This window comes from Caretta caretta, chromosome 5 (genome assembly GCF_965140235.1).
Source record: "Caretta caretta isolate rCarCar2 chromosome 5, rCarCar1.hap1, whole genome shotgun sequence".
NCBI classification, from domain to species: domain Eukaryota; kingdom Metazoa; phylum Chordata; order Testudines; family Cheloniidae; genus Caretta; species Caretta caretta.
This window is the reverse complement of record NC_134210.1, coordinates 120,258,043-120,328,631: the sequence shown is the minus strand read 5'-3', so window position 1 is coordinate 120,328,631 and position 70,589 is coordinate 120,258,043. Positions and strand designations below refer to the sequence as shown.

Here is a 70,589-nt window from a genome sequence, read left to right as displayed (position 1 = left end):
AAAATTCATTTTACCCACTGTATCTATTTGAAAAAATTAATGAACTTTTCTTAGGACATTAGGGATCAATCATGGTTCAGAGAAATGAGAATTCATTCAAAACATTCATCTTTAAAGAAAAAAAATGTTTTATAACTTACAGCATCTAAGGATTGTGCCTGAACTTGCCCCTGAGCACTAGGCAGTCAATTTACCAGGATAAACTTATTCATTTCTAAAAATTATTATACAGAGATACCCCTTCCTCCAAAGGGAAACTCCACTAATAAGATCTATAAATTCTCTTCATAATCACACAAGCTGCTTTGTAGCATATGCTAATCAATTCTGTCATTAAGTAATTTCTGTGGTCCATTGCAGCTGAGGATCTCATAGCACTTAAAACTATTAATGAAAGTAAACCTAAAAATACCCCTATATAGAAGGGAAGTATCTTCCCTAGCTGTGAGGTGGAAATACTACCTGTTATGGGTGACGTTTTCAAAACGCTCCCAGACAACATCCCCAGCACACTCCCCATTCATCAGCCCCAACCAATCCATCCCATCCAGGACCCTTTCCTTCTCAAGGCCCTCCATTCTCCAGTAAAGCACCTCCACAGCACTCTACCACCATCCCCCATGCACCCACCCCACCCATGCAACCTACCCACCCAACATCCCCCAGGCATCCAAATCCCCACCCTATCTTCCTTTTCACCCAGCAGCTGGGTAACTCCCTAACGCACATACCACTCCCCATCCCTCCTCACCCAGCAGCCAGGCAACACTTCCCAGCACCTGCCACCCAGACAGCCCACTTTGTGGCAAGTACCATATACACCAAAGGGAAAGAAAGGAGAAAAAATATTGCATTCGATCAATAATTGAGCATGGGCAATACTGAAACATTAGATCTCACAGAGGCATTTTTAAAAGCAGTGTCTCAAAGACAGGTTGCACAATACAGTTGCAATGATTTTCCAATCCACCTAAGGAAGTGTTCAAGGAATAAGCAGCTGCTGCCCTCTTGTGGGTACCTGTGTACTAGACTGAATTATTTAATTGCTAGGCAGAAGCTGTTCAGTCTGGTAAGGCCTTTTAGGAGACCTTTCACCGTGTCTAGCCACGCTGGACCCTCTGCTGGTTGGTGTCTTGCTGTGTGTCACAGTATGCAGGTGTGACCCCCTTTGATATCCCACACCCCGGCACTGTCACCCAGGTGTGGCAGCTACTGGTATGATACTTCCCAGTGTTGACCAACCCACTGGTTGGCTACTTGCCTGTAACTTCCCATTTGTGCTGAAGGTTGCTTCTCACCTGACCTGAATCTAATTCTAAGGCCCTCTCTCTTTAAGGGCTAGCCAGCCCTGCTGGATGCAGCCCCTTTAGGAGTGGCTAAGATCCACTACTCTAGTGCTCCTTAGGCCTCCTGTTCCCTTTTATTTCCACAATAGCAGCTAGGGGATTGCTTCTTTCATTCCAGCTCCCTGTTAGTGCAGCCTCTGGGGTTGCTCCTGCAGGCTGTACTTTTGGCCCTTTTTACTCTGGGGCAGTTCTTCCCACATGCTCTCATCATCCATCTGGCTTCTGGCTCCCTCTTCTGGACAGTCAGCTCACTGGCCCCCTAAAGCTGGCCCCCTAAAGTTTTCCCTAAAGCTGCTTATCTCCCTGTCACTTGTAACGGTGGTCTGGAGGGTGCTTCCTACCAGACCTCACATAAGGTTCAGTCACTTCATTTCTGCAGCTCCCTCAGCTCCACCCCTCTGCAGGCCTACACTAGCTGACTGTTGGTCAAATGTTGCTTCTTATGTTGCTAATATGATGGAAGTCATTTTTAGCTGACCCATACCTAAGTCAAGGGTCTGTCTCTTCAGGTGGGCTGGTCAGCCTTTGGCTGATCCCTCTTTGAAAGTGGTTTCACAGCTTTACGTGTATCAGACGGCCTTGCCAGTAAAGTCTGTTTCCCAGATAACATCTAACATGTGGGTCTGTTCAGCTGCTGCCCCCTTGTGAAACCAAGAGGGTTTCTTGCTGTCACACTGCTCCCCTAACTCTGAGCCAGCAGCCAGCAACTGGCAACTGCCAGCAACTGTCATTCCGGTTAGTCTGTTATGATGTCACCAGAGCAACAGCCATCAAATCAGATCAGAAAAGCGTGTTGGAAAGACAGAATGATTACACATCTGACACTTGCCCTTTGAAGGCCAGCCGCTGTCAGGTGTGGGTTTGTTTGGTATATCATCATCTATCCTTTCAATCTTTTGGGGCTGCCAAGACAGGTACCCCTAAACCTGGGGCTAAAACTGCAAGAGTAGCCCAATCTAAGGTGGAAGTAAACCCACTGACTCATCAGCAGTGCTGGACTACAGCAATACCATTACTGGCCCCAAATGCCGACAGGGAGACATAGGTGTTGTGGTTGGAAACAACTTGCCATCTTATGGCAGTTGATAGACAAAATCATTCTGGATGCACTTGAGATACTCAAATCTTAGAGCTGGTCAAACAGTATTTGTTGAAGTATCAGTGACTGCTGAGCTATTTTGGCTTCTTATAAACGAGTCTTCCTCTCAAACATATTTGGTATACAAATATATCTGACCAATATCATGACTGAACTAATCTAGTCTGTGTGTTAAGTCAGGAATTGTTTGACTCTACTATTTTAAGCTTTGAAATGGGTCATTGAAGTCCCATGGCTTCAGACCTAGCAAGTTTGTAGCATTGTACTTTCCTCTCAATGCCCATTCAATCCTTCTCCTATTTTATAAGATCCCCATTGCAGTGCTGGCAATATTTCGGAGGTAAGCAATGTGGTGCTGTCATCTGTTTGATCTGTGCACCAAGGAAGATGAGCAGATAGTGACTCCTCAATGAGACTCACTGGGGATTTGCAGCTCGCACTAGTTTCAGTTCACGGATAGTTACACATCTTGAGTTTGGTTTCACTTTTGGGCTTCAGCACCAGCATCTCTGAACTGAGCCCCAAATCCAGCCTCACTGGTTGAAACAAAAACTGATGACAGCGAGTAGTAACCGAAGTCCAGCTGCTCCAGCTGAAAAACCTAGAATCCAGCTTAAGAGACAGCAGCTCTCTGCAGTCTCCCCATTTTACCAACTATCCTAATGCTCCAGAGTATTGCAGGTGTTGCCATGGTTTCATCAGCCAGCATGTTATTCTGCTTCAAAAGACATCAACTTTTTACTGGTACCCAAAGTCCTTCAAAGTAAATATGGTTTACATTGCCCAAAATGCAACATTGTATAAAAACATAAGAATGGCCATACTGGGTCAGACCAAAGGTCCATCTAGCCCAGTATCCTGTCTTCTGACAGTGGCCAATACAAGGTGCCCCAGAGGGAATGAACAGAACAGGTAATCATCAAGTGATCCATCCCCTGTCACCCATTCCCTTTTTCTAGCAAACAGAGGCTAGGGACACCATCCCTGCCCATCTTGGCTAATAGCCATTGATGGACCTATCCTCCATAAACTTATCTAGTTCTTTTTTGAACCCTGTTATAGTCCTGGCCTTCTAAACGTCCTCTGGCAATGAGTTACACAGGTTGACTGTGCATTGCATGAAAAAAATACTTCCTTTTGTTTGTTTTAAACCTACTGCCTATTAATTTCATTTGGTGACTCCTAATTCTTGTGTTATCAGAAAGAGTAAATAACACTTCCTTATTTACTTTCTCCACACCAGTCATGATTGTATAGATCTCTATCATAACCCCCCTTATTCATCTCTTTTGCAAACTGAAAAGTCCCAGTCTTATTAATCTATCCTCATATAAAAGCTGTTCCATACCCCTAATTATTTTGGTTGCCCTTTTCTGAACCTTTTCCAATTCCAATATATCTTTTTTGAGATGGGATAACCACATCTGCACATAGTATTCAAGATGTGGACATACCTTGGATTTATATAGAGGCAATATGATATTTTCTGTCTTATTATCTATCCCTTTCTTAATGATTCCCCACAATCTGTTAGCTTTTTTGACTGCTGCTGCAAATTGAGTGTATGATTTCAGAGAATTATCCACAATGACTCCAAGATCTCTTTTTGAGTGGTAACAGCTAATTTAGACCCCATCATTTTATATGTATAGCTGGAATTATGTTTTCCAATGTGCATTACTTTGCATTTATCAACACTGAATTTCATTTGCCATTTTATTGCCCAGTCACTCACTTTTGTGAGATCCTTTTGTAGTTCTTCGCAGTCTACCTGGGACTTAACTATCTTGAATGGTTTTGTATCATCTGCAGATTTTGCCACCTCACTGTTTACCTCTTTTTCCAGATAATTTATGAGTATGCTGATAGGACTGGTCCCAGTACAGACCCCTGGAGGACACCACTACTTACTTCTTCCCATTCTGAAAACTGACCATGTATTCCTCCCCTTTGTTTCCTGTCTTTTAACCAGTTATCAACCCAAGAGAGGACCTTTACAAAAACCATGTTGATTCTTCTCCAACAAATTATATTCATCTATGTCTCTTACGATTTTGTTCTTTACTATAGTTTCAACCAGTTTGCCCGGTACTGAAGTCAGGTTTACCAGCCTGTAACTGCCAGGATTACCTCTGGAGCCCTTTATAAAAATTGGTGTCACATTAGCTATCCTCCAGTCATTTGGTAAAGAAACTGACTTAAATGATAGGTTACAGACTACAGTTAGTAGTTCTGCAATTTCACATTTGAGTTCCTTCAGAACTCTTGGGTGAATACCATCTGGTCCTGGTAACTTATTACTGTTTAGTTTATCAGTTTGTTCCAAAACCTCCTCAAATGACACCTCAGTCTGGGACAGTTCCTCAGATATGCCACCTAAAAAGAATGGCTCAGGTTTGGGAAGTTCCTTCACATCCTCAGCCGTGAAGACTGACACAAAGAATTAAGGCTATTGTGGAGAAACTCAATTATTGTCCTTGAGTGCTCCTTTTAGCATCGTCCACTGTCCCCACTGCTTTTTTAGCAGGCTTCCAATTTCTGATGTACTTCAAAAAAAATTGCTATTACTTTTTTACTCTTTGGCTAGCTGTTCTTCAAATTGTTTTTTGGTCTTCCTAATTATAGTTTTACACTTCTTTTGCCAGAGTTTATGCTCCTTTCTGTTTTCCTCATTAGGATTTAACTTCCACTTTTTAAAGGAAGCTTTTTTTGTCTCTCACTGCTTCTTTTACATTGTCGTTTAGCCAAGGTGGCACTTTTTGGTTCTCTTACTATGTTTTTAAATTTGGGGTATACATTTAAGTTGAGCCTCTATTATGGTTTCTTTAAAAAGTTTCCATGCAGCTTGCAGGGATTTCACTTTTGGCACTGTACCTTTTAATTTCTGTTTAATTAACTTCATCATTTTTGTGTAGTCCCCCTTTCTGAAATTAAATGCTACAGTGTTGGGCTGTTTTCCCCACCACACGGATGTTAAATTGAATTATATGATCATAGAATATCAGGGTTGGAAGGGACCTCAGGAGGTCATCTAGTCCAAACCCCTGCCCAATCCCCAATTTTTGCCCCAGATCCCTAAATGGATCCCTCAAGGATTGAACTCACAACCCTGGGTTTAGAAGGCCAACGCTCAAACCACTGAGCTATCCCTCCCACATATTAGTGGTGGTCACTAATTACCAAGCAGTCCAGGTATATTCACTTCTTGGACCAGATCCTGTGTTCCATTTAGGACTAAATCAAATATTGGCCATCTTACAATGGAATTGGTTTTGGATTTGTTAATTGAGCTGTATTATCATCGTCTGTCCGAATTTTGGGCACATTATGGTACGTTGCTCTTGTATCTCCATCTGAAGATCATCTGGACATGACCTCTCTATGAAGATCTCAAAGCATTCTGCAAACATTATAGAACTAAGCCTAACAAAACTCCTGTGAAGAAGCCATTCTACACATGTGGACACTGAGACAGAGAGATTAAATATTTTATCTAGGGATACAGTGAGTCTGGAGCAGAATCAGGACTAAAACTCTTTTCGTCGTGACTCTCAGACCTGTGCTAGACCATGCTGCTTCCCATAAGACACAGGATGCATCTTTTATGTTTTGTTATCAAATAAATTAGTCTTTCATAAACTGCTCATTTAGTAAGTAATCATATCCACTTTGCTTCTGAAGCCACTGCATCATACAATAGAAATAGTTGTACTAGAGCTTTACATGTACAGTGGAACATTATTCACAGCATTATTTCACAGTGTTTCAGTGTTTTTCCTTTAGCCAGTGTTAAATCCCAGTTTTATTAGTTCTGCAAATGCTAAAATGACTTCTGTATTTCCCAGTACCTTCTCCCTACAATAATGGGCTTGATTCTCCATCCTATTGTGGCAGCATTTCACACCCACTTCGTGCTCAGGTGTAAATGGACACACAAGGTGCAAGGTGATGGAGAATCAGGCTTTTTAAATGCTTTCCAGCTCATTTCCCTTTTTTTAGTTTCAGAAACATTTAAGAGCGAAAAAGCCCAATGAAGCCAAACTCTTAAGTTTAATTGGAGGAAAAGGTGGGCTTCCTGAACTGCTGAGCCTGCTGAAAGGACTGGAATGGGGGCCCACAGTGCTAAGTCTGCCATTACAGACTAGCGAACATGGGACCATATGTCGTATTTGCCACTCATTCTGATGCAGGATGGTTATCTCAAGAAAAGGCTTTTGCTAAGAGAACATAGCTCATATCCTCTGTCAATATCAGCTTGCTCTAATTTCTGGAGACTTCCATATTGCTCTCACAATTGCATCACCCAGTGTCTTGTATTCGGTTCAGAAATAACATTAAAGATAGCACTGTAACAAACCGTGACTTTCCAGGGAAAAGGACACAACTGAGGCTCAAGTGATCACCCTGGTAACTCTTCTAGGCCTTGTGAGAGAGAGCAGATTTTACATTCTGTGGCTAAGTACAATGCACTCTGCGCTGCAGGGTACGTACAACAAGAAAAGTGGGTGGGGCTATGTCAGTGAAAGTGAGACAGGTTGCAAGAAATCTCACAAAATAATTATAAGCTCTTTGAGTCAGGAAGAAACTTTCTGGTGTTTGTACAGCTCCCAGCACAATGGAGTCCTGGTTTGTGAGCAGAGCTCCTAGGTGCTACAGTAATACAAATAATTAATTACACTGCTAATAGCAAAACCATCTCAGACCATTAGGACCTTCAATAACAGGAGATTGAACTTCCCCAAGAGCAGGGGGGAGTGTGTGCTGCATGGACAGAGCTAAAATGGTCTCCCCCAGCACTGACTCCTATCAAATGTTTACAATGTAAATGCAGCTGATTGCCACCTAACTTCCAGCCTTCCTGTTGGTGGCATCCCATGGAAAGCGTGAGCATGAGGACTCAGGTATTTTTACCTTTGCCAGCTGGAGGTGGATCAGTGTCCCCTAGGCCTTCTGCTTCTTAAATCCAAGTCACTACCCAGAGTGCTCCAAAGAAGCCATTCTTATACTGCTGTCTTCCTGGGGGGAAGGAATCTGGATGAGACCTGAAACGCTGTGAGTCCTTTGCATTTACAGACTGATTCCTCCCTGTTGCTGGAACTGTAACAGTTTGTGAATAGGCTTTCATCTGACATATTCTGAATTTGGAATTCTTCATGTTCAGAGATTCATCTAACCTATTCCCTGGATGTTTGGAACAGGGCTGGAATCAGATAGGGTTTCTTTGGGAGAGAGTGACCATTTTCATAGCATTAGCCATACAGTTTACTGTTAATCATTACGGGATGCTGACATCAAAGTGCTATATGGCTACTATTTGCCTTTGAATTTTACAGTTGCAATCATTAACAGTGATAGCAACCAAACAGTGTTTTATTCTGTGCATACCCTCTTATATAAAGCCAGAGAGCCTCAGGGCTGTACCGTCTCTCCACTCCCCATAGCAGGGATTTCACCTCCTCTACTGGAGAAGTTGACTGTCTTCTTCATATCATAGTAACATGTACTTATAATGGGCAGTTTATACTAGTGAGAGACCTAAGCATGCTGGTGAAATCCCCAGGCTCCTGCCCCATTCTGTACTTGCATCAAAGAAGGTTCAGGCTAGAAGGGTTACCTGCATGGAGGCAGATATCTTGATTATCTTCAGCTGCTGCAGAAGCTTAGCTAGCCCTGACAGTGCCATTAGGAGGATCCTGGAGTCTTATGCCTCATACAGGCAGTTCACAAAGACCTCCAGGATCTTGTCTATGTGCGCTTTGACCTGAAGCCAACAAGAGATGCAAAACTGCTCTGTTAGCTGGTCCCTGGGGACTTTTTGTGTGTAGGTAAGCATGGTTACAGTAATAAAAATAAAGAGTAACAAACAAAATGGTTGTATTAGGATTGAAATTAGAGATTTTTTTCCACATTAGTGTCTAGAAATGGAAGTACAAAAGGGGAATTGGGGCATTTCCTACCTAGAGATCCATGGCTGAAGTCATATCCCTTTCCCCCCACAGGAGGCTATAAAGAAAGAAAGACTGAGGGGGGACCTGATAACTCTTCAGGGTGTAACGGCTGTTATAAAGACGAGTTGGTCAATTGTTCTCCATGTCCACTGAAGGTAGGATAGGAAATACTGGGCTTAATCTGCAGCAAGAGAGATTTGGTTAGCTATTAAGAAAACTTTCTAACTGTAAGGATGGTGAGGTTGTGGAATAAGCTGCAAAGGGAGGTTATGGAATCCTCTTCACTGGAGGTTTTAAAGAACAGGTTAGACAAACAGCTGTCAGGGATGGTCTATGTTTACTTGGTCCTGACTCAGTACAGGGGGCTGGACTTGATGACCTCTCATGGTCCCTTCCAGCCCTCCATTTCTATGACTCTATGAAACAGTAACCTGTTGCAAGACCTCAATGGAAAAGGGGAATATTGTCTAAGCATATTATAATGTAGTGTAAGGGCAGAGAGACATTATGACTACACATGTGGGACAGCCCTAGGCCAGACACAGATAAACTTTGCAGTGTGAGAGCATACTCTCCCCCGCAACTCCCAGTGATGCCCGCCTGGTCCCAACAGGAGTGGGCTTCCTGTCAGAATCCAGTCATCCACCACTTACTGCATGAACTTGCTAATTGTTCCTCATTAAATTGTTCCACAGAAAGCCAGGCTGGGGGGACCATCCAGTGTGGAAGGTGTGTGCTGGTGGAATCTCTTAGGAAGCAGGTAGAAGAACTACAGGAGGAGGTGGCTAGGCTGAGGAGCATTCATGAACATTAGAAATTCATTGAGAGTATTCATATGAAGACCTCTAAGGCCGAGGAAGCTATCCAGCTAGAGAGGATTGCTGTCTCACCACCAGGAAAGGAAGATATGGTTCTGTCACAGGGAGGATGCTGGCTGCTGTTTACTTCTGACAGCAGGCAGTGCTCCACCCCTGCTCCCAACCCACCAACCATCATGATAAAGAACAGTTATGCTGCTCTGTCAATGAGCAATGAGGAATTGTCCCTGAAGGTGGAGGAGGAGAAGCCATATACCTCCACGGCTGGGGGGATCGCAGCCACCACTCCCAGAAGGAAACATAGGTTAGTTGTGGTTGGTGACTCTCTTCTGACATCTGTCAGCCTGACATGGCATCCCAAGAGTTATGCTGCCTGCCAGGGGCCCATATCTGAGATGTTGCAGAGGGACTGTTGAGGATCATTCAAGCCTCTAACTACTACCCCAGGCTGCTCATCCATGTGGCACTAATGATACTGTGAGGTGTGAACCTGAGCAGATCAGAAGAGACTAAAGGCTCTGGGAACAAAGGTGAAGGAACTGGGGGCACAGATGGTATTCTCTTTGATCCTTCCAGTCAAGGGTAAGGGACCAGGCAGAGTCAGATGCATCCTGGAGGTGAATGCCTGGCTGCAAGGATGGTGTTACCAGGAGGGCTTCGGCTTCCTTGACCATGGGATGCCGTTTCAGAAAGAAGGACTGCTCAGCAGAGATGGGGTCCACCTATCAAGGAAGGGGAAGAGCATCTTTGGATATAGACTGGCTAACCTAGTGATCAGGGCTTTGATGTGGGAGAAGAGTCAGAATCTGGGGGAGGGGCATGGGCTGTTATAGCAGGGATAAGGGAGAGACAAGAGAGAATATAGAGTGAAAATCAAGTCAATATCTTAGATGTCTGTATACTAATGTGCAAAGTTTGGGGAATAAGCAGGAAGAACTAGAAATGCTAGTTAATAAACACAACTATGACATAGTTGGCATAACAGAAACTTGGTAGGATACTCACATGACTGCATTATTGGTATAGAAGGGCTCAGCTTGCTCAGGAAGGCCAGGCAGGGGAAAAAGGGAGGAGGTGTACACTCGGAATGGGGTTGAGATGGAAATAGGAGACAGACTCTGTGCCTCAGTTCCCCATGTATAAAGTGCTGATATCGCCTCACCTCGGTTGGGTGTTGTGAAAATAAACCCATTAATGCTTGTAACAAACTACATATTTGCAACCTGAAGCAAATACTCACCAACAACCACATACCACACAACAGAACCACTAACCCAGGAACTTATCCTTGCAACAAAGCCTGTTGCCAACTGTGCCCACATATCTATTCAGGGGACACCATCACAGGGCCTAATAACATCAGCCACACTATCAGAGGCTCGTTCACCTGCACATCCACCAATGTGATATATGCCATCATGTGCCAGCAATGCCCCTCTGCCATGTACATTGGTCAAACTGGACAGTCTCTACGTAAAAGAATAAATGGACACAAATCAGATGTCAAGAATTACAACATTCATAAACCAGTCGGAGAACACTTCAATCTCTCTGGTCACGCAATCACAGACATGAAGGTCGCTATCTTAAAACGAAAAAACTTCAAATCCAGGCTCCAGCGAGAAACTGCTGAATTGGAATTCATTTGCAAATTGGATACTATTAACTTAGTCTTAAATAGAGACTGGGAGTGGCTAAGTCATTATGCAAGGTAGCCTATTTCCCCTTGTTTTTTCCTACCCCCCCCCCCCCAGACGTTCTGGTTAAACTTGGATTTAAACTTGGAGAGTGGTCAGTTTGGATGAGCTATTGCCAGCAGGAGAGTGAGTTTGTGTGTGTGTGTGTGTGTCCCCGGGGGAAAAAAAGGGGGGGGGGCAGTGAGAAAGCCTGGATTTGTGCTGGACATGGCCCACCTTGATTACCATGCACATTGTAGGGAGAGTGGTCACTTTGGATGAGCTATTACCAGCAGGATAGTGAGTTTGTGTGTGTGTTTTTGGAGGGGGGTGAGGAGGTGAGAGAACCTGGATTTGTGCAGGAAATGGCCCACCTTGATTATCATGCACATTGTGTAGAGAGTTGTCACTTTGGATGGGCTATTACCAGCAGGAGAGTGAGTTTGTGTGTGTGTGGGGGGGGGGTGGAGGGTGAGAAAACCTGGATTTGTGCTGGAAATGGCCCAACTTGATGATCACTTTAGATAAGCTATTACCAGCAGGACAGTGGGGTGGGAGGAGGTATTGTTTCATGATCTCTGTGTGTATATAAAGTCTGCTGCAGTTTCCACGGTATGCATCCGATGAAGTGAGCTGTAGCTCACGAAAGCTCATGCTCAAATAAATTGGTTAGTCTCTAAGGTGCCACAAGTACTCCTTTTCTTTTTACATATTACAGTGACAGCACCACAGAAAAATCTATGAGGAAAGTAATTCTGCATTTGTTGTGGGGTTTTGATGGGCAGTAAATAATGCCTGGGGCAACACAAGGAATAATGAGGATAAAAAGAAATACTGAATGACTCCCCAGTCAGTGAGCACCATCTATGGTGTACACTGGATGGGGCAAGGGTCCTGTGTCAAACATAGCATGTGATGGTGCAATTAAAACCTGTACCATGATGCCCAAGGTGGCTGAATGAAGGTTACAAAGGTTTAAATTTAGAATTGCTGCACTGGTGAGTGCTTGACTTTGCAACCTTAACGTCCTTTTTGTATAGGTTTCTGGATGTGATGTTACATGGAGCACACTGTGTCCTGCTGCTTTGGCTGTTTCTGTTAACAGCTCAGGGAGATGAACTCAGGCCTGTTTCTGCACGAGATGCTCTGGTCTGCCCCAGATTTGGGGAGAAGTGAACAAATTCCTGCGAAACGTTTAGATTCTGCATCTTCCAAAGGGAAATGTTCTGTCTGGCATTCCCAGTTCTCACCAGCTCCCCCCTCCAACTCCCTCTCCACACACCAGCTGTTACCACCCCTCCCACAGCTTCCCCTCCATCCCCACCTCACGTGCCAAGCTTTAACTGCCCCCAGTGCCCCCTCCATCCCTGTCTAGGGTGACCAGACATCCTGTTTTTAAAGGGACAGTCCCGTATTTAAGCCCTCCTGCAGATGTCCTGACTTTCTTAAAAACGGGCAAATTGTCCCATATTTTCTGTCTCCCTCTCCCTCTCCCCCCCAAATCAATACTGATGGGTCCTGTGCCGGCCAGATCCCTGCTCACCAGCTACCCACCCACCAGCGGTAAGTCCGGGGGGTCCAGTGGCTGACGATGGGGGTGGGTGTGCACGGCTGGTGACGGGCTGAAGCTGCAGTGCGCAGGGCAGGCCGCTCCTGCTGGTCCGGGAGTGGCGTGGGACCACGACATGCAGGCAGCCTGCCTGAGCCCTGCCGGACTTTCAGCAGCCCAGAGATCGCGATCGACTGGCAGAGGCTCCAGGATCAACCCGTCGATCGTGATCGACGGGTTGGTACCACTGAATTGTATTTAATTATGGATTTATTTTTGTGGGGCCCCCCCTTAGCCCGAGGCCCTGGGCTGCAGCCCGGAGAGCCCCTGCGCTAATCCGGCCCTGCCCCTCGGGTGCAAATGAGTAAGGGTGGGGGAGAGGAGTGATGGAGGGAGGGGGCGTGGCCTCAGAAAAGGGGCAGGGCAGAGGCGGGGCAAGGGTGTTCAGTTTTCCGCAAATAGAAAGTTGGCAACCCTAGGGCACCAGTCTTTAGCCCCCTTTTCCCCCCACACACTCAGCTCCACTGGACCAAGCCTGGCCCGCCCTGCGCTCTGCTATGGGCATGCGCACGCAATGGCTCCCCAGGGCCTTTGCGGATTCGGCCTCCCAGGAGCAGGGGGCGAGCCAGGCAACAGGGGCCGCCACGCGCCTGTGCCTGAGCTCGGGCAGCACATGTGGCCTCCCACCAGCAGGGGGCGGAATACAGAGTATCCCTTCCGGATAGCGCCTGTGATTGACAACACAAGATAGCGGACGCACTGATCGCGGCTTCCGGCGACGCGCATAGACGGCTCGTCTCCCTGAGCAGTAGGGAGTGTGTGTGGTGACGCCACCCGCGCGCGCCGCTTGCGGGGTGTCCTGTGCTCGCGAAGGTCGCGTTTCCGGCGCTGGGCCGTCTCGGGGCTCGGGATGTCTGGCTACACCCCCGACGAGAAGCTGCGGCTGCAGCAGCTGCGCGTCCTGCGGCGCCGCTGGCTCAAGGACCAGGAGCTGAGTCCGCGCGAGCCCGTCCTGCCCCCGCCGAAACTCGGGCCGGTGGCCAGGTTCTGGGAGCGTTTCCTGCAGCCGGGCTCCTTCTGGCGGCTGCAGGTCAGCGAGGCCCGGCTCCCCTTCCCTAGAGGGGTCCTCCAACCCTGCTCTGCTGAGGGGTTCCCACCCTGGGGCAGCCTTGACCCAGAGGGGTCCCCTAGCCCCCATTCCGACCCTGCTGCGGGGTTCTCCTGTGAATAAATAAGCCCAGAGATAAAATCTGTCAAGCCAGCACTTTTGAATGCTAAATTCAATTAAAAAATTACTAGACATTTAAAAACAAAGCTGGTATTAAAGGTTGAAGTGGGGGCTTATATATAGTAAAAATTAAGGGAAAATAACATGAAATTTCATTTACTTTTGTTTCCAGACTTTCAAGCTGTACAAAGGTGGTGTATTTACTGTAAGATGGATACTTATTCCTGCCTGGGTTATTCACTACTATGTCAAATACCATGTAATGGTAAGTATAGAAACCTGCATGTTGTATTTCGATGCAGAAGGTATATGCTTGACCCTACAAATACCATTTACTTCCCTGCCCTGTAAACACTTCCACTTTTTCTCCTTAAAACCCCCCATACTTCAAAAAACACACCATCTGTGATCTACCATGAAGTCAAAAGTTAAGGGTGACTGCATCTGAGAATTATTTTGCTTTATTTTTGTCTGGGTACACTTTAGTGGTGTTGAAAAGGTTTCACTTGCAGGACTATAAAACTATTCAGTGCTTCTGCTTTTCCACTTCAATAGACAAGTGTCCTTTGTTGGCACACTTGATCTTGAAGTATGCAAAGAAACAAATTTCTGTAATACTTCAGATGAACAAAACTGTTTTCTGTTTCTTGCTGCTTAGTAACTGTTGATAAGGCTTACATTTTTTCTTTAAAAAAACAAAACAACCTACTTCAGTCCATTCAGTTGCTTGTTTCTTGACACAGTTTTCATCTATAGGCCCACTCAGCAATTATATGCACTGGGATTAAGCATTGAACATTCTAATCCCCTGCCTGCAGTATTGATTCTACAGTTAAAATAAGAAAAAACACCTCATGAAATAGGCTTGGATTAAAGAATTTTGGGGCCCTGTATACTTGGGGAAATTGCCCCCCCTCCACCTGCGGTAAATTAGTCAGTAAAGCTCCCCCATCCATACATATCCCACCCCACACAACTCCCTGAATGCTCCTCACATCCCACATACATGCCAGCCACCATCCCCTAGCCTCAACAGACATGCCAGTAGCTCTGACATACATCCCGTTCACTGTAGCCCCACAAGCCACAGCCCACAACATCCCCCACTCAGCTGCAACATTCTGGCTCCCATCAGTTATAACTTGATCTACTCTCTCTGTCAAATATCCAGTGACAGCTGATTTCCCTGAGTACCTGTGCCTCCCTTTAGTCACCAATGACTCCATTCATTGTCTTTCCCTTTTGGCTTTTAGACAGTTCTGTAACGTATGTCCTCTTACGTATAAGGAGAATATCAAGGTTATTCATTTCCCGTTTAACTTTTCTAGAATAGTTAGACTTGATTTTCAGCCTTGGAAAGCTAATATTTTTAGTATCAGAAAACTTGGAAACTCTTATGTAAATATTTCAAAGTGCCCATAGAGAATGGAAAAATCCATTAAGTTGCATTTAGTTTATTCTGGGGGAAACCAGGTTTTTCACAGCCCACGTACTGAGAGCTACATGTTGTAATGAATGTTTGCTGAGTAGCCCTCTTATGTTTGGATAATTTTATGTTGCTTCCTCTATATGTTTGGTAAGACAAGGTTAGTTCAAACTGCATAAGCCTTGATGATTAAGAGGTTGTTTTATGTTTTGTTTGTAGCTTACTTGTAACCCTAATCTTGCTCACTCTTGCTTCCTTTACTAGTCACTGACAGAACAAAGCTCACTGCTTTCCTGAAGAAGTAATAACACTATCACTGAGCCACGATTCAGTGAACACTCTTATTAGGCCACCTGTGGCTCTTTACCCTGGGAGAGCCTTTTCATTTATAAAGTATTTTGAAGACTTGTCCTGTTTGAGGTGTTTTTATTCTCTATACTTTTGGTTTTAAACTAAGAGTAACCTAGTGGGGAGAAGTGGGTCTGCTTAATATTAATTGTAATCAATGCTTCACCTTTTTGGCAATATGGAAAACAGCTTTTTCTAATCAGCCATCTTTAAAAAAAGCTTATCCTGACTAATCTGTTTTTTATTGCAGAAAATGCCATATGGTGTTATTACAGTGAAGCCCAAAGTATTCCCAGTAAGTTAATTAAAATAAATATTTTCTTGTAACATGTCAGCCTCATAGATAAAGAAAACAAATGGGAAGGGAGAGGTGGGTGTGTGAGGGCAACAGTGGTACAGGGAATAAAATTAAAATAACTATTCAGTACTTTGGGCACTTGGTACAAAGAAATGTTAAATGCTGACTAAGAAAAACATTGTGATATAGACCTTTAGAAGCATCAATTATTTTCTTCAGAATGGATAATATTCCTTTGAAAACTTGTTTCATCAACCGAAGATGATCCAATTAAAAGATATTGCCTCACTCAATTGGCGCTCTCATAAAAATAATAGTACTTTTATGCTCTTGCATATTATATATTTTAGATAGTAATGTGACCCATGACAAAATATTCACCATAATCTTTCTGATTTCATTAGGGTGACAGAATTCTAGAGACAGGAGAAATAATCCCACCAATGGAAGAAGAGCCTACTGGTCATCACTGAAGGTTATAAACTCTATCTTTGTTCCTATAAAAATGTGTTAAATATCTCCAGATATGTATATAAAACAATAAAGTCATTTTCAAGAGACACTCATGTTATCTTATTTCCTTCTAGGTATAGCAGGAATAGAAAACACCATCTCCAGACCTTTCTTTAGGGCAGAGAATAAATGGCTAGTTAAGGAAGTTACTCTCATAGTAACAAACTGTTCATGATTGACTGTATGAAATGGACTCTAGAAGTAGGCTTTCAGTCCAATGTACTAGTAGTAATACAACCTTTTTTTGTCTTAATAGGCAACAGATTATCTGTATTTTATCCATTGTAGCAACCAATTATGTATCTCTACTCATGTAATTGTATTTAACCAAACAGGAAGACACGGCAAAAAAACATATCAGCTCAGCAGGTAATGCACAAGTGCAGTAAAATTTAGAAAGGATTTTGGAAAGTAACTGTCCTACTTTTAAGTCAGATATTATTGAGAAATAATTTTATTAAGATTATTTTACATAGCCTCTTTGTTTCATTCATTGTGGAAGTCCTACCTGAACTATGAACACTCAAGCAATATTGTAACATTTATAAACTACAAAATCTTACAGATCATGTTGCAAAAAAGAATTGTATGAAAAGGGTTTGGTAAAACATGATAGCTTTAATTGTATGAATCAACAGCAAAATAAGATGAGTAAACAGAAACGAACTGTGACAAATAGTGATTCGTACTCACATTTCTATGAATACTTGTTCCTGTCAGGAACTAACCCTATTTCAAATACTCAATCCACTTTATTGACTAGCAGTATTCTAGAATTCGTCAGCCACCCTGGACCTGACTATTCCTGAAGGTAAGCACACCATATCACTAGAAGATAGTATGAGTTATGTCACTGTAACGTATGTGACTAGCACTTTACTAGACATAGCCAAGATGCCAGACACATCTGCGGACCTCTAAACACAACTCGGTTGAGGCTGCTACAGTTACACTTGCTTAATCCATCAATGAAAAACTTTACCACAATCAAATTTAATAGGAAAAAGAGTTGCTATGTATAAGTTGTTACTGACAATGGCTGAATAAAACTATTTTGAGGGCCAAATACTACTAATATGAACTGAAGGAAAATGTTGAATCACCCTTAAATAATGTTACTTACTGCCATACTGCTGGACATAAACATGTGTACCATATTTTAAACATTACAAAATCTTTAGCAAAGACATTGTCTGTAAAAGAGAAGACATTCTGCAAACGAACTGAACATACACTTGGTGTACAGTTCTTCCTTGGCTGCTTCTTAGTCTGGTGCTCATTTTCTATATTTGTTAAGAAAACTCAGTGTCACACAACATGCATTGCCTGTATTTCTGTTGATCCTTTTAATTGTGCAGGAAGCTTGATTTTTTTTTTCTTGAAGCCTTCTGCCACTGTTAAACTTTTGTGGTCAGGTCCTAACTTAAACTGGTAATCTGGAAATCTTTTCTGTCCTCAAATTTGGTTTTACATGTGTTCAGGTTTGAAAATCCAGCTGCAGTCAATCTGTAATGTTTCCTTTAAAAATTCAACATTTGATCAGGGTAGTCCTTCTCAAGTTGCCACCGAGCCGCTATTCTTGTTGCATAAATAACATATCCCCATGAAAGTAATACAATGGTGAGAAGAATCTGTTAGAAGAAAATATATAATGTTTGGAAAGGTAGGTATGGCGCATTACCAATAAAAATGTTTACCTGCATTGAATATTGGTCTGATATTTAAACTATTTGTAAAATGGTCATCATTTACCATCCCTGGCCTAAAAGTTTGAGGTGTCCAGCCAGACACTACTGAAATACTGATTATATAGGGTAATGGTGGGGACAGGATTGGTATAGTACCTGCCTGCGTTAGCATGGTCTTTTCTGGCTCTGAGCCCTGGCATTCAGTGCTTCAAAGGAAGGCAGGATCTCTGGCTTCCTAGGCCCTGGAACCGAGGGCTTGATGGAATTAGGTTCAGTGCACGGTGCAGAGGGTAACGGCGCCCCGGGGTTGTCCCGTAGGAGGCGGGCCTCCAAGGGCAGCTGGAAGGGCAGAACCGTCCGTGCGGTACCTGCTCCCCACGCAGGGCTGCGCCCCGTTCCCCCAGCCAGCGGCCAGGGACCGCACGGAGCCGAGGCTTTGCTGCACTCTCCTAACAGACCGGGCCGGGCTCGCTCCGCGCCGGGGAGGGGGTGGTGCAGGCGCGTCCCCCCCCCGCAAGGTGGGGTCGGCCGGCTCCGTGCGCTGGGCCGGGGGGCGGCGCGGGCACCTACCAGCGAGTAAAGCCAGTCCCGGGCGCTGCGGCCCAGCGCCGCCATGGTGCGGGCTGGGAGCGGCGCGTGCGTGGGGCACGACAAGGGGAGATCACCATGGAGACAGAGCGAGACGGGCGCGCGCTCCGAGCCGCCATCTTTGGTTGGGCCTGGAAGCGCCAACCCTGCGCAAAGCGAGCTGCATGAGCGGGTTGTGAAGCACCTCCGGGCGAAGCCGCCCGCAGCCAAGATGGCGGCCCGGAGCGGTCACGTGGCCGGCGTCCCGCCCACTTGCAGGCTGCGTAGGGGGCGTTGTTGTAAGCCGTGGAGTTCCGACCAAGTCTTTTCCGATCCCAGCAGCCCTTGCGGGGTGTCTGTCTGGCCCGCGGCCCGGCCGTCTCGGTGTGTAGCGGGCGGCTGGTCGCTGGTCGCTCTCCGGGCCCGGCCGCCGGCAGGCGGCTTTCATGGGTGACCCACTGAATTACCTCACAGAGCGGGGGCGCCGCCGCCGTCTTCGTCACGGGGGGGAAGAGCCGCGCGCGGGTCCCGGCCCGGGCCCCGCCCGCTGCCGCCGCCGCCAGAGACTCAAAGCGGCGGACACGGGGCAGCCCCGCGGGGAGGGCGAAGCGCCGGCACCGGACGGCGGCGCCGCTGTGAGTGAGCGGGCCGGGCGGGAGGGAGGCTGGACGCGGGAGCGGGCCGCGCCCTTGCCGGGGGAGGTCCCCCTTCCTTCTGCTCGCGCCGGGGCTGGGCGGGAAATGGCGGAGTCCGGGGTTGGGACTGAGAGCAGCGGGTCCGTGGAGAGTCAGGGCCGGGCGGGCAGGTTTGTGAGGCGGGAGGGCTCCTGGGCAGAGGCGGTGTCGTGCCCAGCCCTGTCGGGAGTCTGTTCTTTAGCCTGGTTCAGGAAATACTCCGCTCCCTCCTCCGCCCCATATGGGTCAGATTTTTTTACCTTCCTGCCAGGTGCAGGTAAAGAGCCAGTAACTGAGTGGTGGGTGCCTTGTGCTTCCTCAGGTGAGTTGTCAGTAGCCCCTCCCCCTAGCTCGTGAGCGCCCCCCCCCCCCCATTCCCTAAACTCTTGCAGGGACGAGAGTTGGGGCAGGAGTTCGGGTCAGCAGGAGCTAGGGAGACTGAGCAGAGAGTACTTTGGCAGCCCTGCCCCGCACTCCTGGCCCAGCTGGATTCTGCCTGATTTGTGGTAGATCTGTGTGTAGAGGGAGGGTGAACTTACAGGCACTTTGCAGCCCCCTGCCATTCAGTGCCTTTCTTAATGTTAGGAGGCTGAGCCAGTATGCCAGATGAGTTGAACTGTTCCCATTAGGGCTATATGGAGAGTTTGACAGTAATGTACAGGGGTAGTTACCAGCTGTCCTCAAGTAGGCTTCCTATGGAGAGCAATAGAGTGCTCATCGCTTTCTGTTTTCAAAACGGGTCAAATAACAGTTCTAAATAGAAACACCAAGCCCAACTGTACATGACCACAGTGAGACTTATCAAGTCAGTTGCCCAGGATTTCATATCTCTCATTCGCTTAAAGCCTGAAAATTTAGCAGGCCACACTCTAGTCCTTAATATAACGATTAATGATATAAATATATATATCAACGAATATAATGATAGTCAAAATAGAAATACTTTGAATTTGAAATTCTCAGGCTGGGAGAGATACTTCAATGTTCAGAAATGAAGTTGGTGCACACAGCTTTGTATACACTTTGATTCTCAGCTTGTCTTGTTAAAAAAAAAGTATCAATTCTTAATGTTTTTATAGTACATCTGTTCACATGTTTGCAACAGCTGAATTGTATACAAATTGCTGCACATAACATATTAAAGTTATGGTCAGAAAACCAACTATTACAGTGGTATCTTCATACTTAACAGTTCTCCCAGGGCTTTGGAGTGGAGCCTGGAGCTGGAGCGGAGCCGGAGCACAGCTCCAAAGCCCTGAGTTCTGCTGCCTTGGTCCTGTAATCATATTTGCTGAATTAGTGACAGACACTACAGTTTACTCTGAGCATTGCTGAGTCTGTACAGCTGTGGATAAATAATCTGGATTATATGTCGTCCCATGTATCAATTGAGTTGTTAACTGAGTTCTTGTCCAGTTATATTACAGGTGTAGCTGGTAGAACCATCTATAATTATGGGTGCCTGATACATCATTTATTTATTTATTTATTTATTTTCCCCGCTTATCACATTGCCAAATGTCAATTATTTGGGCTGAAATAATTTCAGCAAATAATGGTTCAGCTGTTTCTGAGAACAAGATTAGGGAAGACTTATTTTGCCTACATTAATCAAAATCTTTCTGTTTTGTTGAGAAGCTCTAGTGCCTCCATTCTTTGCAATTTGGCAAGGGGATTGCCCTGGTTTTAGGTGTGGACTGTTTCTGGGGAGAGAATGGGAAGGCTCAAATATGGACAAGTTATAAGCCCTTGAAAAATCTCTGTTCACACATGATCAGTAGAGACTTATGAGTTCGGCAACTAAATGCTGAAGATTGTTTGGAATACGCATACTGCAGTCAGGGCCACAGGGGCTGAGTAGGACTTCACTTGCAGTTGCTACTGCTGGCTGTTGCAGCACCAGGCACTGAGAGCTGGGAGACTGTATCTCCTGTGCTGTCAATGCTCCCCCTGCTTGTGTCTAGGAATTTGGAGGAAGAGCAGCTTGACTCAAATGTGATCGGTTTGAAGAACCAGACCTGAGTGGGCAGAGAGGAGTAGGGTTGCCAAGCCCCTCCCGGTTTGGCCAGGAGTCTCCTGGAATTGGGCTCGATCTCCTGGAGACCACTGAAGCCAATCCGGGAGATTTTAGACGGTTAAAAATCTGGCAGTGCAGCTGGGCTAAGGCAGGCTCCCTACCTGCCCTGACTCCGCGCCAGTCCTGGAAGAGGGCAGCATGTTGCTGCTCTTAGGTGGAGGCGTGGCCAAGGGGTCTCCATGTGCTGCCCCCACCCCGAGCACCGACTCTGCGCCTCCCATTGGCTGTGAACGGGGAACCATGGCAAATGGGAGCTGCGGGGGCGGTGCCTTCAGGCAGGGGCAGTGTGCAGAGCTGCCGCCAGACATGCCACTGCTTCCAGGAGCCAACCGAGGTAAGTGCCACCCGCCCGGAGCCCTCACCCTCTCCTGCACCCAAACCCCTGCCCCAGGCTTAGCCCAGAGCCCCCTCCCACACTCCAAACCCCTTGGCCCTACCTCCCAGCCCAGAGCCTGCACCCCAACCTCCTGCCCCATCCTGGTGAAAGTGAATGAGGATGGGGGAAGAAGAGGTAGTGGAGTGAGGCCTTGGAGAAGAGGCGGGACAGGGGCATGGCCTTGGGGAAAGATCAGGGGGTGGGGCAGAGGTGTTTGGGTTTGTGTGATTAGACAGTTGGCAACCCTAGGGAGGAGGTGTAGATTGGGTTAAGGAGCCTCGGCGTGTGGTGAGTGGGAGGCTGGCACTGTTTAGGCAAGCAGACTGTTTGGGGAAGGGTGGCAACTGAGGTAGGGTATGGGGTTGAGGGCGGTGGGGTGGATGAGAACTGTCTGGGCAAGCAGCCAGGGTGTAGATTGAAACAGACTAGGAAAGGAAATTGGAACAAGGAGTTTGTGTGAGACAAGGCAATTTAGACTGAGATCAAATGAGGATCCAGAAGTTGGTTGGAGGGGATGGGGAATTTGGACTGGTAATTAAAGACTGTATCAAAATGCATGTGCAAAAAGGGGCTACATTAATTCAGGCATTTCCTAACTTTTGAGTGCTTGACTTTGCAACCTTAAAATTATTTTAACATATTTTTTGTGTGTGTAGTATTAGCTACATAAATAATACACTTCCGTTAGATCACAATTACTGGTGGTAGTACAGAGACCAAAAATAATAGTAGAATTAATAGGATAATCAGCTTGATCAGACACTAGAGAATTAACCACTTTTTAAAAAATACAAAAAATACACCATTATATGAAGTCTAACAACTATGAAAAACATCTTGATCTTTTGTGGAACTAGCCAGCTGATGAAACCTACCTAGTATAGAAAAGATAAACAACTATAATTATTTACCCTTTGCACTAAAATGTTATAATAATAATTTTAAAAATAAAAGCCTGTACCCAAAACACGAAGTTTGGGAGGGTGGCAGCATCTCAGAATTTCTAGAGCTTATGTATGAAATTGTCTGCTTGGCTGGTGATGTCAGAGTGTTGGCAAAGGTTGTTCTAGGATGCCTGCAACCCTTAAGTGGGTCTTAAAAAAAAAAAAACCCTCAAAAACACCAACACAGGGCTTTTTTAAAGGCAAGAGCTCTTAAGTTCTTTGTTACTTTAAACAAATTTGCTATGTGTACACTTAATAGTTGGTAAGTCACAGCTTTCGTGAGCTTATGCTCAAATACCTTTGTTAGTCTCTAAGGTGCCACAAGTACTCCTTTTTGCGAATACAGACTAATACAGCTGCTACTCTGAAACCTATTTAATGTACCTATTTAAAAGTAATTGCCAAAAATATAAGTTGATGTCAACAGAAGTAGTTATCTGCTGAATTGTGTCACATGATGTAAAAATCAAGTGCAGAAGTGTTGCTGAAACAGTGATCTCCCCTGGCTACCCGTAGAAGAATTTGAGGCATCTTAGAATGATTGGTGGCCAATCACAAACCTAAATGTGCCTCCATACTTTCCCACCACTTGTCCCATTCATTCAGGTGCACCTTGGCCTGTGAACAATTGGCCAACAAAGTAGTGCTTGAGCAAAGCAATACTGGCTGTGAGTAAAACTGACTAGGGGAGAATTCAATCCTAGTCAATTTCGCATAGCAGCATTATGCAAAAGAAAATTGATTTTGTCTGCATCAATCCCAGAAGTTGCTTTATGGGTGGAAGGACTGGAGAGGGAAACTGGCTGCTGACCTTGCAGAGGCTCCTGGAAAATATATGGAAAATAAAAAATAGACGCTTACAAGGTGGGAAGAACAAACACTAAAATGAAGACAGGAGAAGTTAAAGAATGGGAGTAACTCGAACATCAGTGATTTACATTTTTCCAGTTACTGGAAATTGTGGCTCATCAAAGCTTAGAGATGAATAACCAAAATGTATATTTTGGTAATCCACCTAACAGACTGAAGGATAGTAAACCAGCTTTCTCTTGTGTATTGATCTAAAATGTTTTGGAACACAGATGGTGAGCTATGCTTAAAAATAAAGACTTTTGGGCAATTCTCTGCCTAACAGGCTAGATTCTCAGACGGTGTAAATCAGGGTAGTTCCACTTCAATGAAGAATCCCTGGTTTACGTAACATGAGCATCTGGTTCCATATATCTTTCCAGTTATTCCTTTGCTCTGTTTGCATTAAGGTGTTATTTAACCACCAATATTTCCTAAATTTCTGGGGGGAGAGACTGCAGGGGGAGCTTAATAACTTAAGCAGTTACATGTCAATTTCTTCTGGCCTAATGGGTTAGCAGCGCTTGCTGCTGTTCATTCTTAATTTTCGACTCTCAGAAAAAACTGTTACAAGCTTAGTTGTTTGTTTGGTTCACTTTCATATCGCTTTTTTTGATCAGGAAAAGTTTAGCAAAGCTTTTATTGATATTTGCCTCATTTTTCTTTTGTAGAACATGACATCAACAACTGAGGAGTTTACGGTGGATAGCAGCTTTTCGCCTAAAGCTGGCACAAGCAAGCTGCATCAGACAATGCCAACAGATACATCTCCAGACTCTAAATGTCCAATCTGCTTGGACAGATTTGACAATGTGGCCTACTTAGATCGTTGCTTGCATAGGTTCTGCTTTCGTTGTGTACAGGAATGGTCAAAAAACAAAGCTGAATGTCCACTCTGCAAACAGCCTTTCCATTCTATCTTCCATACAGTGAGAGCTGAAGATGATTTCAAGGAGTATGTACTCAGGCCTTTGCAAAATGGCTCTTTTGCTAGTCCTGATGGGCGGAGATTTCGTTACCGTACTACGTTAACAAGGGAACGTCATACATCAACTTATCCTCGAAGGAGTTCCTCTTCTCGAAGAACGCTGTCACCTCCAGATAATGGGATATTATTTGAAGGATTATCTGGTCAACCAGTGGGGCAAAGAGATGGAGGAATTCATCAGATGATTAGACGGCTTGCATCAAGGAGACAAGCTAGTGCAGAGGGTAGATCACTGCGGCAAATTCAAGAACAAGATATAATTAATTTCCGAAGAGCTCTGTATCGTTCTGGTGTGCGTGTTAGAAATATTCAAGATGGTGGTCGTTATAGAGACATTTCAGCTGAGTTTTTCCGCATGAACCCCGCTTGTCTTCACAGATTAGTTCCGTGGCTGAAGCGTGAGCTAACAGTCCTGTTTGGTGCCCATGGGTCTCTAGTCAATATTGTACAGCATATCATCATGAGTAATGTGACTAGATATGATTTGGAGAGTCAGGCCTTTTCTGATGACTTAAAGCCTTTTTTGCTCCATCGTACTAACCACTTTTTACATGAATTCATCAGCTTTGCCCGATGTCCTTTTAACATAGAGGCATACGATCAGCATGCCAATTATGATTGTCCTGCTCCTTCATATGAAGAAGGAAGCCAGTCGGAATCATCAGTTATTACAATATCTCCAGATGAGACAGATTCCCAAGAACCAGATCATAATGCATCTACAACTAGCGTTGATCGGGCACCTTGGGATGATGAAACTCCAGGGCCATCGTATTCTAGCTCAGAGCCGGTTCATGTTGCCATGGCTTCTCCTTTGGATACTTCGGAAACTTCTGATGAAGAACCTAGTAGAAATGGAACTGAACTGCAAGGGCAGTTACAAGATAATGCAGCCCCAGATGGTGACACTGATACTTCTTCAGACAACTGCGTCATTGTTGGGTATGTTAAGCCATTAGCTGAAAGAACACCAGAACTTGTTGAGCTGTCCTCAGACTCTGAGGAGTCAGTTGATGATGGGAAAAGCGAGGATGTGAAGAAACCACAGCCTATCCAGTTTCACGTTTTTAGTGTCAGTGATGCTAGTGGGTGCTCATCGCCATGCTCTCCTATATCTAAGGATGGTAAATATAGCCATAAAAGCAGCACCTCACCCTCACAAAAGATGAAGTCAAAAAAGAATGAGAAAGATACAACTAAAATAAAAGATTTGTCTACAAAGGACTCATTACAAAGTTCCTCTACAAGAAGGGATAGGATGTGCTCTCCATGCAGCCACAGATTATCCAGGAGGAGGAGATCAAGGAGTTCAGAATCATATTCACAACACTCTCGCAACAGAGACAGCCATGGACAGAGAACCAGGAGGAAACATCACAGCAAAGAAAGGTTAAAAAGTAGACTATCAAGAAGCAGAGATAGTAGCGGACATAGGACCAAAAGAGACAAAAGGAGGTCAAAACCTCGAGACATAAGTTTATCTAGAAAAAGCCAGACAGTGTCTCTAAGTAGTGAGAGCACTATATCTAGAGATGTAAGCCGGTCAAGATCCCGGAGTAATGATCATAGCAGAAGAAGATCGAGGAGCAGAGACAGTGATCATTATTATGTAAGAGATAATTACCAAAGTAGGTACCAGTGGGAATACACTTTTTACAGTAGAAACATGGACAGAGATGGCTATGAATCATCGTACAGGAGGAGAACTCAGGCCAGAGCTCATTATTCAAGGCAGTCGGCTAGTCCAGAGTACAGAATACAGTCTTTTTCTGAAAGGACAAATACTCGAAATCAGAGAAGTCACAATGAAAGCCGATATTATTACTATGAAAGACGCAGATCAAGGAGTCGATCCAGTAATAGATCTCGGACTACTTCTGATAGAATGCGATGTGAAAAGCCTGGTGGAAAAAGGAAATACAAAACTCGCCACTTGGAGAATGCACACAAGGAGAATGCAACAAGCCCTTGTGAGGGGAAAGGAAGTGACCTCCAGAAGTCTTTGTCAAAATACAGTGGTTGCTACAAAAATCAGGACAGCCTTTTAGACAACCAAGCAAGTGTTGGCAGTAGACATAAAAAGAGGAAAAAAAATACAAGAAGTCCAAGTGTAGAGATTATTTACGAAGGAAAAGCTAGTGACACAACCAGACATCATAAAAAGAAAAAGAAAAAGCACAAGAAGAAACACAGGAGACATCATACAAGTAACTCATCACATTCTTCTCCAGTTGTGATTACAATTGACAGTGATAGTGATAAGGAGACTGGAATACAAGAAAATACAGAGTGTGACAGTAGTATCTCTTGGACAACCACAACCCAGTTTAATGAGAGAGAAAATGAGACTCCATCCCCTGTCCTGGGAACAAGTGATTGTAAGGATGAGTACACAGTAGATGGTGAAAGTGGACTGTTGGACAAGGATTCCAGTATTACTACCACTAGGGGAGACTTAGGTGATGACTCTGGAAAGGTAGATCGCCAATTTCAGGAAACATCAAATGAGCAGACTCTTGCAGTGGCAGATGATAGTAGTGTATCTGACATGGGAACTCTACCGAGAAATGTTGAAACTATACAAACTCAATCATCCAGTCAGCTGCCGTCTTCCAGAGCATCATTTGTAGAGAATTCAGAGAGACCACCTTTGATATTAAGACTGCCAAAGAGACTTATTGACAGATCCTACTGGCTTGACTCCCCAGAAAAAAAGATGTAACAAGTTTTACACTGAACTGTTTTAAATGATGAAATCCTGAAAACAAAACACCTGGTGTGGTTTGTGTATGTAAGACTGTTTAAAAAAAAAAAAAAAAAGTCTGAGAAATGTGTAAAATCCTTGAATTTATGCACTTTTAAGTCCAAGAAAACAGAACATTGCTAATAGTTTAACTTAAAAATTTTCTTTCAGAAGTGTATAAACCTTTAGAAGTTATAATTTCATAGAGCCATACTGTATTCACATTGTATAAAATATATCCATGGAATCTTTCAGTTTTTTAAAAAAAAAAAAAAAAAAAAAACCCTGAAGTCAGAAAATCTATTTTCTGATGGTTGCTCTTTTTATTTTACAAAAGAAAAATTGTATAATTCACAAAACAAATTCATGTTTAATTCTGCCATCATTTTAATCTGCATAGTTTAGCTTGACCTCTTCCAAAAAGGTGTCAATGCCTCTGTACAAACATTGAACCAGACTGCCATTGAAGTAAACATGAATTCTGTAAGAGTCCCAATAAAGCAATAAGACATTTTTAAATCAGATTTTGAACCCAATGTAATATTTACTTTCCAGGCATGTCATTTGTCTTTAAGTCTGGTATAACTTAAAACTGCACATGGAAAACCATTAGGAAGAAGTCTGGATCTGAGCTGTCCGTGTAAACTGACAAGTTTAGCAGACCAGATGCCTGTGCATCACCATATTTTTCCCCACATACCATCTTCAGTCTTTTAGCGTATGAGCTGCAAAGAAAAACACCCTGCACAGAGTCTCAGCTGACTTGGGCTCAGGCTGTGGGGCTAAAAATAGCAGTGTAGACATTAGGGCTCAGGCTGGCACCTGGGCTCGGAGATCTTCCCCCTGCCTCAACAGGTTTCAGCACCCGGGCTCTAGCCCAAGCCTGAATACCTATGCTGCAGTTTTTAGACCTGCAGCCTGAGCCCTGTGAGACCAAGTCAATTGACCTGGCCTCTGAGACCTGGTGCCAACAGATCTTTTATTGCAGTGTAGGCACATACCCTAAGAGTAAGATCAAATCCAGTAATGTCTTTCTAGTTTTTTTTGTTTTGTTTTCTCCTGCTTCTTCTGTACCTAAACTGCAGAATGCTAACTGTATCATCACCTTTCTAAGATGATCAAAAGACAGTCTGGGTAAATAATTGAAGACAGCTACTTGATGTCATGCTTACTCAGATTTTTTTTCTGTTAACCCCTGCCATTGTTTAAATGGGTTTCTGACATTACTGAGGTATAACAAGAAATAGAAGCCCCACTGTAGGCAGTTTAATTACTTAGAACAGTGGTTCTCAAATGTTTTGTGGTGACAATCCTTTTCACGCAGCAAGCCTCTGAGTGTGACCCCCTTATCAGTTAAAAACATTTTTGTATTTAACACTATTTTAAATGCTGAATTTATAACTCTAGTTTTAAATGAATTTACCTTTTCTCACTGCTTTTAAATTAAGACTAAAACACATTTTATCAAATTATTATTATAACCAGAAAAGTTATTTTTTTAAATAGTTACTGTTTAATACTGGGGGGGGGGGGGGGGGGCACAAAGAACTTTGTCAGTATCACTTTTCACAGCAGACTGAGGGCATGTCTATACTATAAAACAAAGTTGACTTAAGTTATGTTGACGTGCAGCCACTGCAGTAACTAAATCAGTTTTGTATGACCACACTAGCTCCTTCTGTCAGTGATGTGCGTCCTCACCAGGAGTGCTTGCACTGGCTGTCAGTGTCTGGCACATACCCAGAGCCCTACCGACTGGGACTGAGAGCCTGGAGCCCCGCCATGCACGGGGGCTGACAGCTTGCAACTCCCTTGTAATAATCTCGTGACCGTGTTTGAGAACCCCAGACTTAGAAATATATATGTATTTCAAATAGGAGGGATCTTTCCCTTTTTCACTGATAAATGTTGAAAGTCTAAAGCCCAGTAGCTGTCACTGTGTCTGTGGAAAAACAATTGTTTTTTAAAAGTCCATTATTCTGTCCTCACAAAAGAAAAAGAACTGCTACACTAAGCTGTAGCCTGGAAAAAAACAGTAAGGGAAGTAGACTTGTAAATTTATCTCTCTCCCAGCTGATGAGTTTCTAAATTCTGTTATCCAGAAATTACCTTTCAGTGTCTGAAACAATCTGTGTATGAAAGTTCTCTGTAAATTCCCGTAGGTCAGACTTTATTTTTTTGTGTTTTGTGAAAAATGAGCCAATTTCATTGCAGTGAAATTGCTCCATTCGTGAGGGTTTTTTTAAAAAATTTTTAGCCTGTTTTTACTGATTATTGTATTTCTCTTTTGTTGCTTTGTGAAACACGCACATAAATGTGAGGGATTGACTGACAGTACACAAAGTGCCAGCAAATACACAAAGTAAACAGCGTTTTCTTTTAGTTATAGTAATTTAGGTGCTGCCTGCAACGAGGTACAAACATTTCAGATGTAAATGTGTTTAACACTTAAAAAAAAAAAAAAAAAAGTCAAACTATAATGCAGTCTCACTATAAATTCAGATCCTGATTACCCTTTGGCAGCATTTTTTTAAAGGTTTCAGAGGAACAGCCGTGTTAGTCTGTATTCGCAAAAAGAAAAGGAGTACTTGTGGCACCTTAGAGACTAACCAATTTATTTGAGCATGAGCTTTCGTGAGCTACAGCTCGTGAGCTGTAGCTCACGAAAGCTCATGCTCAAATAAATTGGTTAGTCTCTAAGGTGCCACAAGTACTCCTTTTATTTTTTTTAAAGTGACAGTAGTCTTAATGACTTTTAGATCTAAAGTGATAGAATAATTCACTCTGCTTTGTAAATACCTCTGATTAAAAATGGTTTTAACTGCTTGTGATGGTAGCAATGAAGGTTTTTAGCTAATAATTTGACCTCATCATGGCTCCTAGGTGCATTGTACATGCTAAGAAATTGAGTGCTGCTGACCTTCACCAGCTGTATTAAGCAGGTGAACTACTGCATTTTGCACTGACAGTGGTTCTGGTGATCTCATTAATCATTCAGTGACAGGTGTGTATTTTAACTTATGGAGAAAGTGCCCAGAGCTTAGGAGGGGAGTGCCTATATGTGTTTTATAAATCTGATGAAATTAAATGGTAGATTTATTTACTGCTGTAAGTTACATAGGGCTTTAATAGTGAGCTGGAGATGCTATGGGAGAACAAATCATTTTATCTTGTATTGGTTTCTCTCTGGTATGTATTGTACTGTACTCTGTTTGTTTTTTAATTTTTAGAAATGTTTTCCTTCATTATTGCAAAATTCATTTTCAGTGCAACTTGAATTCCCCATCTATTCAGTAGCATCCGATGAGTAAGAACAAATCGGACTTTAATATTTTGTCATAAATAAAAATCAGAGTGTTTGTAATTGTCCTATCCCAGGTATAAGTTAGACAATGTCACTTGCCTTTTATAATGCGGGTGGATTGTGCAGTTAAGTGACAATTCTGAAGAACTGTAGATGGTGTCACTTTCTTCTGATGTTGAACCATGAGCTTTAGTAGAGTAAGGAAAGCAGTGTTATCCCTAAAGCTTCTCTGTCTCTGCTTCACTGTAAGGCTTCTCAGAACCTCTACCAACCCACTCCTGCCTGGCTTCCTACTAGCTTTAAGGAAACAGTATATACTTGTGGTTTGGGTCATAGTGGTCTGTAACGTAACTGGAAGGGGATACAGCACTTCAAATAATTTATTTAAGGCTTGTCTACACACAGTTTTTGTACTGCTTTGACTACAGTAGAACCTCAGAGTTATGAACACCTCAGGAACGGAGGTTGTTCATAACTCTGAACAAAACTTTATGGTTTTTCTTTTGAAAGTCTACAACTGAACATTGACTTAATACAGCTTTGAAACTTTACTATGGAGAAGAAAAATGCTGCTTTCCCTTTATTTTTTAGTAGTTTAACAAAGTACTGTACTGTATTGGGGGAGGGATAGCTCAGTGGTTTGAGCATTGGCCCACTAAATCCAGGGTTGTGAGTTCAATCCTTGAGGGGGCCATTTAGGGATCTGGGGCAAAAATTGGGGATTGGTCCTGCTTTGAGAAGGGGGTTGGACTAGATGACCTCCTGAGGTCCCTTTCTAACCCTCATATTCTATGATTTGCTCTGTTGCTGCTTCATTGTGTACTTCTGGTTCCAAATGAGGTGTGTGGTTGACTGGTTAGTTTGTAGCTCTGAGGTTCTACTGTATTAGGAACTTTAACTCATTCCCCTTGTGCATGTGCATTATGATAGTCTTTAATTACATGACCACATTATCTTTTCCAAAGAACCCCTGCCTTATTAGGGCATATGGTGGGGAGAGCAGAATTAAAGTTGTGTGGGCAACCTGCCAAGTGCTTGATGGTGCTTGTGCATCCTTGTGTGCACTCTAGCCTCTCAAAGGCTTTTCTAGCATACTACAGCCAAGGCCTGACCACGTGCTTCTGGAAGAAGGATGGTATTGGAATGAAGGACTGAAAGTTGGGACTCTTGGGTCCAATTCCCACCTTTGCAGGTTCCTAGCTTCAGGGCTGCCTGATTAAATACAAAATTAGGAAAATATGCTCAGATTCTCTAATGCAGCGGTACTCAAACTGTGGGTCAGGACCTCAAAGTGCGGGTTGTGACCCCATTTTAATTGGGTCGCTGGGGCTGATGTTAGACTCACCGGGGCCTGGGGCTGAGGTCGAAGCCTGAGCCCTGCTGGCCTGCATTGAAGCCAAAGTCTGTGGGCTTCAGCCTGTGGCGGTGGGGCTCAGAGTCCAGCCCCACTACCTGCCTTGGGAGGCGGGGCTCTGCCCCCATCCCCGCCCAGGGTCATGTAGCAATTTTTGTTGTCAGAGAAGGGGGTTCCGCTACAACGAAGTTTGAGAACCACTGCTCTAATGCTATGGAAATGCAAAGCAGTGTTTTGTGTGGGTGCATGCACACAATCCAATTGCTAGGGGGAGCTGCCTCTCCACCTTCCTTCCACAGCCTCAACTCTTCAGCAATGAGGTGTTTTTTTTTTTGTTTTTTTTTTTTTTTTAAATCTTGCTTTACTAACCTCCAGTTAACAGGACCTACTGGGCTTCTGCTCTTAAGTGCTACACCCCCCTTTTGTAGCTGTTTGTCCTGGGTTTACCACACCACCTGATGTAAAACTGAGGAAAATGCTAAAACAGTTCAGGCACATGATGTAAGGGAAATATACACACTGAAAATGTGTTGGGGTTCCAGAAGTATGACCCACGCCCATCTCCTTCAGTCCTGCATCTCAGGATATAAGAAACTCTAGACCAGCTAGAAGCTGTACAAAGGGAGACTGTCTCTACAATGTAAAACAGGTGAAGTGGTCTAAGACACACTTGCTTTTCTTGGGCAAGACCTCATAAAATCAGAGGACACGTCCTTCAATTTTGCTCAGTTTTGCTGTGTAAAAGAATGAAAACTGGCACCTGCTAGAGTAGAAAACCTCCCAAACATTTTAGAAACTAATCTGTCACTGTATTAAGTCACACATGCTGCCCTCCCCTCTGTTTATATACCAAACCAGAATACAAGCAGAATAGCTGGACTGTGCTGAGAGCAGGGTGTATGCTGGGATGTCTCTATGCCCCTTGGGCTCTGTTGTGCCTTTCTTTGCAACAGAATGGAGGGCTGCGGGTGTAGCCACTAGACAGGTCTGTGCTGCAGTAGGTGACAACCAATGTATGAGGTGTACGGGAACCCCATTTGTCTCTACCACTAGAGCACCAGTGCAGCTATTCCATACCAACCCAGCAGGCTAAGGGGCAAAATACTCCACCCAAAGACAGATTTTTGAGCTTTGGTGAGAGGTGGCACCATTTGGCCCCATGTGTTCTGTATTTCTTGCCTAATTTTCTTGCTAAGGATAATTGCATACCATAATCTTTCCTTTTCTGTGACCTCATAACTGGATCTGGAAGAAGCACACCTGATTTTTGGATCTGTTTTCGATTCTTAACTATGGAGCAAATTCATATCCCACCGGTCAAAAAACACAGAATCTGGCCCAACATGAGAACAATGGGCCAGATCCTCAGCTCATGGAATGCAGCCTGGCACCATTGGCTGGCTCAATATCATGAGAAGAATCCAGTTAATATCATAAGAAGTCAGTCTCAGTGATTGGTATAAGAGAGCAAGTCTGACAATAAAAGTCATGTATATATGGAGAGAGAGAGAGAGATTAGCACTCAGTGATCATCCAGAGCTCTGAGATGATAATAGAGAGCCCCTGACTAAGCCAGCCCTGATTACAGAATGGGCCCCACCTGAGAGAAATTAGGTGATTCCAGGTTTAACTGCTGAGTGGGCCCAGCTGAGGAAGGGCTGGAGGCAAGAAAATGTAGGGAGTCAGAAGGTGCCTGCAGGGTCTTGAGTGAGCAGGGAGGCACCCGAAATGACCTGGGGACAGATTGAGAGACCTATAAGGGAAGTAAAGAGGTGAGGAAGGAAATGGTGTAGGGAAAACTGCACTATGGGTAGAGGATTTGACATAGCTGTGCAGTACAGGGCCCTGGGCTGTAACCCAGAATTGAGGTTGGGACTGGATTCCCTTACCAGCCCCAAGGAAGTGGTGTGCAAGGGTAGCTGGGAGGGGGCTGCAGGCTGAATGTGACTCCACTGAAGAAGAGCTGTGGAGAGGGTGGGTGCTTTTCATTTCTGTTAAGGTAGTTTTGAACTTTAGTTTGGATAGCTGACCCTGGAAGGAATGGGCTGAAGACTGTGCCCTGGCTGGAGGGATGAGTTATCTGAAAGAAACCACCACAGCCCCAGAGTGACTAGTGACAAGGGCTGCTGCCCCACAAGGATATTGTGATGCCATGCCTGGCCATGAGGAAGTGCACAGTGGTGAGTAAACCCTGTTACGATGCTTTTTCTTACATTACTTAAAACTGCAGCATGTCTGAAACAACTACACTTTTGTAAAAAGAAAAGGAGTACTATTACCAGCAGGAGAGTGGGGGGGAAATGGGAAAAACCTTTTGTAGTGATAATCAAGGTGGGCCATTTCCAGCAGTTTGATCACTACAAAAGGTTTTTTCTCCTGCTGGTAATAGCTCACCTTACCCGATCACTCTTGTTACAGTGTGTATGGTAACACCCATTGTTTCATGTTCTCTGTGTATGTAAATCTCCCCACTGTATTTTTCTACTGCATGCATCCGATGAAGTGAGCTGTAGCTCACAAAAGCTTATGCTCAAATAAATTTGTTAGTCTCTAAGGTGTCACACGAACTCTTTTTTCTTTTTATGGATACAGACTAACATAGCTGCTACTCTGAAACCTACATTTTTGTAGTTTTCCTTGTCCACTCTCTCTTTCCGACACCTTGTGGCACTGTATCTTAGCCCTTGTCTACATTCAGCTTCTACTTCCTTCAAAAGCAGTCTCCCTGATGATAGCACCTTTGGCAAACAGTAAATGACTGACTGCCCTTGACCACTTTTATACTGTGTGAGTGAGCACATGTGCTGCCAGACCCCTATCTGAGGTAGGGATTCTTTCAGCAGCAAATTAACATGAAGTGATTTACTTTGTCCATATTGGATACAGGGTTAAAGGGGTGGGGTGGGGGGGGGGAAGGGGGAATCACTCCAGATTGCACTTGCTTTTGAAATCTTTACTTTCATATGCCATAAGTCCTCTGGAAGAAATTTCATACAAAATGAAATCAAAGACTACCTACTTGAAACTTCTTTTTTGGATGGGATAAGTATTGCTGGTAAGTCATATAAATAAATGTGCTGCTAAGATTTGAATTTACTAAGGTAATGGCCTAGCCCAAATTTGGTTGTGTGGTGTGTGTGTTTAGTTTGTTTGTTTTATTTTTTTATTCTACATAAACTGTGCTGTAAAATATTATGTCTTCTCTATAAGGTTCCCTGGGGGAAAAATCCACCAGTCTACCAAGTACTGTGTGTTAAAATGGTCAGAGTTACCCAAAGGCACCATTACCACAAGACAGTAAAATCAGATAAGGCACATTATGTGCTGGTCTATATAAACTCCTGACTTAAACATCCATCTGAGTCTTCGGAGGAAGGGGATGGGTGGGATGATCTGCTTTGGTTTTGAGTTTTCTTGGTGGGTTGATTATTCTGCCCTTTGAATATGTTAATAGACAGTTTCCATTTGGTGGGAGGAACATGCAGGTGCTTAAAGGAGCTTGTGGTCTTGCTGAATTTGAAGGATTTGTTGTGTCTTTAATGGATTTAGAAACACAGGAAGTGTCATACTAGACCAGACCTGAAGTCCCGCAAGTTCAGTATCCTCTCACTAACAGATGCTTTAGATGCACACTTTGCAGTAGGCAGATGTGGAATAATCTGCCCCCCCCCATTAGTTCCGATCCTAATCTCTTATAGTTTGAGATGGGTTTAAATCCCAAAGCATGAGGTTTAATATCCCTCCCAAAACTTGTTCAGGTTAGTTATAACAGCGCTGGATATTCTTGTCACACACGTGTGGCAGGGTGTGTGTGCCCCCTTTTGGGGGGCAGGCACTTGTGGAAAGCAGTCTTGTTAGCTGCCATGCTGTGGCTTGCTGCATCTACTGCTGTCCTTCATTGATTGGCTGCATCTAGCTCCTTCCCTCTGCCTGTGCTTTTGGTCTAAGTTTCAGTTTCCTTTCTGCTGCTCTGCTTATTTTCTTTTCTCCTCCTCCCCCGTGGCTTGGACGTTTTTCCTCTTCCCTCTGAGTCAGCTGACTTTCAGTAAGTCTCCGTCAGTGGTGAGCTTGCGCCGCCGCCGAGGCTGTCCCCCTCCTCTTGGAAAGGTCAGGGGGAACTTGTCTTCCCTGATTTCAGCCTGCAGCCCAGAGCAGGGGGCACCACCATCCACCTGCTGCAGCTACAGGGCGCGTTGTGCCGAAGGGTTTTTCTCTCCTTGGCAAGCGTGAAGCCAGGGCAAAGGATGAAAAGGAAAGCTGGGAACTAGTTCTACAGGAGTTCAACTAGTTCAATAAACTGGAGCACAGATGACTGCGGAGCAGAAAGCAGGCCTGCGGTGCTATCGGCAGTACATTGAGAAGATACTGAATCCTGCCTATGTGCTGGGCAACATGAAGGAATGGCTCTCTGATGGTGAGATGCTGGGCTTGCTGTGGGTGGGGGCTCTGGGCATGCTTTAGCCAGGACATCCCTGGCTCGCCATCCCTGCTCCTCTCATGAATGCTTCTCTCCTGGAGAGCAAGTGGTGGGTGACAGTTTTGCCACTTAGTGGGGTTTTCTGTTCTCTTCTCCCCTCTCACCACTTCTGTTTGCCCATTCTGTCTCCTCTTTAATTACATCCTGTCTAATGAAGATATTTCTATTGAGTATTGGTTTTTCAAAATGTTTTCGGCCAAGTACAGCGAGAGTTGATGGTTTGTCCCTTTAATCTGTAAAGATAATTAACCTCCGCAGTACCCTGCAACTCTCTACACTGCTCCTAAAATGCTTGAATTACGATATAGCTTTAGTTTTCCTCACTTAGCACCCACTACTGAAGTCATTAGGAGCTTTGCCATTGACCTGAATGGATGCAGGGTCAGGTCTTTAATTCTTTTTGTGCTGTATTGCCCATAGATCTAGGATTCAAATGGGAGAAAGGAAGCAGGAGATGGGAGAATACAGTTTCCCTTGTTAAATTGATGGTAGCTTAATGCATATAGTGAGGGGACTGCAAGGAAGAGGAAGTTTCCGTTCTGAAATTTTTGAGCTTTGTATATGACATACTGTACTCTGGGCTGAGTCTTTCTATTTCGGTGCTTGGTTGCTCTGTCTATACCTGGCACTGTGTATCTGGGGAAATGAACATTCATTGCTGCCTGATGTACAAGTTTGAAGTGTCAGTTCCCGCTTTTGGGTAGGGACTACCTTGATGTTTTCTCTGTTACACCTAGCACAATGAGTCCATTACTGGTGCTCCAACGTGCTTCTGCAATACAAATAGATGATGATGGTGGTGATGGAACACCCATGTATTAAGGAATGCTGCCGGTTTTTGCTGGTGCACGTAGACTTTGGCAGATGACAGCGGCAAATGGGTTAATGTGGTGGTACTCCTCTCAAAACACAGCTTTGGGATTAATAGAAAAGTATTCGTCTAATGCCCCAGAATATGGTAGCATATGATTTCACAAATCATATGAAATGCAAGGCGTGTGATTTTCAAAGCCAGTTAGCAGATTTAGCCACACCGCTCAGTGACCGACTCCTTGGCAATGGGTCCCCTGTTCTTTGCAAACAACTCTTACCTCAGACCTGACAAACTCATTACACCAAACACGTGTATTTATCTATAAAGAGTAACAAGTAAGATATCTACAGAAAGCTCTTAATTTGCAAAATACATGGTCTTTGTGTATATATGGGTTGTATTTAAGGAATATTTCTATTGAATGTATGCTTTATGGACATGAAGTAGAAATTAGTCACCAGGGGATAATGTGTGTCAGTGGTGGCCCGTTCAGGCAAGAGGGGAAGTGTCACCCTGCACTGTTTAGCTAGTGAGGCAATGCAAGGCTCAGTTTAGCCTTGTGCAATACTAAGGCCTGGTCTACACTAAAAAATTAGGTTGACATAACTACGTCACTGAGGAGTGTGAAAAGTTCACACCCCTGAGCAGCATAGTTAAGTCAACCGAAATCTCTGTGTAGACAACTTTAGGTCAATGGAACAATTCTTCCGTCGATTTAGCTATGGCCTTTCAGGGAAGTGGATTACCTTCGTTGATGGGAGAACCCCATCGCATTGGCATAGAAGTGCCTATGCTGAAGGGCTACAGCGGTGTACCTTCTGCATTTGAAGTCTAGACAAGTCCGAAGACTTTGAATGGAAACTATCAGAGGCAAATGCAAACAACTGAAACCAGTTAAAGGTAAAAAGGGAACTTTACAACAAGATGGCTTCACTGTCTGTGAAAAGAAACATAAAGATGTTGTTATACTGATAACACAGGAGGGAGAAGCACTCTGCATCCATTCACTGAGGGGGGCGGAACCTTTGGAGCGCAGGGGTGCTGTCCTTAACGTTTGGTTCCTGGTTTTTAAGAAACCAGCCAGTTTTGCAAAAGACGGAAATTTGGAGGGTTGAGGGGGTGGGGACTTTCTTTGTTAGACTCAAGTTCGCATTTTATTACTTTCGTTTTCTATCATAATCATTTGTTGCCATCACTCTCAGGTCTATCAGATATCCGTGAAATCTTTACTGTTTCTTCAACTTACTTTTGTTTTATTATAAGTGCTCACAAGTGCTGTGTGGTTTGCAGGAGCCACAGTTTAAGATAAAACTGGTAAATTGGGGTACTGTGTATATTTGAGGGCAGAGGATCTGGGATATCAGGGACTAGCCAGCATCGGGCTGGATATCACATGGAAATTATTCAAAGGGCCTCAGGGATTAGGGTGCATCTATTAACCTACAAACTGAAGTTGGTTGGCATAGCCTAGAGGACAGGGCTTGGGTGGCTGAAAGGCTGGTGGTACCAGGGAGCTGACACCCAGCTACCCCAAGACAGACTCCCTCTTGCTGGAGGCAGGGAGTAGGCTGACCAGATGTCCCGATTTTATAGGGACAGTCTGGATTTTGGGGCCTTTTCCTTATATAGGCTCCTATTTAGGCCCCCCACCTCCTGTCCCGATTTTTCACATTTGCTGTCTGGTCACCCTAGCAGGGGTAACACAGTGCCTCACAGGCTTGGATTCCCCAAGGCTTGCATTAATTTCAGTGAGACTTGTGTGACCAAATCCCCCTTGGCAGCTTTCTCAATTTCAACCAAGAACTTGCAGTGTGAATTTGGGTTTAATTTGTGCATCTCCAGAGATTGTTTCCCATTCATAAAGTGTATATGCTTCCTCTCCTCGCCTCTGGAAGTGCAGTATAAAGCAGATACCCATTGTGTAAATATACCCAGGAAATATTTGAGCACCTGTAGCATTCTGCACCAGGTGCAGTCCCCACTGCTGTCCACACACCAGATCTACAATTTTGACTTATTCATATCTGATTTCACGCTAGATGCCAAAGAGAGAATTCAGACTGAAGAACAGAAGGAGGGGTTGACTGCTGCTGCGGCACTCTTCGTTGACTCTCTACTGCAGCTCGAATCAGAAGGATGGTTTCGGGGATTTCTAGATGCACTGAATGCAGCAGGTTTGTTTTCGTTGGTAAAGCTGACGGTTTTCATTTCCCCTGCTTTTTCATGTCGTGTGTGTGAATTTATTGCTTGTGAAAGGTGCTGGACTGGCCACCCTGGAAAGTGAACGCCTTTTTAGTTCCATAGATCAAGTCGTAGCAGTACAAGCTTCTCCACCAATCCATCTTGTAGCTCGATGGGTCAGCTTGGAGGTTGAGAGCGGAGGTTAAAGTGGGCTGGCTCATGGCAGCTTGGTGAGCTAGGACATGTGCATGTGCAGACACCTGTACCATTCTGTGTCCCAGAATCTTGCTTTTTTTAACTCAAAAAAGCCAGCCAACAAAAACCCAAATATTAGATCTCTAGCCCTTAGGGTTGCAAAGAAAACCTGCAAAATGTGAACCATGTAACTAACTGATGCAGTGACATCTGCAGACAGCCTGAGACAGTAACTCTGAGAGGTATGAACTGCATCAGTTCCTCAAAAGCCTAATTAGGACAACTTAAGTCATTATTGTTTTCTGTGCTGATCAAAGCAAGAAGTTTATATTACGAGGATCTGGGCAATCTGCTTTTAGTGGCATCTTGTTTTGGTTGGTAGAAGCTTGTGGTGGTGGGGTGTGTTTTTTTTTATAAAACTTAGGAGAATAGCTCTAGAAAGAATACGTGATTTTCAGATCCCAGACTGTTTGCAAATATTGTCAGTAGGAAAAAATCTTTTTACTTGTGAATTGAGGAAATTTGATCCATGAGACATAATAAATGGGGAACCCCAACATTATTAGTCTTTTTTCAGAGTAAAGATCACATTCAAATGGTCAGGCACAAAATAAATACATAGACGTTTCCCTTCTCCCTTTGATGGATTTACCTATAAAGAGTAATGTTTGCAAAATCTAAAATGACAGTTTAAATGCAACACTCGTCTTTTAATTTATCAGCATTGTATTTCATATCCATAGCACTGAGGTGTATACAATGCTGTATAATGGATGAGTTTGTGCCAAATAAGGAACAGATCCCTGCCTTGAAGAACTTATTTTCAAATGGTCTCTAAATGCTCTGATATAAACACCAGCTGTCGTGTGTAGGGGGAAGGACCAGAGGTTTGCTATAAGGCATTTAAAACCCTCTGACCTGAGAGAGGAGAGCTCTTCTGATCTTAATATGATGTAACTCTTGATTAACTCATAAATATACAATGTACTTTAAGTTAGCTTGCATGCAACCGTCCTGTTTGATTTTTGGAGATCAGTAATTCCACCTAAAATGTAATTGTTAAGCTGGCATGAAGGTAATTTAATTGTTTGCACAGGCAACTAAGTGAACTGCCAAAAATATGTATGCTCTCTGCAACTTCTGTATGATCTATACAGAGAGCCACACATTGCACTTTTGATTTTTGCTGGAGGACTTCCATAGAAGTTAGAGATTGAAAAGGCCCCATTACGTTTTCCTAAAGCAGGATTGTTGCCTACTCTGTATATGTAAATATTCTGACTTAAGCAGTTTCAAGCAATGAGGCTTCTACCCTTTCCCCTGGAAGACTATTCCACAGCCCATCTGGGATTAAAAAATACCATTAAATCTACACTGCAACTGTATAAATCAGTAAGTCTGTATGTATAACAATGTGTTCAGATCTTGTCTGATATCTTCAGAAATAGAACGGGTTCAGAGATTGACAGTGAAAGTGATTTGAGGCCTGGGGAGACTCCATAAGAGGAGAGAGTGGAAAGACTGGGGATATTTAGATTCAAGAGAAGATGAACAAGAGGATGTAGCAAAGGTATGCAAAATAAAGAAAGGCATAAAGAATTGAATTGGTCATTCATAATTCTCATAAGGCCTGATTTAAAACCCATTCATATCAATGGGAGTCTTTCTGTTGACTTTAGTGGCCTTTTTGGCCAGACCCCTGGGCTGGGATTTTTGAAAGTGCCTAAGGGAGTTAGGCACCCAAATCCTATTGAATTTGGATGGGAGTTATGTGCATATGCCTCCTTTAAAAAAATCTCAGCCTTAATACAAGAATATGGGACATCTAGTGAAACTGGAAAGCTACAAGCATATAAATGATTAAAGGAAACACTTTTTACAGCATGTATAATTAACCTATGGAACCCATTGTCACGAGATCACTTTGAAGCCAAGGGCTTAATAGGATTCAAAAAAGTATTAGTCATTTATGTGGATAGTGAGAATATCTACAGGTAATTAACATTTGCATAATATATGTATAAGGGGTGTGAAGCCTCATGCTTCAAAATGTAAGCCAGCTATTCATTGCCTAGGGATGGGAATAAAGTTCCCATATGGGCAGGTTATTAAATGATTGTCCATTATGGAGGTTTAGTGCAGCTTTCTCTGAAGCATCTGAGAGATTGCAATAATATAAGTATAGTACCTTCAGGGTGTGCCAGCTTTCTTCCACACTAATGGATTTTAACTCTTCCTCTCATTGGCACCCTTACTTACTAGGCTTCTTAACTTCTGAAAACTTACTTTCATGAAAGCTATTGCTGCGTTCTTTGAACTCATTTTTTATTATGCAATAGTGCAGTTCCTTGTCAATTGCTCCAAGCTTCCTCCTTCATACTTTTTTATAAATTTGTTATCAGTAAGAAGTGGATCCAGGGTAGCTTCTCCTTGGGCTACAATCTCTAATTTCTGAATCTTAAAGCTGTGTTCCATATAACTTAAGAACATCTTTGTCCGTTTGGTGGTATCTGTGGCCCAGCTGATAGGAGGGTAGTTTAACCCTCTGCCCCCCCAATGAGTGCTTTCAGATCGTCTATATTGCAGGATAAACATTGGCTCATGAGTTCATTCTCTCTGTTCCTGTGTTGGTCTGTAAAACATATTGATGGTTTTGAGTCTCGGACTAAAAAATGACCGTTTAATTGAGAAGCTCTAGCTCCCCTATGTTTTGCAACAGGGACTTGACATTTGGCAGGGGATCTGTCTGGTGTCTGCAATGGACCTTTGGCTGTTCCCAGGAAAAACCTCCCAAATTTGGACAAGTTTATAAACCTTTGAAAAATCTGTTTGCACATGCCCAGTAGAGGCTTGTTAGAATTTTGGCAGTCCAAGTCTCTGAACATTCAGCCTGCGTGGAGCATGTTCCCTTACATGCTGATAGGAACTGAGAGAGAACGGGATTGTTGCCCCCTTACTAACATTCAGTGGGGGTGTTTTGGTTGGCTAGCTCCCAGTACTAAAAGGGGAAGCGCTGATGGGGAATCAGGAGCCTGAGACTGATGGTCCCCAGAAACAATGCGCAGAGACCAATGCTCCAGGTCAGCCTGATTGACAGGGCGGGCAGGCTAATCAGGGAGTCAGGAGGCCGGGGGCGGGGGTCCCGTCCTCCATGTGAGCTGGAATTGCCAGGGTCAGACAGAGTGGGGCTGAGCTAAGGAGAGAGCAGGGGCCCGAGCAGAGCTGTGCCAACCTGAAGGGCTAGAAAAGCAGCCCAGGAAGCAGGTCAGAGCTGGGAGCAGAGTTACAGAAGCAGCCCACAGAGCAGACCTGTCCAAGGTTGTAACCTGAGCCGGAGACACAGCCCAGGGAGAGCAGATCCCTGTGCTGGGAGCAGAGCTGCAGCCACAGAACCAGGTGTGGTGAGCAACTGGGGCCAGCCAAGGGGGAACTTGGGCAAAGGGCCCAGCGCAGAAAGACACCCCCAGCCAACGGTCCTGGCAGGCCAGACTGGGAGGGGGATCTTAACCCGATGGGGGGCTGATGCTGGGAAGAAGGGTCCCACCACCCAAAGCCCAGAGGCATGTGGCCACCACCATTGCAAGTGTCCAACCCGCAGCATCCCTGCAGCACAGCCAGGGCCTGAGAAGGAGGCCTGGGACCTACAAGGAACAGACTGTGAAGTGCCCTGATGTTCCAGAGACACTTGTTTGTTTGTAATGTTCCCTGCCACAGAACAGGGTGGTGATTTCCTTTTAACCTTTCCCATTTTTCCTTATTCATTTTTTTTAAAATTAATTGTTAATTAAACAACTTGCGTTTGCTTTAAATTGAATAAAATGATCAGTGGGTCCGGGAAGTGCCCAGTGCGGAGAGAGTACCCCAGAGTGGGGACACCCTGGCCCCTGTCCTAGGTGACCATAGCAGGGTTAGGGGTCGAGCCCCCCAGGAATCCTGGGCCCAGCCTTGTCGGGGTTACAAGGACTCTCTCAGACAGGGGAGTGGAAAGGGAGCCCTCAAGGGCAGGGAGGCCTCTGGGTAAAGGAAGTGGGAGTGAGGACTCCGATTCTTTCGCTAGCCCACTTCACCAGGGTAGTGCAGAAGCCAGGAAAGTTCCCCACAATAGCAGGACCATTCCCCTGCTTACATGCAGACTGGAATGTGCGTGGTCCCTCCTCACAGAGCAATTGAGCAGGCTTGTTCCCAGAAATACCTGGACTGAAGACTTTCCCCATAATTACTCTTCTTTGCCACCAAGATCAGTTGTGGCACTGGGTACCAGCACTAAGAGCAGGGATATTCTCTCCTGTGCTCTGAGGGGAAAGAGGAAGCCGCTTGATGTGAATGCAGAGGAGTGAGGAACGTATGGGGGGAGAGAGACGCAGGGAGGAAGGGCAGAAGATGGGGAAGAGGCTAGAAACAAGGAGAAGAGAGGGGCCGTAGCAGAAGTTGGATGGGAGAGGGGCATGAGCAGCGATAGGAGCTGTGGCGATGGCAGAACATCCTGAGCGAGGCCCAGGTCCTGTGGGGGAAAATAAGACAGCATCAGACTGTATACATACCAGGGGGTTGAGTTAAGGTTGTACAGGCAGTATTAATTTTGGTATTTCCTAACTTTTCTTGCTTGACTTTGCAGTCTTAAAACTTCTTTAAGATAGGGTGCCTTTTCTGGGGGTGGGGGGGTGTGGTTTTTTTTTTATGGAGCAGTAAGGGTAACCCAACCCCCTTTTCAAAATGTGTTTGCAGTTCACCCAGTAGCTCTTAGACAGTCCTGGGTCAAAATATCTGTTTTAATTAAAAGCGGTGTTTGCTGGTGTAATTTGCCCCATCCCTTTTGTCTTGAAGGTTACACTGGTCTGAGAGAAGCAATTGAAAACTGGGATTTCCAAAAACTTGAAAGCCTGGAAGTACATCGACAGCTGCTGAAACGTATAGAAGCTACGATGAGAGAAATTGATGCAGAACAGATAATTCCTTTCTTAAACACTTGTCTCATAGACCGAGAATGTGAAGAGATTCTGCAGGTATCATTTCAAAATCAAAATTGCAACTTGATTTGCAGAGTTTACAGTTCTATGATTGTGTAGCCCTGACTGTGGCTTCAGATATGTTTGTATAATATAGAAACTAGGGATGTCAAACGATTAAAAAAAATTAAATTGTTAAACAATAATATAACTTTTTTATTATAAATATTTGTGGATGTTTTCTAAATTTTCAGATATATTGGTTTCAGTTACAATACAGAATACAAAGTGTACAGTGGTCACTTTATATTTTTATTACAAATGTTTGCACTGTAAAGATGAACAAAAGAAAGTGGTTTTTCAGTTCACCTCATACAAGTACTGTAATGCAATCTCTTTATTGTGAAAGTACAACTTACAAATGTAGAATTTTATTTTTGTTTTTTATATAACTGCACTCAATGTAAAACTTGAGTCTACAAGTCCACTCAGTCCTCCTCCTTGTTCAGCCAATTGTTTATGTTTACGGGAGATAATACTGCCCACTTCTTATTTACAATGTCACCTGAATCTGGGAACAGGCGTTCTCATGACACTACTGTAGCTGGCATTGCAAGGTATTTACGTGACTGACAGGCAAAACATTTTAATGCCTTATCCTGCTTTGACCACCATTTCACTGTAGGCTTTGTACTGTGTTGTAATTGAAATCAATATATTTGAAAATGTAGAAAACATATAAATATTTTTGCATTTTTTTAATTTAAATTGGTATTCTATTGTTTAACAGTGCGATTAAAATGGCAATTAATCACACTTAATTTTTTTAATCAAGTTAATTTGTTTTGGGTTAATCGCTTTAGTTAACTGCGATTAATTGACAGCCCAGATAGAAACAGGAACATGTGGTTTCTATTTATTTCTATAAAAAAGAAGCTTACAAGAAGTGGAAGGTTGGACATATGACCAGGGAAGAGTATAAAAATATTGCTCGGGCATGTAGGAATGAAATCAGGAGGGCCAAATCGCACCTGGAGCTGCAGCTAGCAAGAGATGTCAAGAGTAACAAGAAGGGTTTCTTCAGGTATGTTGGCAACAAGAAGAAAGCCAAGGAAAGTGTGGGCCCCTTACTGAATGAGGGAGGCAACCTAGTGACAGAGGATGTGGAAAAAGCTAATGTACTCAATGCTTTTTTTGCCTCTGTCTTCACTAACAAGGTCAGCTCCCAGACTGCTGCGCTGGGCATCACAACATGGGGAGTAGATGGCCAGCCCTCTGTGGAGAAAGAGGTGGTTAGGGACTACTTAGAAAAGCTGGACATGCACAAGTCCATGGGGCCGGACGAGTTGCATCCGAGAATGCTAAAGGAATTGGCGGCTGTGATTGCAGAGCCATTGGCCATTATCTTTGAAAACTCGTGGCGAACGGGGGAAGTCCCACATGACTGGAAAAATGCTAATGTAGTGTCAATCTTTTAAAAAAAGGGAAGGAGGAGGATCCTGGGAACTACAGGCCAGTCAGCCTCACCTCAGTCCCTGGGAAAATCATGGTGCAGGTCCTCAAGGAATCAATTCGGAAGCACTTAGAGGAGAGGAAAGTGATCAGGAACAGTCAGCATGGATTCACCAAGGGCAAGTCATGCCTGACTAATCTAATCGCCTTCTATGATGAGATTACTGGTTCTGTGGATGAAGGGAAAGCAGTGGATGTATTGTTTCTTGACTTTAGCAAAGCTTTTGACACGGTCTCCCACAGTATTCTTGTCAGCAAGTTAAAGAAGTATGGGCTGGATGAATGCACTATAAGGTGGGTAGAAAGTTGGCTAGATTGTTGGGCTCAACGGGTAGTGATCAATGGCTCCATGTCTAGTTGACAGCCGGTGTCAAGTGGAGTGCCCCAGGGGTCGGTCCTGGGGCCGGTTTTGTTCAATATCTTCATAAATGATCTGGAGGATGGTGTGGATTGCACTCTCAGCAAATTTGCGGATGATACTAACCTAGGAGGAGTGGTAGATACGCTGGAGGGCATAGGATACAGAGGGACCTAGACAAACTGGAGGATTGGGCCAAAAGAAATCTGATGAGGTTCAATAAGGATAAGTGCAGGGTCCTGCACTTAGGACGGAAGAACCCAATGCACAGCTGCAGACTAGGGAGCGAATGGCTAGGCAGCAGTTCTGCGGAAAAGGACCTAGGGGTGACAGTGGACGAGAAGCTGGATATGAGTCAGCAGTGTGCCCTTGTTGCCAAGAAGGCCAATGGCATTTTGGGATGTATAAGTAGGGGCATAGCGAGCAGATCGAGGGACGTGATCGTTCTCCTCTATTCGACATTGGTGAGGCCTCATCTGGAGTACTGTGTCCAGTTTTGGGCCCCACACTACAAGAAGGATGTGGCTAAATTGGAGAGAGTCCAGCGAAGGGCAGCAAAAATGATTAGGGGTCTGGAACACATGACTTATGAGGAGAGGCTGAGGGAACTGGGATTGTTTAGTCTGCAGAAGAGAAGAATGAGGGGGGATTTGATAGCTGCTTTCAACTACCTGAGAGGTGGTTCCAGAGAGGATAGTTCTAGACTATTCTCAGTGGTAGAAGAGGACAGGACAAGGAGTAATGGTCTCAAGTTGCAGTGGGGGAGGTTTAGGTTGGATATTAGGAAAAACTTTTTCACTAGGAGGGTGGTGAAACACTGGAATGCGTTACCTAGGGAGGTGGTAGAATCTCCTTCCTTAGAAGTTTTTAAGGTCAGGCTTGACAAAGCCCTGGCTGGGATGATTTAACTGGGGATTGGCCCTGCTTTGAGCAGGGGGTTGGACTAGATGACCTCCTGAGGTCCCTTCCAACCCTGATATTCTATGATTCTATGATTTCCTTCTGATTAGAAAAATAGGCAGTGATGTGTCCATAGATATGACTGCAAGTGGGACCTGACTGTTGCATCAGGTCACAAAAAAATTATTTATCTGCAGGATAACTGGCTGTAGCCAGTACTATCAGTTGCCCACTTTTATCAGCACAAGATTGAATCATAGGATTTTAAATGAAAAATATATACTGTATGTAAAAGAGGAAACCAATTTGCTATGCCTTTCTGTCAATCTAGACCATCTTAAGAGTTATGAAAATGGATCTTACAGGATTGTTCATGTTCCCATCAGTTAATAAAAGGGTTTGAAATGCAAGTTGTAATTTCTAATATGTGGATTTTGGTTAATATTAAATGTGCTTGTTTCTAGATAAAGGCCCAGTCCTGCAAACACTTATGCACTAGAGAAGCTTCTCTTCCCAAAGAGCTCTCGAGAACGGGGAGCCATTCTGTCACTCCTCTTCAGTGTGTGTGTGTGTGTGGGTGCATTAATGTGGCCAAAAGGATAGAGCAGAGAGTCACAAAGCTGATATAGACCTTTAGTGGGATACAGATGTGTTGTAGTAATGCTATTTAAGAGAGAAAAATGAAGCTCTTAAAGCGGATTAAGTTACACTTTGCTAGACAATTCAAAATTACAGCTTCAATTGGGCCTGCTATGGTAATTAGTATCCCCTCTTTACAGACTGTGGAACTGAGGAACAGAAAGCTGTCCTAGACCTCCATCCTGCAAACACCTAAGCACATACGTAACTATACAGTTGCAACTAGTCCAGTGGAGTGCAGTGGGGCTGTCTGTGCGTGTAAAGCTAGGCACGTGCTTAAGTGTTTACAGGATCAGAACCGTGGTGTGCTCTACAGTTATGTAGCTGCACAACAGAACTTTAAAGAGCTTTCCCCTGTAAAGGCTCAACAATGGTTCTCTTTTGAATGGCACACTTTTTGATATTTTGGAAGCAGTCACAAACTTTGCTTGTGCATTACGCAGGTCAGAGAACTGAAAGGCAGAATGGCTGGTGCAGTAAAGCTCATTGAATGCCTTTCTAGGTCAGACAAGGAAAACTGGCCCAAAACCTTTCATCTAGCTCTAGAACGAGCAGGATATGACCCAGCAAGCAAACTGTGGAATATGAAAGAAGGTAATATGCAAATTATTTTTACCATATTCTGTGCTTAAGGTTCTGCTGTTGTACCTGACATGAATCGTCTTCAGGAAGATGAGATTACCTTAAAGGGACACTGAGCTTGATTCTTTTCTTTTTTTTCTTTTTTCTTTTTTTAATTGACTCGGTTAAAAAATGTGTTCTGGGAAACAACCCTGTAATTTTTATTTTTTTTTTTGTTACAGCTAAATTAATGATAGTTCTATGAGAAAACTGCTCCAAAACGCAAAATATAGGGGGAGCAAGGAATATTTAGCATGTGCCCTCAAACTAGTCAGAAATAAATTGTGGACTGGTACAAGGAGGAAGAGGAGGTTGAATAGGCTGCACTTTTATGAGTGTGTGGCACTTCTAAAATCATGGGTCTCCACAGTCATTTGTCTACCTTGAGCCCAGTCTGGACAAGGCATTTTATTTTTACCTCGTAGACATTAAGGCCAGAAGGGACCATCATGATCATCTAGTCTGACCTCCTCCACTGCCAGTAAACAACTTTCTTTCCCAATAAGATTCAGCATTGTGGGAGAACCACTTTCCTGACCTGTCAAACGTATGACATTTAAAGTGGAAAAGATGGCTTAGATGCTTGCCTTGCTGTTGTTCAGATAATGATAAAGAGATGGATGTTGAGATGATGGAGGACCAGAATGGGAACAGTAGTGCCTTGGACATAAATATACAGTATTCCGAAGAAGCAGAAGTTCACAACTTCAGTGAAAGTCCGTGTTCTCCTTCAGGTAATATTCAGCAGCTTAACACTCTTCTAAACATTAGAACTGTGCAATCTTTTGCACTTTTAAAATCTGTGTGTGGTGTCCTTAAAATGGCTCAAAAGAAGATAATTGTAGAAAATAGAGCCTTCTGCATTGAGTTTCCTACTTCCTGGTTTAATTGTTTAACTTCGCTGTTTGCTGCTAAAAATGCCCAGTGCCTTGGGCATGACACGCATCATGTGCTGCCCCTTGTTTACCATATACGCTTACTGGAAATCTGGTGTTTCAGAGGAGCACCCTTATGAAGGGGTTAAAATAGCGGAACTCAATCCAGGGCTCTCCTCTGATTTGAGTAAGTCACCACATGGCTTAACTGGTAATTTAGTTAAAACATTAGCATATCGATCTGTGCCCTGACTGGAACAAAGCTAAGGGAGCCCTAAAATACTGCTTGTTTTCTTAACTGTTTTGACAGATGTTGATTTGTGTTATCACTAGCTGTTGGTCACAAAACAATAACTAGTACCTCTGACAGAGCAGCTCTTCAGTTTTTAAAGGCTGGGAGCTCCTGGATTAAAGAGAACATTGAAAGGTGTAGGAGTCGGTAGACCAGAAAGAGATTAAAAGAAGACCTATTCCAACTGTATGTAGTGTTCATACAATCTGTTTTGGGGAGACCCGGTCAGACATCTTTATCAGGTGCTATGCTTCCTGGTGTGAAAAGGTGGGTCAAGGTAAGATCAGTGTTGACTCTGCCAGCAAAGAGTTTGAAATGAGTTCATCTGAGGGAGAACAAACGGGCTTTACAAAATGCCAGCTTGTAACACACAAACCACTTAAAGTTCCAGTCTGGTACACGGTCGGTTATAAAATCTTTTTCCTCAAGGGTGCTACTTATGTAATTTTAGATCATAACCATATATAGGAGATAATGTATTCTAACCAAACCATTATATAATGGATCATGTTCTTCACCACAGCATATATTGAGCTTTGCTTATTTATGTTCTAGAAGTTTCTCAACAACCTACTTATGGACCAAAGAAGCCTAGATGTTATCAGATAGAGCTTGCCCGGCCTGCTGTCAGTGGGAAAAATACAATCATATGTGCTCCTACTGGTAAGAACACGTCTATACCCAGTGTTGAGGTTTTTATGTTGAGAAGTGCTCTCTTTATTTTGCTGTGTGGTGTGAGAGGGGATGGCTAAGTCAGGGGGAGGGGTGAAGAAAGTCTGGAGGAGGGGGATGGACACCACAACTTTGTCTGTTTAGGACAAAGATTTGTCACATTCTCCCATCAACCTTTTATTTAAAAGCAAACTACCCATTAAGTTTTTAATCCACAGTGATTATAGAGGAGCCCTGAGGACTCACTAGTTATGGTCATGCAGAGACAGTGGGTGAGGTTCTGTGGCCTGCAACATGCAGGACATCAAAATAGATGCTCATGATGGTCCCTTCTGACCTTAAAGTCTATGGCATTTACAGCAGAACTAAAATCCCTCTCTTTTGCACTTTGATGTTTGAATGTTCCCTCTGAAATTTCCAAACTAGCCCTTCATGGGCCAATTACATTTTCCATAATGCTTGTATGGTGCAACATTTGCTAACTTTCACAGAGAAAAGGTTTAAAATTGAGACCTTAGAAATGTATCTCAAGACTCTGCTGGAGATTTTCTGTCTAAGTAAAGAGCTGCAGTCTCTACAAACTCCGGACCTCAGGGACATTTTCATGTCAGCTCAGGAACAGGTCAATGTTAAACTTTAACCATAAAACAGCTATTCCCCTTCTGCAAAGAGTAGCTGACTGGGCAGTCAACTTTCACTGGCTACTTCCCTGAGATGCTGCCAGCCTGAATCACCAACTTCATTCCTCACAGCGGCTTTGGCTGGAAGAGGGGCTGTGGAAGGAGAAACTAAGGTGATGGGAAGGGTGAGCAGGACTGTGTGGGGAGACTTGCAGATGAAGATACCATGGAAGCCGATATGCAGCAGTGACCTGATCCAAAGCTGATTGAAGTCAATGGAAAGACTCATGTTGACAAGCTCAGATCAGGTTCTCCCTGTTGTGAACCTCCTATCATCTAGCACAAGTCTGGCTGAGGGACTGGACCCCCCACCTCACATACCCCCACAATCCTGAAGAATCATGATGTCCCTCCCATGTATCTCTGCTCATGTAACTGTTTTAAAAAAGAATGCAGTGGGGGGGAAAGCTGTGGGAGGACAAAGGAGGACCCTGGAGCAAGCCAGACTGTGCACTGGGAGTGGTGTAAGCGTGAGTGAGGGTCGTATAGAAGGAGTGCAGCAATACATGGCTTAAGGAGAAGAAGTGGGCTTCAAGGGAGGGGAGGGGGGAATAGAGAACATTGGATCTGTGTGGGGCACATAAGAGTTAATGCAGCATGGATAAGGTAGCATAGAGGCCCTTGTGTCAGGAAGTATTTGTGTGGTCTTTGTGCTCTAATTCCCATATATAGTGACACTTTTTGTATTCCTAAAATAAACTCTGTATGCAGCAGTACACAAATTAGTTACAAAAAGGTTGATATTCTGGCTTAAAGGAAAAGTTGGGAAAACAACAAGCAAAATTTAATGGACCTGAAACAGCTGTAATCTAATGAGGAACATCTCTGGATTTTACTTTTTTTCCCTCCCTTCTCTCTCCTTTTTTAATTTTATTTTAAAGTGTTTTGACATAAGCACTGCTCTAGAGAAACAAGCTTTTCATGCATTGGGGAGTTAACTCAAAACACAGTTGTGGGAGGTGATTCTTAAGAAGGTATCCATAACATTATTTAGAATGCTTCCTTGTTTATCAGTAGCAATCATAGCAAAGCCATAAGAAACTGAAGTGAAATGAAACAATCAGGGTTTGTGAAACAGAAGAGCACAAAATTGGTAGGGAATTTGCATCCCTTTAAACAAATAAAGCCAGTACCCTCTGAATGAAAGTTGTCATTCTCCCCTTAATCCGTTGCTTTTTGTCAAAGGACTGTCATCATATATGGTAGATAAGTAGCCTTCTGTACTACTGAGTCTGTTTCAGTACCAAGATCACGAAATAGTGATGCTAAGTATCCTGGATTCCCAACTCCATTCTAATCTCCATTCCTGCAGTGAGCTTAATGTAAGAACATGGGCTTGCCCACAAGGAGCCTTAAATTGTTACAGCTGCACTTGGGGGGAGGGAATATTCCAGCTTTTTGTTACTAATTCTTTGTTTTCATGCTTGATGTTTAAAAGGATCTGGGAAAACCTTTGTGGCACTTCTGATTTGTGACAATCATTTCCAAAACATGCCCAAGGAACAGAAAGGGAAGATTGTCTTTCTAGCAACTAAAGTTCCAGTATATGAACAACAGAAAAAAGTCTTCACGCAACACTTTGAAAGAACCAGGTAGGTACAAGTCCACACATGTAGTCTTCAGGTTTCTTCACTTCAGAGTTCCAAACCATAGAAACCATAGGTTCCTTTACATCCTCAAGATCCTAAATTTTTTGTTACACCATTTCAGGACTGTGTGTCTCAATACAGTTCTGGTAAAAAGTGTGGCCCAAACTCAGAAGATGAAAATACATCCAATCAAAAAGTGACCAAACTGACTTTGAGGTGTAATTGAAGCCTGCCTCTGAAAAGCAGCTACTTAGGTGCATCAGTATAGAGCCCTTGTATGGATGTATAACTTTCATTTAGGTTTAAAGGAGCTAATTGACATGCATCAGCAGGTAGGCTTCTCAGTGCTAAATTCAGGAAGTGTTTTCTCTTTCTTTTCTTATAGCCTAGATCTTTGGCTTTCAGATACATAGGGGGTGGGATAGGTTTTCTGAATACAGTCCACTTCATGAGCAAAGAATGGTGGTTGAATGGATGATGCTGATTAAAAAATCCACTGTCCTAAACCAAACATGTTTCAGTTGGGGGAGTTGCAGGTGCTCAGGACCTCTGAAAATGTGGTCACCTATTTAGAGGCCTGACCCAAAGCCCATAGGAATCAATAGACTCTAATTGACCTTAATGGGCTTTCAGACCCTGGGTATCTAACTTAAGGCACTCACAATTGAAGATTTTGGGCCTGAGTGCATCTGTCTTATCAAATATCACTATCTTACTTGATCCCCTAGGAGATCTTGCCCTATCTTCTGGCTTTTCCTGCTCTATAGGTGTATGAATGTGAACATACTTTGTATTAACAACAAGGAGTCCAGTGGCACTTTAAAGACTAAGATTTATTTGAGCATAAGCTTTCGTGGGTAAAAACCCCACTTCAGATGCATGGAGTGAAAATTACAGATGCAGACATAAATATACTGACCCATGAAGAGAAGGGAGTTACCCATAACAGATTTGAAAGTAGCTATACTTGAACAAAAAAACTTCAGAAACAGACTTCAAAGAGAAACAGCAGAACTAAAATTCATTTGCAAATTTAACACCATTAATTTGGGCTTGAATAGGGACTGGGAGTGGCTGGCTCATTACAAAAGCAGCTTTGCCTCTTGAATTGACACCTCCTCATCTATTATTGGGAGTGGACTACATCTACCCTAATAGAATTGGCCCTGTCGGCACTGGTTCTCCACTTTGGGGTAACTCCCTTCTCTTCGTGTGTCATATATTTATGTCTGCATCTGTAATTTTCATTCCATGCATCTGAAGAAGTGGGGTTTTTACCCACGAAATCTTATGCTCAAATAAATTTGTTAGTCTTTAAGGTGCCACCAGACTCCTTGTTTTTGTGGATACAGACTAACACAGCTACCCCCTGATACTTGTCACCATACTCTGTATTAATGTCACAACACATGTCTTTTCTCTCCCAGGTACAAAGTTGCAGGGATTTCTGGGGAAACGGCTGGGGATGTCTCTTCAGCAAGCATTATTGAAGGGAATGATATCATTGTCTTGACACCTCAGATCCTTGTGAATAGCCTCAAAGAAGGAACCGTTTCTTCCCTTGCCATTTTCACTTTGATTATATTTGATGAGTGCCACAACACCATTGGGAATCACCCCTATAATGTGTTAATGACCAGCTACTTGAACCTTAAATTTGACTCCGCTGCGAAACAGCTGCCTCAGGTAAGGCCCAATCTAGGGGTGGGAGCATTTGAAAAACATGATACAGTTGAACCAGGACTGCCAGCTGAGGTTATGTTAGCTATGCTTTTGATCTTTATCCATTTTTCCTACAAACCCCACCTTGCTTCAAATGTTAACCCTGTGTTTCACGCGGAGGCTTCTGGCTCAGCCACTTTACGAACAGCTGTCTCCTTTTAGTTAGCAAGATGAGACCTAATCTTTTTAACTCCAGACTGTATTCTGATGAAGGGCTCATGGGAGGAAAGCCTATATTACAAAATATAATCCTTGATTTCCTCCTCCAGGACAGAAGCACAAGATTTGGGCCACAATGATTCAATTGTGACTTAATATTTTATAGCCTCTAAAAGTACATTAGGCTCTGTGTTGTCTTTAGAAGCAAAATTGACTATGAATGAGCCAGAATTGAAGTTTCTCCTAGCACTGGTGCAAGACTGGCAAGAACCTCTGGATCTTGAGAAGAATGCTGGGGATGGAGGAGAACAGAATGTAGTGGATCTTGCTAGCTTTTTATTCAAAATATCAATGCCAGTGTTCTTGATTTCTCCCACCTCTGCCTTCTCTTTACTAATAGGGAAGATCACTCAGGGGACTGTCATGTTACTGGCTGCTTCTTTTTAATGACATGCATATAACTAATTTTGTATGTGAATGTGCTCAGATTGTTGGCTTAACAGCCTCTGTCGGCGTGGGCAGTGCCAAGACCCTCGAGGAGACGAAAGAATACATCTGTACCCTCTGCGCCTGTCTCGACATACAAGTCCTATCTACCATCAGAGAGAACACACAGGAACTGGAGGAGATTGTATACAGGCCCAAAAAATGTAAATGTTTCAGTAGGACATTGTATCACTGCTAAGGTCCTGGGTTAGTCTAGTGTCTGAGAACAGACTTAACTGCATCCCCATTCAGGACAGCACTTCAATCAAATGCTCCAAATGAAGCAGCATGTGCTTGAGTCCTGTTAACTTCAATGTAACTAAGCCCACACTTTAAAAAAACAAACCAAAAAAAAAGTGTTAACCAATATTGCCTGGGATGGCTCATTTGTACGGAAGCATGACTGTTAAATTCCAAGACACAATCCTGTCTGCCTCCTGGGTGGTCGCTAAGAGTGGGCAGAGGAAGAGCACAAAAGGAGCTGTCCCCAGTGTACATGGCCTGAGGGAGGGCTAGATAGAATGGCAGTCTGTGTGCTCCTCCAAGTGCTAGGGCAGAGAAGTCTTACTCCCCAAAGGTGGCTGGACTGTGGATCTGTGTCCCTCATAGACCTAACCCATGGATCTGACCGGCCGCATGCCAGGGAGTGATCTGTATGCCATGGGTGCTCTGCCTCTGCATGCCCAAGCCTTTTAGGAAGTGGTGTGCTTCCTGAGACCAAACATCTCCCAATACTCCCTGTAGGGCCGTGTGACTGCACTGTGCTCCCAAGAAGCTCCTAGTCGAGTCCCTAGGAAATGCTGCTGTGTGACTGTGTGGTAACCAAGCCTTTACTGAGAGTTGCATGACAGGAAATGAAGGAAGAGGAATGGACTGAAACACATTAGCTGGATGTTAGATGGGAATTTTCTAGAGCTGACGGGCTCTGTTTCCCCCCCATCATTTCCTAGGTTTGCTTTTTGCAGGTAGTATTTGCAGTGAGGTATTGGTCAAGTAACATAATAGTACAGTATGAATAGTAAACCTGAAATGACGAAAGTCCATTCTTTCTGCACTGATCTTGCCCATAGAATTTTGCCTGTGTAGACCTAGGGATTCTCTTTCTGTGCATGTATAATTCTGACGATAAAGGCATATCTAGGTCAGACTTGGCCCTTCCAAGGATCAAAGACACAACCAGAACAGATGTTGGCAAAGAACGGCCATGCCCGGTGTTCTTCGGTTCAGGCTCCACGTAACAGTTTCTCATGTTGTTTGATCGAGGGCCTGGGAATGTTTTAGTTAATCAGCTTTGGTTTGTGATCTGTTGCTAATCACTTCATGGTTCCTTCTCGTGACTCTAGCTTTCAGACTAGTCGGGAAGCGCCCCCAGAACCACTTTATGGACATTATCTCCGTCCTGATGTCTGAGACTGAGGCCCTGGCAAGCAAGGTTTACCCAATAGGTAAGATTACACAGAATGCAGAGCAGTGGGAGAGAACTGGGGATTCATTCTTAGACTATATCAATAATGAACTCCTCTTAAAAAGAAAAGGAGGACTTGTGGCACCTTAGAGACTAACCAATTTATTTGAGCCTGAGCTTTCATGAGCTACAGCTCACTTCATCGGATGCATACAGTGGAAACTGCAGCAGACTTTATATACACACAGAGAACATGAAACAATACCTCCTCCCACCCCACTGTCCTGCTGGTAATAGCTTATCTAAAGTGATCATCAAGTTGGGCCATTTCCAGCACAAATCCAGGTTTTCTCACCCTCCACCCCCATACACACACAAACTCACTATCCTGCTGGTAATAGCTCATCCAAAGTGACCACTCTCCCTACAATGTGCATGATAATCAAGGTGGGCCATTTCCAGCACAAATCCAGGTTTTCTCACCCCCCCACCCCCATACACACACAAACTCACTCTCCTGCTGGTAATAGCTCATCCAAAGTGACCACTCTCCCTACAATGTGCATGGTAATCAAGGTGGGCCATGTCCAGCACAAATCCAGGCTTTCTCATCCCCCCCACCTTCTCACCCCTCCTTTTACTTATTGCAGCAGCATTCATTCCTTCAAAGCTTCCTTCCCCTTTTTATTTTAGATTTCTTTTCCTTCCATTTTCTCTTTTCTACTATCTCTTAGATGAAATAGGTTACACATGGAAAACAAGCTTTTTGCTTATCCTTCAAATTGTTTTAATTTGTAATGTCACCAATCATTTGACATGCCATGAAACCAGATTGCTTAGTCTGTCAAATAATTTGAAGTAAAAATACCAGAGCTGCCTTTAAAATGCAGTGAGGTGTTTTTTTTTGTTTTTCCTACAGAAAATGTCCTGGTATGTGGTGTTTCTCCAGATGTTTCATATAAAACGAGACTATGCTAAAGGATCACATAATGAGGCCTTAGGCATATTTCATCTTGACTATTACAGCATCTTCTTTTCCTGTCTCTGTGCTTCATCTCCCCCCCCCCCCCAACCTCTTCAGCCTCTCTCAAACTGCAGCTGAAACTTATCTTCCTCTCCAGCTACTCTGACATACACATGGTCTCTTCTGCTCCTTGAGTTCAGTCACTGGCTTCCTGTGTGAATTAAGTTCAGCCTCTTTGTCCTTTGAGGTGCCATATGGCACTGTCCTTCCTACATTTTACCTCCTGTGCTGCTTCTCCCTATTGTTACCTTGGACTTCTCTTCCTAATTACCTATCTTAAATGTTTCTGTCCCCCACTTACTGTCACATATGAGCACCGCATAATCTTCAGTGTATCATGACGACCCTTGTGAAGATAAATTTTACAGAGGGGGAACCATGACACAGAGAGACTGTCAGAGAATGAACCAGGGTGGGGTAGCGACGGAGGCTGCTGTCTGTAGGACCCCAGACTCATTTGTTGCAGAATTTGGAAGGTGTGTGGTGAATGAGGCAGGGGATGGCAGGACTAGAGGGTGGATTCATAGCTGAGAGAGTTGAATGCCACGCTAGAGAATTGGATTCTGTGCCTGCCTCTGCCAGAGTTCCTGTTTGATGCTGGGCAAATAACTTAAACTTTTCACACGTGGCCTTGAATTGTGTGTTCCTCCTTACCTGGGTGCCTGGTTTGAGTCATCGGGGTTTGATTTACAGAAGCGCTGAGTGCTCACCGCTGCAAATGACGTCAGGGAGAGCTCCGGTCTGAATAGACAGTGCTACAAAGTGCTAAGTATTCTGAAAAATCAGGTCCTAGGAGTCTTGGGCTATGTCTACACTGCGCACCTTAAAACAATATGGCTGTGTTGCTGCAGCCATGCCATTGTAAGGTGTGCAGTGTAGCTGCTCTTTATCGCTGGGAGAGAGCTCTCCCAGTGCCAAAGCCACGCCCAGCAAGGGGTGGTAGCTTGTTCAGCAGGAGCCTCGCTCTCGTGCCAATGAAGCACTGTCCACACCAGTGCTTTTCATTGTGAACGCTTTTGTCGTTCAGGGGTTGAACCCCTGAGCAACGCAAGTTTTAAAGATGGAAGCACCAGTGTAGACGTAGCCTTGAGTTGGGTAACCAAAAGATGTGGCTATTTGTGCCCTTGATCTCTGACTCAGTTCCCCACGTGTAAAATGGGGATACCGTCCTCACACCACACAGGAGAGTTGTGAAGTTAAACTAAGTGTTTGCAAAGCACTTGGATACTATAGTGATGAGCTCAATAGAAAAACCCAGGAGGAAATTAAGGCTCTGTCTAATTTAGCAACTTCTGTCGATATAACTGCATTGCTCAGGGGATTGGAAAATCCACCTTATGACACAGACCACACATTGAGCAATGAGGATAACATTAAATACTGACTAGCTCCTCCATCAGTGAACACTATCCATCCTGTGCACTGAATGAGGCAAAGGTCCTATGGAGAAAATAGGATGTGGTGATGTAATTAAAGCCTGTGACATAATGGGCATACACAAAGGGGCTGAACTAATGTTGTAAAGGTTTAAATTCTGGCATTTCCTAACTTCTGAGTGCTTGACTATGCAACCTCTATGCTCTTTTAATATTTATGTAGAGTGCCCTGTATCTTGTTTGGGCTGCTTTAGTTAGCTGCTAAATAAGATGTGTTGATGCCTGTTTCTGCACCAGATGCATTGTCCCACATTAAGAGTAAACGTTTCGGAACGCAATGCTATGAACAGTGGATCGTTGACACTCAGAAGAAGTGCAGAATGTTGCAACTGCCGGATAAGAAAGAAGAGAGCAGGATTTGTAGAGCTCTTTTTATTTACACTGAACACTTACGGGTAAGTGAATGCCCTCTCCTGTTGCATGTAGAGAGGGATCAGTCCTGTTCACAGCAGTGCAGGTGCCTCCAATTAGAAGTAGAATAGGACCCTACACAGTTCCCAGATTTCTGGGTGCTCTTATCTTTGTAGTAATTATGGGATGATGCAATGGGCCAGATTCTCAGCAGTACAGATTGGCAGAGCTCCACTAGCTTTCCTGCAGAAGGCAGGCAAAAGACCTTGAGCCAGATACTCAGCAGTGTAAATTGGAACAGCTCCGCTAAAGCCAAAGAGCTATATCAATTTACACCAGCTATGGATCTGATTCAAGGTCTTGATTGAATTCTTTGTGCTCCAGGGTAACGTGTGAAGGACTGGAGCACACTGGGGAAACCTGCAGCCTGTGGCTAATTGCCTGTGGCACCTGGGAACTGGGAATTGTCATCTTTCTTATAAAATGTTACTTTTATTTTGTATATTGTCTTTCATACAAAACAGTTTGCAAAGTTACATTAAGATCTATGGGTCGAATGGGTGGAATACATTCTAAGAAATGTAATGTGGAATGAATGATCAAATAGTTTAAGGGCTTTAGAATACTGCAGAAATTGAAGATTGGGGGATAGAACTTCAAACATTTTGAAAATAAACCTTCCTCAAGGCATAAGAATATAAATTACAGGGTGATTACTAACAGTGGCATTTGTCTCACAAAGGCTTACATCCCTGATGGACTTTAAGCAGCTCAATAACTACACTGAACTCAACTCAACCCTGAAACACGTGTAAACCCTGTATGATCAGGGCCCCAATTCCTATCTGGCTTACATTCAAACAGAGGTTTGAGTAATCAGTTTGAGATTGGAATCAGGCTTCAGAAATTCAAATTGGAAAATAAATTAGTGGATTTTTCTCAGTCTATTTTAGCGGAGAGTGTAAACTTATACTTGTTTGAAAGGAGCAAACACATTTTTAGCGCCTCACATCTGAGCTGTAGCCTGGATGTTTACTAAAAACTGAACTGTTCAGAGGATACTGCTTGCAGTCACTGTTTTTTCGTGTGCTACTGTAGAAGTAACAAGTATTTCAAATGCAGAAGCTTATCTTAGCCCTGGTCTACACTGGGGTGGGGGGAATCGATCTAAGTTACGCAATTTCAGGTATGTGAATAACATAGCTGAAGTCGACGTACTTAGATCGACTTACCGTGGTGTCTTCACTGCGGTGAGTCGACTGCTGCCGCTCCCCCGTCAACTCCACCCGTGCCTCTTGCGGTGCTGGAGTACAGGAGTTGACAGGAGAGCGCTCGGGGGTCGATTTATCGCGCCTAGACTAGATGCAATAAATCTATCCCTGCTAGAACAATCGCTGCCTGCCGATCTGGCGGGTAGTGTAGATGTACCCTTAGTAAAATTCACTGGTGGTTTTTGTTTTTGTTTTTTGTTGTTTTGTTGTTTTTTTCTCTCCCCCTTACTGATAAGCATTTGGCCTGAAAAATGAGTGTTTTAAAAATATATTCTCTCTAAACAGAAATACAATGACGCCCTCATCATCAACGAAGATGCACGGACTCAGGATGCGTTAGCCTACTTGACTGAATTTTTCAATGACATTAGAAGTGGAGGGTTTGATGAGATAGATCAACAGTTAACAGTGAACTTTGAAGGTACTTCATGCAGCCTCTCTGAAAGGTGCAAGTACCAGGCGGGGGGAGGGGGGGGAGGAATTATTTAAGGTGGTCCAACTTGCTGCTTTTACTTGTATCCATGTTTAGAGGCTGTAACAGTTGGGGTCCAGACCTTCCAAGCCAGTTGTTTGCATGAAACCAGCTTTGCGTACCCATCTGTTGTCCAGCCCAGGAAAAGACCTTTAAAGTTAATGGAAAGTCATTGAGCCTTTCCCTGTGCTCCCAGTGTACAAATGTCCTGGCTCATCAGTGGGGACTGAACTCGGGACCTTCAGTGCTAAAACCATGAGCTTCTACCCCATGAGCTAAAGAAGTAATAACCTTAGCTGTCAGCTGTTGTAGACTCTTATTCTCTTATGTGGGTCAGTCGCTATCAGATAAAGACTCACTCTCCTGTGTGTTACACAGAATTGGGAGCCGGGGGGCTATGGGGGATCAGGAGCGCTAGCAACTTCAGAGGGAGGGGCACATGTTGTGCTCTGTGCTACTTGGGCTCATGCTACCCCAGCACTCCTGCAGGTATTACAGCAATGCCTCTCAGGGGCTGCAATGCTAACCCCCTTCACGAGCTGTGGTTTAATGCCACAGTATAGCCCTGAATTTGGAGAACAGCTGATTAAGAAATCAAGTGTACTAAATTAGGCTCTGATCCTGCAACTGATTGTGCAGACTAATTCCCATTGGGGATTCACATGGATGCAGGGTCTGCCTGTACAGAGCCAACTGAAGAATCATGACTTTGGGGCTTGTCTACATGGCAAGCTAGGGCACTGTAGAGTCACAGCCTCGCTGGCCACTCGCTAAGCCCTCAAGTCAGTCAAGAGCCAGCAGAATCAATATTTGTCTTTAAAATAGCTTTTTTTTTTTTTTTTAAAAGGCAATTTTCTGGTTTAGATGCCTGCTCAGGGGGTATGCTGCTGTGATTTCTGCTTTAAAATGCAAATGATTCAAAAATATCTCCATATAAAACTTTTGTTTCTTTGTTTTTTAAGAAAACAGTTGAGAATTTTTAAAGAAGTTAGTCCAGGGAAAGTCACTTGACATTTGGCTGCTAGATGTGGGTCAGAATGCTGTTTGCTGGAATGGATGATGCCAACTGCAATCTGAGGAGGTCAACGTTTTCTTCCAGCTAAACAACAGGAACTGAGAGAGGCCTCAGAAGATGAACTGAATGAGAATCCCAAACTGGAGGAGCTCACCTTCATCCTGAATGAAGAATACCGCCTGAAGCCAGAGACCCGCACCCTTCTCTTTGTTACCACAAGAGCTCTAGTATCTGTAAGACCTTCTCTCTCCAACACTACTAAAAAGGGGCAACTAGAAAATAAATATAGGGTAGCATGCTTAGCAGCCTGCCTGGTCTGCGCTTATTGCATATGCCAGGACTCCTTGCATCCTTTTCTGTGACCAAGAGTTCGGAAAGGATTACTAATGGGTGTTTTACTTTACAGGCTTTGAAGAAATGGATTTATGAAAATCCTACACTCAGCTACCTAAAACCAGATATGTTGATGGGGCGTAGCAAAAGAAACCAGCAAACAGGTATGGGAGTTTGCCCTGAGGAAGTAAGTTATGTCATATCATGTGTTCCCAGACCACTTAAATTATTGCATCATCTCTGTAGTCAATCTCCATGTTCCAGGACAAGCCAACAAGCAAATGCCCAAACCACTACTACAATTCCTTCATCAATATTAGGGAGGGATACGAAACGTACAGGAGATCTTACCACATCTAGACGGACTCCTGCTTTTCCTGCTAGAACCTCTGGTTAAAACGCTAGGTGCATTAGCAACAATGCTCTGCTATGCAGTGCTGCTAGATAATTTTAAAAAATCTCTCGTCCTCTCTACTCGGAGCAATGCAGTGGGTGTTCCCTGCCTCATTTGTGGCTCACTCAGTTTCCCTGTGTTCGGAGGTACATATGTTTTAAAAACTTGACTGCACCAAACAGAATAAATCTGACTTATTTTGCGAATGTCTTAGTTTGTTTTAAATAGCCAGGGAACAGGCTCTCATTAAAACAAACCCTTTTTTAAAAGGACAACTTCAAACACTTGGAAGTGTAAAATGTTGTTTGCCAAAGTGATGCAGTGTGACACCCTACATGAGTCCCTCTTTGTTAGATATTGTGCAGCTTTCTAGTCCTCAAACAGTCAGCTGTGTATCCTGATTTGAGGCATTTCTTTCAGTCTGCGAGCAAACAGACTGACTTTCGGTACTGACTGCACGGTTAAGATGTGTATTATTTGATTTAGGAACTTTTCAGCATCTGACTGTGCATTGTATTCTGACTTTATATTGTAGGTATGACACTCTCAAATCAAAAGGGCGTACTGGACTCGTTCAAAACCAACAGCGACAGTAAGATACTAATAACTACAGCTGTTGCTGATGAAGGGATTGATATTGCTCAGTGCAACCTGGTTCTCCTCTATGAATACTCTGGCAATGTCACCAAAATGATCCAAGTCCGAGGTATGGGTCACTGGAGCTTAAGAAACTATTATCATGTGACCATGGTATAGGTCTAGAAAACACCCCAGTCAGCCCCTCTGACTGGCTGTTCTGTTTACTTTTGGCTTCGTGTGTGTATCTTACTCTTACTTGTCTCTGCCTCTGAGTGCTTTCAGATGAATGAAGGGTCAGGACAAGTCTTGATATCTATTTGTCATAGGACGGAAGAGCCATTGATTAGATTCGTGTGTGAGAGTAGATTATACACATCACACAATGATGCTACACTTTCAAGGAACATCTCTTAAGCATGCATTTGTGCAAGCAAGTAAATAGAAATATGCACAGAAGAAGAATTGAACTGCAAGTGCAGTTGAAACTCTGCAAAACATGCCCCCATGGAGAATTCAGAAGAAACTCCATTAATGGCGTCTCGCATAGTTGCTTGGCCCTTCTACACAGTTGTTTGCATATGGGCACAATCTGTCCTTAAACTTGTGTAACACAGTGCCCTCAGGTGGATTATGGGAAGTGTGGCCTGAACCTGGGACTCCTGCATTTAAAAACAAGTTTCTACTCATAAACCATTATGTAGTCCAGCCACTGGAGGGGGATAGAGGGCCCTACTCTAAATGGGGGTTACACTTTCACCTACAAAAGGGAAAAAGGTCATAAAATTACCTAGCCCTTTTAAAAATTCCTCTGCAAAATTTAATTCTGTGAGCTGAGCATGTAGTCGGGCTATGAAATTCAATATTGGTGTGAAATGGTTATTTTACTCATTTGAAATAGACCTTTCATTGAGTGAGCCCCTGGCTTTTGGGGTTTATAATCACACTCAATGTCATGGTTTTATTGTTACTTATTTTTGTATTAAATTACCTCAAAATTAAACTTAAAGTGGTGAAGGAAAAAGATCTCTCTTGCTACAAGTGCTGTTGTAAATACCTGAAAAGTTGGGCAGATTAACTTAAAATAATTTTTGGAACTCAAACTAAATGTGAGTAATGGTTGGTTCTAACAAAACCTCCTTTTTAAAAGCATAGGATAACATGGGAATCCTATGAATTATTATTATTAGTAGTAGTAGTTTGTATCACGGTAGAGCCAGACTCCAGTTGAGATCAGGGCTGCATTATGCTAGGCATTGAAAAAATACATAGTGAAGAGACCATCCTTCCCCTAATGGTATTTCCTACTGTCACCTATGAGTTTTCATTTTGGTGGTAATCCAACAACGGGACAGATAACTAATGGATGTTCATCTCTGTCTTGTTCTTCAACTAGCCATACGGATTTTTCTCAAAGAAACCACTGAGACAATATACAGTGGTGCTGGCCACAAAATATCTGAGCTAATCACCCCGAAGGCCTCATGTGCCAATGTGTAACACAGTACAGACAGAGAACACATACAACATAGGGTGGGGTCTTTGTAACTTCAAAACTTCATAGAATGTGTGTGTCTTTGGATGCTTGCTTGGATTAAGAGGGTCTGAGCCCAGTGAATTTTAATTGGGAGGCTTTTCTAAGCATATGTAGTTGCCGCAGCTTGGGAGTGGGTAAGGGACACATGAGGAACCACGCAGAAGCATAATGTTTCCAATGTCTCCATGCCTGCATTGAGACCCAGGCTTTGTGGCACAGCTGGTCTGCTGTTTTGCTCTGGTCTCTATAGACAGTTATAAAAGGGCTTCCTGTCACCTCCCAGGTCGTGGAAGGGCAAAAGATAGCAAGTGCATCCTTGTGACAAGCAAAAGCGAAGTGGCTGAGAATGAGAGAAACAATATCTATAAGGAGGAGATGATGAACAAAGCCATTGAGCAGCTGCAGGAGTGGGATGAGGAAAAGTTCGCAAGGAAGGTGAGTCCACTCCCTGCCATTCTGCATGTTCTAGATCAGAGACAGACCCTAAACTGGCCACCGTCACAGGGCTCTCTCAGCTGCACCGAGTATTCACTCAGGGTGGAATTCACCCTGTGCACAGACAAAGCACGAGGCCTTTGCTGAACCTGTGAACTGGGAGCCAGTGGGAGGGGTAAATTTCCCCCTGTGTGTGCTAATCCATTGTGTTGCTGTGTGCTGTTTCACCCCCATGGTAGCTGTGGAGCATTGGTGGTCAAATGGGTGTTATAGCGACCTATTTGCATAGCAATATATGAACACTTATTTTGCAGTTGTTCAGTACAGTAAATTATCATATCTGCATGGGGCTGTGGGTAGGCCCATTAGCATTGAAGAAATTTCTGAGGGCTTGGCTACACTTGCAAGTTAGAGCGCATTAAAGCAGCCCCAGGTGCCCTAACTCCCGACCTGTCCACACTGGCAAGGCACGTAGAGTGCCTGGATGCTACAGCTGGAGTGTTCCTGGTAATACACTTCTCGTGGGGGTGGAACGCTTGCTGTGCCCCGGCTGAAATGCCTTGATGTCAGTGTGAACAAGGTATTGCATTACTGAGCTCTGATCAGTCTCCTCTTAAATCAAGTGGCAACTCGCTGTAGGAGTTCAGATATCCCCTTTCAAAGCTCAGTTTCTGACAGCCAGCTGCTTATCTGCTCCAGGACAAAGCAACCATTAGTGTGGAATGGAGGTGGGTGGAGGGGGGTGTGAGAGTGTGTGAGAGAGAGAGAGAGCGCGCAAGGTGGGGACTGGGGGGTCTGCTGCTGTCTGAACTTATAAGACCACATGCTGACATGCTGTCAGCCCCCCAAAAACCCATACGCAAAACACACTCCCTGTCACACTCCTCCCTCCCCCTCACCCTTTTGAAAAGCATGTTGCTGCCACTTGCATGCTGGGATAGCTACCACAATGCTCTGCGCGCTCTGGCATTGCAAGAGTTGCTTATGTGGCCACGCCAGGGCACTTGAATCTGACAGTGTGAACACACGGCAGTGCCTTCCCTGCTGCGGTCTCTGAAGGCTGGTTTAACTCCCAGGGCTCTACATCTGCAAGTGTAGCCATGCCCTGAGTTGATGACAGAAACCAGTTTAAGCCCAAGTAGTTCATTGTGTCCACACTGGGTATTCTGATTCATGTTCTGAACCATTCCAGATTTGCTCTGGGTCTACACTAGCAATGTCCTGTTTGTAGCCTTTGGCTACTGATTTCACAGCTCCCTGAAGCCGTGGATTCTGGAAGATTTCAAAGGGCCACTGGTGAGCAGGTGGGGAGTGTAGGAGGATGGCTCTTTGAATGATGTTTAGGCTGCTGGCAGCCTAGTCCAGACAATATTTGTCACGCACATACTCCCAGCATATTTGTAAAGCCCGTGGTTTATCTCCTACATCTTAGAACTGAAAAAGTCTCCCGTGTGGAGAATGTCAGAGAGATGCTGTCCTTCGTGCATACTGTCCCAGTAGTGGTGTCTGACTCCAGCAAAGAGTCTGGCCCAATCAGCAAAGCTCTATCCACTTCAATGCCAAAATTAACTTTGACCACTGTTTAACTGCAGTGACTGCAGAGATGAAAAGCAGTCGGTGTCTAACATTGGCCAGGATCTGGGCCTAGGAGAGAGTATTGCATTGTAGTGAGCACCCTGAGGCTCTGACATAACAAATATGCCCTGAGCATGCTCAGAAGTGAGTGGTGGCGTGTGGGTTTTTTCCTTCTTCCCCTGATGCTCTTCACTCTTCAGCCATCTGACCATCTTAGACAGGTGCTGGCTTCATATTTCTACTAAAAAGGGACTTTGTTCAAGAATTGGATGTCAGGAACTTCTACCACAATTCTTATGCATGGGGATAACTGGAGTTGGCAATTCTGAAAATAGGTGTGGTGCCCTTTGGGGAGTTATTAGACCCGAGAGACTGAGTCACATTTTCATAGGAAATAGTAGAAAGGAGCTTGAATTCCACCATGACCACCATTTTCAGGACCAGGTCTACAGCTGGTGTAAATCAGCATAGCTCCATTGACTTCACTGGAGCTACATGGATCGACATCAGCTGAGCATCTGGCCCTCAGTGTTTCTCTGAAGATCATAATATCCATTTGTTTCTAATGCTTTGGTTTTTAGATAAATGACCTGCAAAACAAGGAAAAGACTATGCGAGATTCCAGAAAGAGAGGGAGAACACAAAAGCCCCTAGGGGGCAATAGAAAATTGCTCTGTGGGAAGTGCAAAGCAGATGCCTGTAATACAGAAGACATCAGGGTTATAGAGGTAAGCGTATAGCTTAGGAATCTGTGAATGTTATGCTGTGCAAATAGTTTACCAGCTGAGTCTTACCAGTCCAATTTCAGTGTTAGATTTGGTGTGGAAGTTTAAAATGACCAGTTTGATGCAGAATGGGACATAAGAACTTTAGTAACAGATCACACCTGTGATCCATCCTGTGGACAGTATCAAATATTTCAATGAAAGGTGTGAGAATCAGTGTAGTGTACAGTCATGGAACAACATCCTGTAGGAGAAATTTCTTCCTAAGTCCAGGCTGTTACCATTTAACTTACACTCATAAACAGTGATTTGATTTTTTTTATCCTACATAATGTATGTTTATCCTCAAGCATGATCCATTGGTTGGTAAATGTATACAAACAGGAAATATCCATACCTAAACAAACCACCCATCTTTATAACCACACATGTTCATATTATACAGCTACAATATACATGGTACCTGGATACTTAATGTAACTGGCTGTTCACTTTCCACCCACAGGTTACTTTCTTCTGAATCTTTTTTGCTGCAGGTTAGCACTGAGTGAATTTCCAGTGGTTGGTTTATGCATGGTGCAGGGGGAAAAATAAGTTAGCTGCATTACCTTTCAGTTTCATTAGCTGCCCCCTTTGTTTTTATATCATGACAGAGGCTGTATAGGAGTGCGCTATTTACTTTCTCTATGCCATCCAATATTTTATATAGCCCTCTCACGGTGCTTTCATATTCATCTCACTAAAACAGTTGTGATCTTCTCAATCACTCCTCCTATGGAAGTCTCTCTAGCCTTCAAACAACTTTCATTACCCAGAGCTGAACCCTTTCTTGCTGCTCTGCATCTCTGATGAAGGGAGCAGGGCCCAGCATTCCCGGGGAAGGCGTATCCTTGCTTTATGGAGCAGCACTATCCTTTTAGGGTTATTTTTCCTTCTCATTTCTTAGGTGGTGCAATGTTTTTTGCTTTTTTTAGAACTGCTGCTGCGCATCATTCACATGTTCTCATTGGGCTGTCTAGGGTGACCCAAGGGTCTTAGTCATGCTCTGCTCCCACCCACTGATGGTGGGAAAGTCAGCTGGGCAGCTCTGCAATTGGAGAGCCTTTTCCTTGAGCCAGGAAATCTAAGCATTGATGTTGGGGTTTCCCATGCCTGGGGTATTTCATGTGCTGCAAACAGGTGGTTTCCAAGCAGTGGGGAGACTGGCAGAGCACAGCTAGGTGATCTCCTGCTCCCTGTTTTAAACAAACTCCCTACACCTGAATTGACCTCTCTGGAGTTTCCATCCAGCTCCCCAGTGAGACAGTAACCGACCTTAGGGACTATGGAACACAGTCCTCTTAAAATCATTTACACTTGTAAGGACAGCTGTGAAGTGGCATGCACTGTTATACCACACAAGGGGAGGTGGTAATAGGAGATTTATAAGAGAAGACTCAATAAATTTTCACCAATGCAGCAGGGACTTCACCAATCCTTGCAAATTACATTTGGTTTTACAATTTCGTGTGAGAAGGGGAATGAGTGACAGATCATCTCTTACTTTTTTTGTAAGTGAATTTCCTTTTTCATAATTGCTACTGCAACTCAAGCTATTTCTTATAGAAGAATAAGGTCTTGCAGCTTATGGTTTAAACCACGTGACAGAGGCAGAATTCCCTTGGCAGTAGTGTAAGATCAGTGGGAGCTACAGGTACTCAAGCCATGAAAAGGTCCCAATTCAGGCACCCAAAATTAGTTGGCCCTTTTCAAAAGTGCCAATCCTACTAGCTCCTGTGTCAGAATTAGAATACTTGACCCAACTCTGCTGCCAAGTAGGCTATGAGGGTAAAATGCTATGGGATTCTCTAATGAAAGGCACTCATGTATGAAGGCCAACAAATGGAAATTTAGGAATTATGATAAATTTCTGGTATTAAGCTACATCTAATACTTTTACTGTCATTTTTAGGAGTCTCACCACACAGTCTTAGGTGCCCTGTTTAAGGAACGTTTTCTAACAAAGCCTCACAAAAAACCAAGCTGCTATGACAACTTTGAGAAGAAATGTAAAATGTACTGCCGGGACTCCAAGTGCCAGCATGACTGGGGAATTACAGTGAGGTACAAGACGTTCGATGACCTCCCAGTGATCAAAATTGAAAGCTTTGTGGTGAAGGATGTCACAACTGGGAAACTCTCAGTTTTCCGGAAATGGAGGGATGTGGATTTTGCGATGAGGGAATTTGACATTAATGAAATGTCCAGTACAGAGTGAGTAACAACTGGTTCATCACCACCCTACTGTGTGAGCTATTTCATACACAAATGCACATTCCTAAATACATGCAGAATGGGCAAATGGCAGCACTTGCTTAAAGAGGGCTCTGCAGTCTTTCATTCGTAATTCTATTATGAAGGTTATGCTATCTTGTACTCAGTTCTAAGTGGATGGATGTAGATAATAATGCTCTAAGAACTATTGTATTTCATGCCATGGCTGATAGACTTTTTTTTGCCCATTTTATCTCAATAGTCTGGCATTCTTTTATGTACACTCCCTCTTCATTATTTGTCACCTCCAACAGACTAGTAAGAACACTTCCTAATTTGTATTCTGACTGTATGCTAAGTTAAGTCTTCACCTCTGCAAAATAGTTTGTGTGGGAGGAAAAAAACAAATTGAATGCCTAATCAAACTTATTAGCTAAAACATCTAGATAGTTAGGTGCAATTCTGTAAGTGAACAGTTGAAGTTGCATGTTTTGCATTGATGTATCTGTTTTGTTGCTATTTGTTCATGTTGCACTTTATGCAGACCATGTAGCCTGAACTCATTAAATCTTAAATTCAATTCACCTCCAGATGTCATTTATGCTAGGATGTAGAGTTGTTTACAGGCAAAATACAATGCAGGTTGGTTCCTTCACAGTAAGGAACTGAAGTCAGATTTAAAACATTCAACTTTCTGGATTTAGAGACTACCCTTGGTCCCTAATTTAGTGTGCTGTGAGGAGGACTGGATAATTTTTGGTTTTCAACTAAACAAACACTTTTAGATTTAAAAAAAATCTTGTTCGGAAATGTTAGGCCACTTAATCTCCTAGTGGGAGGCAGGTCTAGCCAGAAC

The 70,589-nt window shown here is 43.7% G+C and overlaps 4 protein-coding genes across 7 annotated transcripts; 3 read left to right on the top strand and 1 right to left on the bottom strand.

The window, feature by feature from the left end:
- The first annotated feature begins 13,222 nt into the window (after positions 1-13,222).
- Positions 13,223-16,925, top strand: NDUFB6 (NADH:ubiquinone oxidoreductase subunit B6). Of its 2 annotated transcripts, XM_048851301.2 has the most exons (5): positions 13,223-13,526; positions 13,837-13,929; positions 15,689-15,733; positions 16,141-16,211; positions 16,324-16,925. In XM_048851301.2, the coding sequence occupies exons 1-4, from the start codon at positions 13,347-13,349 to the stop codon at positions 16,207-16,209; spliced, it is 387 nt and encodes a 128-aa protein (XP_048707258.1). In that variant the 5' UTR covers positions 13,223-13,346; the 3' UTR covers positions 16,210-16,211; positions 16,324-16,925. The 2 variants fall into 2 exon arrangements, with proteins under 2 accessions (XP_048707258.1, XP_048707257.1); XM_048851300.2 differs by lacking the exon at positions 16,324-16,925 and having other exon boundaries at positions 16,141-16,298.
- SMIM27 (small integral membrane protein 27) lies at positions 16,848-18,852 on the bottom strand. The gene is given in 3 exon segments (XM_048851704.2): positions 16,848-17,880; positions 18,508-18,561; positions 18,564-18,852. Coding segments are annotated over 3 exon segments (246 nt in total). The 5' UTR covers positions 18,645-18,852; the 3' UTR covers positions 16,848-17,769.
- TOPORS (TOP1 binding arginine/serine rich protein, E3 ubiquitin ligase) lies at positions 18,835-27,679 on the top strand. Its single transcript, XM_048851695.2, has 2 exons — positions 18,835-19,139; positions 24,096-27,679. Exons 1-2 carry the CDS (start codon positions 18,951-18,953, stop codon positions 27,132-27,134), a joined length of 3,228 nt encoding a protein of 1,075 aa, XP_048707652.1. The 5' UTR covers positions 18,835-18,950; the 3' UTR covers positions 27,135-27,679.
- Positions 19,064-70,317, top strand: RIGI (RNA sensor RIG-I). 3 transcript variants are annotated; one of them, XM_075128834.1, is made up of 18 exons: positions 19,064-19,139; positions 39,144-39,278; positions 44,305-44,483; positions 48,279-48,429; positions 49,059-49,190; positions 50,179-50,286; positions 52,414-52,567; positions 53,992-54,250; positions 54,933-55,095; positions 56,275-56,376; positions 59,034-59,191; positions 60,704-60,839; positions 61,990-62,138; positions 62,312-62,402; positions 63,168-63,338; positions 65,029-65,180; positions 67,337-67,483; positions 69,432-70,317. In XM_075128834.1, the coding sequence occupies exons 3-18, from the start codon at positions 44,403-44,405 to the stop codon at positions 69,735-69,737; spliced, it is 2,460 nt and encodes an 819-aa protein (XP_074984935.1). In that variant the 5' UTR covers positions 19,064-19,139; positions 39,144-39,278; positions 44,305-44,402; the 3' UTR covers positions 69,738-70,317. The 3 variants fall into 3 exon arrangements, with proteins under 3 accessions (XP_074984935.1, XP_048707653.2, XP_048707658.2); XM_048851696.2 differs by lacking the exon at positions 19,064-19,139 and adding an exon at positions 35,843-36,227; XM_048851701.2 differs by lacking the exons at positions 19,064-19,139; positions 39,144-39,278; positions 44,305-44,483 and having other exon boundaries at positions 48,362-48,429; positions 48,963-49,190.
- The last annotated feature ends 272 nt before the right edge of the window (positions 70,318-70,589 follow it).

Coding starts and splice junctions, on each gene's coding strand:
- NDUFB6 (XM_048851301.2), top strand. CDS start 13,347: ATGTCTGGCTACACCCCCGACGAGAAGCTGCGGCTGCAGCAGCTGCGC. Junction 13,527..13,836: donor GCTCCTTCTGGCGGCTGCAG/GTCAGCGAGGCC, acceptor TTTTGTTTCCAG/ACTTTCAAGCTGTACAAAGG. Junction 15,734..16,140: donor TGAAGCCCAAAGTATTCCCA/GTAAGTTAATTA, acceptor TGATTTCATTAG/GGTGACAGAATTCTAGAGAC.
- RIGI (XM_048851696.2), top strand. CDS start 36,122: ATGACTGCGGAGCAGAAAGCAGGCCTGCGGTGCTATCGGCAGTACATT. Junction 44,484..48,278: donor AATGTGAAGAGATTCTGCAG/GTATCATTTCAA, acceptor TGCATTACGCAG/GTCAGAGAACTGAAAGGCAG. Junction 67,484..69,431: donor AAGACATCAGGGTTATAGAG/GTAAGCGTATAG, acceptor TGTCATTTTTAG/GAGTCTCACCACACAGTCTT.
- TOPORS (XM_048851695.2), top strand. CDS start 18,951: ATGGGTGACCCACTGAATTACCTCACAGAGCGGGGGCGCCGCCGCCGT. Junction 19,140..24,095: donor CACCGGACGGCGGCGCCGCT/GTGAGTGAGCGG, acceptor TTTCTTTTGTAG/AACATGACATCAACAACTGA.